Below are 72,089 nucleotides of genomic sequence, written 5' to 3'. Positions count from 1 at the left end.
GGAAGGGAAACGTGGACGATAAATAGCTTAGACAAGAAGAGAATAGAAGCTTTTGATATGTGGTGGTACAGAAGAATGCTGCAGATTAGATGGGTAGATCACATAACTAATGATTAGGTACTGAATAGAATTCGGGAGAAGAGGAGCTTGTGGCACAACTTGACTGGAAGAAGGGATCGGTTGGTAGGACATGTACTGAGACATCGAGGGATCACCAATTTAGTATTGGAGGGCAGCGTGGAGGGTAAAAATCGTAGAGGGAGACCAAGAGATGAATACACTAAACAGATTCAGAAGGATGTAGGTTGCAGCAGGTACTGGGAGATGAAGAAGCTTGCACAGGATAGAGTAGCATGGAGAGCTGCATCAAACCAGTCTCAGGACGAAGACCACAACAACAACAACAACAACATATTGGATTTCATCTTGTCTGTTTCTGTATTATAACTTGCGTGTTATCACAATATTCCGTTTTAAGGCAATGGCGGTTCGAAAATTTATCACAAATGTCACCCTTGTTCCGATGTGGTACAATTAAATGTCACTTAACGACACATTAGCAGTAAAAAGCCTTTAGGAGATCTCAAACAATACTAAGGCTGAGAGTTGGCTGTGAATGGCTTGGTTTCGGTATTGTGGTTAGAGACATGTGGTTATGGTGTTGGAAGAAGTAGGTTACACGCAAATGTACATACACACACTATACATATATATAGGGTGTCTCACCTAACTCTGCCACTTCAAATATCTCTGGAACAACAATAGATATTCAAAATCGGTTTTCACCAGCATGAACGTACAGCAGATTCTTAGGAAACCAAATACTATGCGAAATTGTAAAACGTAAAGAAATACTATTTTCAACACAAACTTGTGTATTTTTAAATGGACACCCCCTGTTATTTCGTATGCAATCAATAGCATGAAAAATCACAAAAATAATGGCATTGGTTGCATCGCAATACGTCTATTACATCCCGAGAAATTGCAAAGCGAAATTGACGCTTGAAATACATGAACTGCACAGCTAGCGCATGTCCTCCGATACTCGCGCGTGCACCTAACGCTGCCTATGTCGGGACTCACACAATGGGAAGGTATGCACAATCCACAAAAATAAACAAGTAACATGTCCAATGCAAAGTTACGTTTCTCAAATTGTAAATGTATGTTTATTCTAGCGAAATGACAACTAGAGCTAGAATTAGAGATAACACACTTGAATACACTTTGCTAAACACATTTACTCGTGCACTGTCGCCCATTGAAAATGTATTGTTCACTACATCCAGCATAGAAAATACACCCACATCTTGGCCAATGAAGCTCTGTCACGTCAACATATGTTCGAAGTGCCCTCCACTTGCATCAATACATGTGTGCACTCGGGGAACCAGACTGTGATGCACAGATTGTAGAGTTTCTCCAGATATTGCCGCACACGCCGCAGTAATACGATGTTGCATATCCTCTACTGTCGGGGGTTCTTTATACACTATCTCTCACTGCGCCCCGGAGAAAGATGTCTAATGGCGTCAAATCGGGGGACACAGTATCTCCCAGCCCTATCCACCTCTTTGGAAACGTCGCATCTAGAACGTCTCTGGCAACTTTTGCATTGTGTGCGGGTCATCCATCATGTTTGAATCACATTGATAGAAGCGTTTCCAATACTAGATCCTCCATGAGGAGCGCTAGTGTGTATTGAAGAAATTATGCATATCGCTGTTCATTCAATGTTCCACGGTAAAAATAGGGGCCTACAATACAGTTATCAATCATACCGCACCAAACACTGACACTCCACTGTCGCTGATGAACGACTTGGCGAATCCAGTGGGGATTTTGCACGGACCAGTAGTGCATATTCCGCAGATTCATATTACCATAATTTGTAAATGAGGCTTCGTCCGTAAACAACGTATGCTTAGGAATACTGGATTACCTTGCAACTGCTGAAGTGCAAAACGACAGAATGCAATGCGGGATTGAAAGTCATTCCAGTACAGTTCTTGGTGCAGTGAGATGTGGAACGGATGAAACCAATGCCGATGCAACAAAAAAAAAAATGGCTCTGAGTACTATGGGACTTAATATCTGAGGTCATCAGTCCCCTAGAACTTAGAACTACTTAAACCTAACTGACCTAAAGACATCACACACATCCATGTCCGAGGCAGGATTCGAACCTGCGACCGCATCAGTCGCGCGGTTCGGGACTGAAGCGCCTAGAACCGCTCGGCCACCGAGGCCGGGGCCGATGCAAGATTCTGCACACACTACTGTGGCTCATTCCTACACCCCGTGCAATTTCTCGTACACCCACCTGAGGATTGTGCGCTACAGCAGCCAGAACAGAAATTTCGTTTCCATTGCCCGTCGCTGGCGTTGTATGTCGACGTTTTGAGGAAGCCCAGCTTCCTGTTTCCGTGAGTGTCTTACAGATGTTGCCAATGGTTAGACGTGACGGACACTGCCGATCTGGGTAGCGTTCAGCATAGTGTTACAGCTGCGGTTGCATTTCTATGACATTCGCCATAAATTAAAATAATATCTAGTTTTCTTCATTACTGAAGGCCGGCATATCGACTAGATGACGGCAAATGTAACAAGCCACAAGAAAACAAGTTTTAGTATGTTACAGTATGAGAGCAGTTCAGAAGACCAGATTAGGAGACACTTGTACACTGAAGGTGGAGCATGCCGTGGTGATACTGGTATGTTTACGGCAGGATACAGGCGCCAGTGCAGGCAACCCCTGCTCTGAGCACAGTACTACATGCGATCCATTACGTCAGAAACTGTGACGGGTTGCTATCCTTTACAAGCCACATTTTTCAGGACTTATGAGGTTTAGAAACGTGAAACCAAGTGTGTTACCACTAACTGTACCTCTAGTTATCAATTCGGAACAATAAACATTATGCGCAGGACATCCATCATTCTGATACCGCATTACTTGACACATTTTAAGAGATGGACCGGTTCAAGTAAGGTACAGCTCAAGAAGGGGCTAAAGTACCCCCTTAGGAGTGCCATCAATGAAATATGGGCCAATGATGTGTTATCATACAATACCACACCATACATTAACACTCCACTGACGTAGTATGTCAATCACATCACGGTTACCGGCAGCGTCAGGTGTACGCTTGAAACTCAGGAAGAGCGCTAGCTGTGCGCTTCATTTATTTCGCTTCGCAATTTCTTGGCATGTAATTGACTTATTGCTATGCAACCAACGCCATTATTTTTGTGATTTTTCATGCTATTTATTTCATACGAAATAATAGGAGGCGTCCATTTAAAAATACACAAGTTTGTGTTGAAAATAGTATTTGTTTACGTTTTATAATTTCGCATAGTATTTGGTTTCCTAAGCCCCTGCTGTACGTACATGCTGGTGAAAACCGTTTTTGAATATCTATTGTTGTTCCAGAGTTATTTGAGGTGGCAGAGTTAGGTGAAACATCCCATATACAAGGTATCCCAGCTATCTTGTCCACCCAAAATATCTCTGGAACAATAACAGCTATTGGAAAACGAGTTTCACCGGTATCAATATAGGGCTGGGGCCCATGAATGTACAAATTTGGAAACATTCTAAAACGAAAGCATATGTGTTTTTTAACACAAACTTACGTTTTTTAAATGGACCTCCTATATTTTTTTCTTCAGCAATCTATAGCATGACAAAGCACATACACAATGGCGTTGATTGATTCGCAATATTCCCATTACATCCCGAGATATTGAGACTCGAAGTTGACGCTTGGAACACCCGACATGCGACGCCTTAGGCTCAGGCGTGAACCCCATGCTGCCCGTAATCGCGATGTGATTGACAAGTAAGTGTCACTCTTGATAAATATGGAGGTGTTATTACACATATGGAGGTGTGATGACAAGCAACACTGTTCGTCAAGATAATTATTCAGTGCACTGACTGCTACAGATTATAAAAAGGTTTTTGGCGAATTTTTACAATACGTGAATGTTCCAGAAGCAGAATCTACTAATATAAACACTTATAGACTGAAAACACGGACCTCATTTTATTTCCCTCCTCTTTGTACAAAAATAAGTGCAGTGACAAGATACACACCTCCAACAATCACTTCCTGACAAACTATTCCCACAATGTTTTACATTAAACATTCTGCTTTCGTTATGTTTGCTCTAGCACACTAAGAAGACCAAAGATAAAAGTGTTTCAATCATCCACACGTTGGCTCATCCAAAATGAAGCAAACCTATTGGCTCTTGCTACCCTGAAATTCTGTTAGCTATTCGCGTTTCGAAATAATATGTCCCTAATGATAAGTCCTGTCCTGGTATTCCTGTGTACGTCTGAGCACTGTCCACAGTACCATCCAAGTCAAGTCCCCTTTGTATCAGTAATGGCGCATCTATATGTACATGATCATGTTGGGTCACCCCATCTCAAGTCATCCAGGCCATCTCTCCCACCATCTATGATTTAGGTGAAACTTGGCTTATTTGTTCTTCTTACGGAGATACAGTAAGTAATCATACCAAATTTTAGCATCATATCTCCTCTGTGTTTCCATTTTATGGTACTTAAAATTTTGGAAGTTTTTCTAGTTTTAACACTGTCATGGTGCAAAGCAGCACTTGCTAACATTCTGAAAATAAACTGCCACTTTTATTTATTTATCTATCAAACAATGTGAAATTTGGAGGATTTATGCTCTATAGTATAAGAATCGTAAAACAATATCTCGTACCTTCAAGTAATACCATCAGACAGGACACAAATGTATAGTTGCATTTTGTATTTTATTTTGCAAAAATCATCATTCATCATTACACCAAATATCACATAAAAGAGAAGGAACAACACTTTTTTTTTTCAAAATGACTATCACCTTGGGAAAAAATTTGATTGCACTTTTGTTCCTCTGTAATTTTTTGCTTTTGTAACAAACAAACAATAATAAATGAAAAGCACCAGTTTTCTTTTGTACTACAATATTACTTTTATTGCTAACCGGTTTTGGGCTTACAAGGCCATCTTCAGACATTTACTGAGTATTATCACCAAAGAAGTTAAATGTTAGCAGACAACATTGGAAGAGAAGTAACACATCTAGACTGAAGTAGAAACATACAGTAAGTAACATCTTTGCAATGAAATAGTAAAAACTGAACAGTACATAAATAACAATGGAGTTGACAGGAAAACATTTAGCACAAAATAGGAATAGCATGCTTACATAACAGTTACTATTAATAAACAAAACTAATAAAATAAGATAAAATTAGTACTAGACAAGGCTAAATCAAGAGGTATGAAACATGGAGAGTGATACACAACCGATTAAAAAAGAAGAGACAGTTGTCAATGTAAATACAGAATACATAAGGAACTTAAGCAATATCAATAAGATAAACAGAAATTAATAAATGCAGGAAAATGGAGGTGTTTGAGGGAACCTACAGTTTGAGAGTGTAGTGGTACTGCATTTTAACATTAACATTATAATCAAAGCAGTGGCTGTGTACCGGTTTTCATTAAATAAATGAGCAAAATAAAATATGAACAGTATTTGATGAGACGACTACAAGGGGAGTTGCCTAGGCAAGATATTTAAGTGATTAACGCTGCAAGATCGTAGGTTAATGTAAGTGTGAGATACGCCATTACAAATGTGAAGATGCCATATTAAATGTTTTTGATATTTATGCTTGTGTATTACGAAAATACGTAGATTCAGTAATATGCTGCTTTAAGGATCTCTCCAAAATGCATTGTTTCGATTATGATTTATTATGATACAGTGGTAGGATGTGTGACTTTGGTGTATAAATGTTTTGCCATTCCAGTTATGCGCTCATTATGGTTAATGTACATGTTGAAAGTATGTGGTGTTTCTATTATATGATGCAGGGATAAAATTTGTGTGTTGGTATACAAGAATCATTTAATTAGTGAAAGGTGGTTTGTGGTTTCACAGCATCTTGCTTGATTTTCAAAATGGTGAAAATTAATGTACTATTGATAGTATATTCAGATAATCAGATTCTAGCACTGGAAACTTTAATGATTTTTAGGAACTTTCTCATTGGATTTGAGAAAGGAAGTAACAAGGTATCTGGTGGCAGTATTGTTTTACACTGAGTATATTAATAATAAAGAAAATCAACTATATTACAATGTCTTTTAGGGCACTTTGCATGAAGCAGAGTTCTGAAATTCGGTATAGAATATATTTAATATTATGATGTATTTAACTAAAAGGGGTGCAAGAGTGAAAAGTATTTGTTTTTAACTATGTAGTTGGGGGCGTTGTACATAGAACCCAACATATCACAAAACAGTTTGAAGTTTTATTTTTGAAAACGTGCCATAGACCCAAATGTTTGAAATATGCAATCACTAGATGTCAAATATGGAAGTGTCATGCCTAGTTTTACTTGAGCCGGGAGTTTTTCTTTAATGTGAAAGTCGGGTTTTAATAGCGCTTCAATCACAGTTAAACAAGTACTGGAAATTAGCTTTCATTACCTGGAAAAGTTTAAATATGGGTCTTCATCTATGAGTGCTATGTCCATTCCATTGTTCGATGCTACTGTCTTATTTTGCATAAATTCCACTTCCAAATCAATAATTTGTGCTATCTATTCCTCTTAATGGATTATTGGCTCAGTTCTAGCACCGTAACTTGAATAACAACACCAGTGTCTGTACTAATAATCCCATCTGACACCATATCGAAAACAGTGACAATGGCAATTTTTACAAGTGCATGTGGAAATGGTAATACAGTGCACCACTGTCGTATCAGCCATTATGTCACTTTCTGCAGCGTCACTTTTGTTGGATATGGAAAATTCGATTTATACTATATAGTATAAAAGCCCCACATTTTACATGTTTGGCTGATTGTAAAAAAGCAATTTATTTAAAAAATGTAAGCAAGTGTTGTTTTGTGACATCACCATGTCAAAACGAAGAAACTTTCTAAATTTGAAATATTATAAAATAGAAACAGAAAGATATAACATGCTAAAATCTGGAGTAGTTAATTATTTCAGTAGGGACAACAAATAATCCAAGTTTCATCCAAAATCTGAGATGGTGAATGAAAATTGTATTTTTCTGCTTGAACTGACATGAAATGACCCCTCTGCAAATCACACTTACGTGCTTGGCAGAAGGTTCACAGAACCACTTTCAGACTTTTTCTCAACCGCTCTACTCTCAAATAGCATGTGGAAAAAATGAACACTAAACTCTTTTTGTATGAGCTGATTTCTCTTATTTAATTAGAATGGCCATTACACTCTATGTAGATAACAGTCAACAAAATATTTTTGCATTCAGAGGAGAAAGCTTGTCATTGAAATTATGTAAAAAGATCCCACCAAAATGAAAAATGTATATTTCTAATAATTACCAGCTCAGTTTGCGAACCATACTGATGACACTCACTCTCGTACTTCACGATAAAACAAAATGAGCTGCTCCCTGTTTGATGTCCTCCATCAATCCTACCTAATAAGGATGCCATATCGTACAGTCGTCCTACAGAAGAAGATGGACAAATATAATGTGGGCAATCTCTTTAACAGACTTTTACATCTTCTAAGTGTTTCTCCAATAAAATGTAGTCTTTAGCTTGCCTTACCCACAGTATATCCTCTCAGATATTACCGATTTATATTGTTCATAATTTTTTTAATCCATAGATATTTAGTTGAATCAAAAACCTTCACACTTGTGCAGCCGAAATTTAAGGTATTTGTTTTTTAGTCCTCATGTAGGACATCACATTTTTTATAGTTTAGGATCAACTGCCATACAGCTATCTTGTCCAAATTATTTTGCAATACGTTTTGATCTTCTTATGACTTTACTAGATGGTAAACTACAGCATCGTCTTCAGACGAACTAAGAGGGCTGTACAGACTGTCTTCTAAACCATTTATATAGAAAAGGAACAGCAGAGGGCCTATAAAAGCCCACAAAGTACTATTTCGGGCAACGGCATAAAATAAGGGAGAAACACACACATAAAAACCCGTTAAAGGATATGTCACACTCATAACTTTATGATTACATCACTTTAACTGAAACTTTTAATAACTTCTTTACAGTTACTTTGACCTCACGTTGAGAAGATCCAAGTGTACAAAAATTTATTCTCTCTTGCTTGGGTGTCCTAATGACAGTTCACTAAAATAGCTCATTGTGGAATCATATGGCCTACATCATTCATGGAAGAACCAGAGAACTTTAATTTTTTTAATTTTATTGTGCTCCTGGTTGTATGTTGTGAATAGACTATTGATTTTCTTCTTAACCTATTCTTGCATAATATACAGCTGAGAAATATACGACAACTTTGTCATTTTGCTAACTGCCAGTGCCACTTTATCTTTATCCTTGATCGTAATTTCCATACTTGTGAAAAATCGTGATGCAGCGAAATAAATTATAATAAAACAATTTTTCACGAAATATATGTGGCAATACATCAACACAAGCAGTGACCTCCATCTGGTCAAAGTTTCCATCAGACAAGCTCTATGTTTGGCAAACACGTGAAATAGCAGTCTACACAATCAAATATCTAGCAACATAGTAAATTTGACAAAGTGTTTGATCGTGGATAGGGCCCTTAACACTTCGTTGAGGAATCCCAGATATCATTTCCGTTCTACTCAGTGATTTCCCATCAAGTCCTATGCACTTTTCCAACAGGTAAGCATGAATCTAGTTCAACAAGTGAGACAATATTCTATAGGCATGCGATTTGATTATAAGCTGCTGGCAGGATCAGTGTAAAAAGTCTTCTGGAAATCTAGGAGTAGAACTTGAGACAACCTGTCGATGGAACTCTTTACTTCATGTCTGTTCTGTTTCACAAGGATGATATTTTATGAATCCTTGCTGATTATGAATAGTATATCCATGGGGATTGTTGCCCAATGTGTATGTACTTGTGACATGACATGCCCCAGCTGCCTAGTGGGTTTAACCCACCTCTCACTCACTCACTCACACACACACACACACACATACACACACACACACACACACACACACACACACACAAACACACACACACACACACACACACACACACACATACACATTATTCTCTTCCAATCACATTTTCCAACTCATTATTAACCCAAACTACTTCTCTTGAAATATGTCAAACAGCTCTTCATCACCCCCCTCCCCATCCCTCCCACAAATATATACACATTTTGCTCTCACAATCACAGCCATGTATTTTGTGCGCCGTTAAAAACTAAACAGACAGACAATCAGTATCTAACCCTTATAGGCAGCCATCTTGTTCTCTGTACCCCCTCTTGACACCCACACATGACTGTGGTTCGATATCTGTGGCCAACTTTGTGCAAAGCAGAATGGACTCTCAAAAGGAAATGTCAAAACGTTGTTTACACACGTAAATTGTCGGTATTATTGTTCTATAACAATAAAAACACATTTGGGTCACTTTACTGACTTTACTAGTGTAACGTACAGGTCATGGTAACTTAGTGAGGACTGTGGTTCAATCTTTGCACCAAAGTAACGTAGTACTCCAAAGAAGCCAAGAATTTTCTGTATTATTTAATGAAATACATAAAGATTTGTTCTATTACAATACTAAACATTCATGGCTCACTCACTGGCATTACAGCACTAACTTACGGGTTATGGTATACTTGGTGCTGACTACTGTTTGTTCTTCGTACACACTTAGTGCAAGACATAATTGACCTTCAAATTAAGTGTTACAGTGTTACTTCCACGTCTAAATTGTCTATATTATTTGCCAAAAACTCATCTTAGTTAGGTTAAAATCGATACACCACCTGCTAGAGTCCTGTAATCGAAGTACAGTGTATGGTATGATCAGATCCTCCCCCTTTGGAACTCCGATCTTCACAATGCTGGACACAGCACTTGTGTATACCTTGTACAACACTTTTCTAGCTGACTAGATTTGGGAATTTTAATTTTGCTTTTTATTTCCTGAATAACAATATTGTTAAGACATTCCACATACTCTTGGATGTATATTGTCAACTCTTCCACATACAATAGTATCATTTACATATAAAACTTTTTCCTGATAGCAAACAAATAATTGTTAAATGTATTTATTCCATCACTTTTAAACTCTGCAAATGACTGTTCTGTTGCTAGAGGCACAATGTTGAGACCACAACATTTTGATACATGTAACCATTCTTTTTACGTAGATCGAAGCAAGGGTGGACGTTTATAAACAGAATTTCTGCATATCATCTGTATACATTAACTGCACTAACAGGAGTGATTTCTATAATAAAGAATGGCTTAAGTCTGTTTGATACATTGCTTCTTTTTCCTAATATCTGTGGAATAATATTATTCATTGCAACTTTTCATGATTTGACAATATTTATATTCGACAGCATTGTGGATAAAACCGTTCTGAATTGAGAAAATTTTGTTTCTCCACCTTTAATTCAGTACCCATATTGTTGTTGTTGGAGCCTGTGTTAACAGCTTACAAGGCTGCAGGAAAGTAATTGGAACAACAGTGACATGGAATATAGTTTATAATCTCTTGTCAGCCTTGATTGTCTGGGAGGTTTACTTGTATGCCAATTAACTTTCATTTGTTTTTATTCCCACATTACATATCTTTATGTATAAATATGTTATATATCTGTATTCTACAATTGGAGTTCATCCACAATAAACTATCTATTCCAACTGCCATACAATCATGTTGTGATTCACTGATAGTCTTCCTGCACACACAAGCCACTGTTTGATGTGGACATCACCTATCTCCAACTTGTTAAAAATTCCAGCAAAATCTCGCATTATATCCCAGTCTACGTGCTGCCTATTGAATGCCTCTCATTATTTGGCAATGCATAATGTGGAACACCATTTCGCATAGCCTGGATACTGCATTGTACTATCCAGTACATACACTGGTTTACGAGTGGAACACAAAGGAATTTTTTCCCCAGTATACTTATTCCTGTTACAATATCATTCCCATGTAGGGGAAATGATAGTTTCACCTTCACCCCTTTCTTGGAGACTTTATCATGTACATAACTGCTAAGTACACCTGCTTTAACACTACAGACCGACTCTTCTGTAACTGTTCTTCGCAGTCCATTAACACACAGCTGAACCCCCCCCCCCCCTCCCTCCTCAGATACATGTGCAGCCCTTATATGTGTGTAATATGAGGTAGAAGATATGTGCAAGTGGAGAATGTCAACAAGTCCCAACGTGTCTGAGATCTTGCTGACTAAGTATACATACACATCTCAGCGCAGCCCCCCTGACATCACATGAATGTAGCTCGTACCATCCCTCTTTCCCCTTCTCATTGCAATGAAAAATATGCTCTAGTTAAAAACAACAGTTATGAACAAAGGGTTGTGCCCCCTACAGTGTTGATATTGAAAGTAAAACAGATAGTGTTAACAGGATGCATATAATGTCTGTTGGTAAATTAATGCAATAGGGTCATCCTGAAACGTGAAAGCATTAATATTATCTCTTTTGGTACAAACAGGGTCAAGGTGGTAGTAACGAATGCATTCACAGTTAACCATTTAGTGCAATAAAATTTATTTGCAAAGCACAACCTAGTAAAATTAGTGCTTACTTACATGGTACGTAGGTAAAGTGTTATTCGAGGAGTAACTTAAGACTTTGATGGGCAGGTAATGTGTTACAGAGCAAGGTGGGACAGTGGTTAGCATAATGGATCCATATTCGAGAGGACGACGGTTGAAATTCGTTTCCAGTCATCGTAAGTCAGGTTTTCCATTATTTCCCTAAATCGCTCCAGGGAAATGCGAAGATAGTTCCTTTGATAAGAGCATAGTAGATTTCCTTCCCTATTTTTCGCAGTCTGAGCTTGTTCTCCAACCCTAAACCTGAAAACTCTAATGTTCCATTCCTTTCTTTCTGAACTGGCAGACTTGGGTGGATGATAGTTGACAACTAGGACATGCATCACTGAAAATAAAATTAATCGTGCTGCCTAATACGAAGGTGTCTCTCTTTACTTTGTGAATATTAAAGTTCTTCAAAATTTTCGGTGAAAAAATGTTGCTTTGAAAGGATAGCAACACAGATAATTTTCTCCGCTAATTGACTTCCTCAAGTAACAAAATTTCTAACAATGCTGAGACCCAACCATGCTCGTATTAACAGTTAAATAGGTTCCATTTCACACTGAAGTTTGTCATTTCTGAATTGCTTTTTCAGATTAATCTTTCATGTAATAACTGTCCACAGCAATATTTTTAACTATAAAACGAATAATACGTTCTTCCTATGACAGAAGTTTACTTACGTACTCCTGATTTTTAGTCAAACGTATCATCATGACTACGACATCCATTCTAGCAGACGAATTAAAGCAGCAGTTCACTATAGGTTCAGCTGTTTCAGGCATTGGAAATTTGGAAACTTGCTTCCTTTTCTTTCTTTGAAAGTGACAACCTGTCAACAGCATACTCTTTATTTAGTGGTGGTATCCGGTATGTATTACGAAAAGTGCTTAAGGAGAAGCTCACCCACTGCTAAATAAATGTGCTAGCTGTGTGAAAAATGTAATCTGTTCTTAAAATCACAAGCTGCTACCAGAGAAGTAATCTTTCTTTGCTCTTGCAAGTAAATGGAACAATGAGAAAAAATGTCTACACGAATATGCCTCTACCAGTACCAGTGTGCATTTATTTGCAAACGCGTTTTACAGTTATCTTAACAAATGGATACCAGGTACTGAAGTTTAAAGATGTGAAGAGCAGTAGTATTATGCTTTATCGCCACAGATCATAACTCAGATTCCGCTTTATTTACGGTTTTTCGGTAACGGGATGAGAAGAGACGGTCAACATTCATTTTCATTTTCTATTGCATCTGCTCAAATTGCTGAATCTATGTCCTAATTGATTAGGTTACAGTGACAGTGTAGACAGTGTCACGAAAAAGCAACGCATTTGGAACGATGAAACTTCAAGTTTCGCTATAACCGCAATTTACAGACAAGCAACATCGTCCTAAAATCATGTGACTAGCCGAGTTTGATGTTGAGAACAAACACAGGAGGCAATGCTCACTCCATAGATATATATATTCTATGAGCACATTCTCTAGATCATTAACATCATAGAAACACTCGCAACTTGGTTGGCTGCTGATTTACACGCAGCTACAAAAGACACATGCGCCTGAAGTACTCCATTTTGACCGCAAAGTCGCGCGTTAGGTCATATGTTGCTGTTTAAGGAATTTTGCTAACATAATGCTGAATTATTCTTTAAATTTGGAAGACTATTGTTATCTATCACCATTCTCGAGACAATGAATCATATGTTACGAACTTTGTCCAGAACTCACATGCCAGAATAAAATAGTCACAAAATACTTCACGTCCCAAACGGCTTCATATATCGAAACAAGGTTTCGGCTACAGATTTTGTTTAATCAAATAATGCAATATTTAAGCGCCATCGATAGCTGGTGAAACGAGAAATGCTGTCGGTTTAGGATAATATGTGCGAAGAAATTACAGTTTATTTTTATACCAAGAATGGACATTTTCATAAACTATTTACTTGTCTGTCCGTCAGTTGCTGTTTCATGATTCTGTCACTATTTCAACTGCTGTATTTTGGTGAAAGGAACAAATTTTTACATGACAACTAGTGGACTTACGTATTACTCAAAACTCGTCACTGATAACGTTTATCTGTGGAAGAATGAAGGCAATGATAAGTCTAGGGAAATTAAATCGCTACTTCTGTTGAAATTTAGGGGGAATCCTATACCCCAGCCATTTTCAATAACGAGTGATATGGACTGAAACTCGTCAACGAGCCGTCCGTTGTGGCCGAGGGGTTCTAGGCGCTTCAGCCTGGAACCTCGCGACCGCTACGGTCGCAGGTTCGAATTCTGCCTCGGGCATGGATGTGTGTGATGTCCTTAGGTTAGTTCGGTTTAATTAGTTCTAAGTTCTAGGGGACTGATGACCTAAGATGTTAAGTCCCATACTGCTCAGAGCCAGAAGTACACTGTACTGGCCCACACAGGGTGAACTGGTCAACGGATTTTATTTCTGTATCTCAATAATCTAAGAAATATGAAAACGACAGCTCATAGTATGCCATATTTTCTTTCCTATTCCTACACAGAATGAAGAATTGTACTTTTCTCCATAAACATCTAGCAGTTCGCCAAAAAGGTTGGTATTCTGTTTACATGTTAATAGGTACTTGCAGGATTTTACAAATTTAAATGTTTTAAAATTTCTCTCATCACTGAGATAAAGAAATGAAGTACTTTTGCCAGTATCAGTCCGCGTCTTTCATTATTAAAACACACTGCGGTATTGTATTTTGCTGAAATTTCGACAGAACTAACGATTAATTTTCGCCGGACTTCGTTATTATCTTTATCTTTCTTCAGGGAAACGTTATCAATGATAAGGTTTTAGCACTACGTAATTTCCCATGTTGCCATGTTCAACTATGCTTCCTCAGTGAAAACATAGAATTTAGAAATGTTGATTTCATTAACATTCTAATGTAGTAGAAATTGCGACAGAATCATGAAACAACTACAGAAAGACATTTAAATTGTTTTTGAAAATACCCATTCTCACTATAAAAATAAATTTCTTCACACACACACATATATAGTTCTAAATGTGCAGAATTCTAGTTTCATGAGCTGTCGATGGCGCTTAAATATTACATTATTTCACTGATAAACTGTAGTCACTTGAATATCGGGAGAGATATGGAAGTTTTGAATATTAATCATATGGCGCAAACTGTCCTCTTTATGTAAAATAATTTGCCGAAATCTTCTTTCCATGTCTGAAACCGTTTACGAGATATGAGGAATTTTATGGCTACTTCATTCTGGCTTTTTCGCTGGCACGCGAATTCGTGACTAAGCGCTTTACATTCGATGCATTTTTTTCGATAATGGTGATAGAAATATCCTTCCACGTTTAAAGCGTGATCAGTATGTTAGCTACATTTCATATGGAGCAACATGTGACGTAACATGCACCAAACGCAAATTCGTAACCACCTTTATTTTTCACAGGAAACTTTCCGAAAGTCTTACAGTAGTTGACTTAATCCTAAAATATAATGAATATGACCAGTAACGAAATGATAGGCAGTGTACCATGTAGTTCACGAATTAATCTATGAGAAGTCTTCTACCAAATAGTTTTTTTACAAGCGTCTGATATAGATTGCAGTTCAGCTGGCTTGAGTGCCTTGCCATTCATTAGACAAATCAGCCAACTGGTTTCCGTACCCAGTCATACACGATGTGAGTTGTTCAGCAAGCGAGGTACCCGCCACCCCCACCTAGTAGCTGGCAGTCATGTGCACCATTTAGCAAACTTACAGTGAATCTGACTCAATGTCAGATAGACTTAAGTGGGGGCCATGTTCAGCGATGTTCCCCACGAAAACGATGATTTGATGACAAGTTTTTTCTGACATTGTGGTTCCTGGACCTACTTTCAGTTTCTAAGTTTAAAAACTAGGCTTTTTCCTGATTTCTTTGCTGCCATGCAGACTTTGGTCCGCAGCTCGTGGTCTCGCGGTAGCGTTCTCGCTTCCCGAGCACGGGGTCCCGGGTTCGATTCCCGGCGGGGTCAGGGATTTTTCACCTGCCTCGTGATGACTGGGTGTTTGTGTCGTCTTCATCATCATCATCAATCATCCCCATTACGGTCGGAGGAAGGCAATGGCAAACCACCTCCACTAGGACCTTGCCTAGTATGGCGGCGCGGGTCTCCCGCGTCGCTCCCCTACGCTCGGTAAACGGAGTATGGGACTCATCATCATCATCATGCAGACTTTCTTGTAAATGAGATTTTTCTGACATCACAATTCACTGATCTACTTCCCAGGCCACTTGCACTATGTTTAAATATGACATGTATGTGGTAGGATAGGACAGTTTTTTCATTTATTTAAACAACTAGGAGATCTGGAAACCGCTACATCTGTTGATGCATCAACATGAAACTGTCATGATTTTGGCCTGAACAAATCCAACAGCAGCAGCTGAATTGACGGTACTATAACGCAGGCCGACACAGGGTGCATAATATCATTGGCTGTAAGGCTGCCAAGACACCTTCACAGGCGTGAAATTGCTTGATGCCAGATTTGGCGCGGCTGCTGACATGTTACAAGATCATACGTCACACTCTGAAGTAAAGTCCGTCCCATACCGATTTCACGGATATGAAGCTGTCTTCAATAGTCAGAAACGCAGCAACATGCAAAAGCACTCAGCCAGAGCTATTCATAGTAATATGAGCGTCAAGCCTGTGTCAGAATGCACAAACTTCCAAATTTCTAGTGAGGCACTAGGGTGAGAAGTACTCAGGGCATTTTAACAACTTTGGGTCAATACTCAGGCCGACATCATGCCTCGCGAAGAGCCCAACACCATCCACAACACACCTTTTCAAACCGCTCACTGAATGGCATACAGGCCTACGTGGGGAAAGACTATCATCCTGAATTTCACATAACAGCCTTTGCACTCCGTCCTTTTTGCGATACTAGAAAAATGAGCGGCTTTACGCTGAATTTTTATACCACGTCATCCATCAATTCCACCTAGGAATTATCCCATACCCCGACCAATAATTGAGAAGAGGCCGAACAAGCATGGCGTAGACAATCTCCTTTAGTATTAGGCTAGTGACCTGGCCCAGCTTCACATGAGTAGCATTAAGTATCTACAGTCAGACGACTTGACTGGCGTAGATTTTTTTTGGTGGGGGGGGGGGGGGACAAATATAATTCAGAGACTAACGTTAAGTAAGTGAATATGATCACTTTCATATAACTTATAGAATGTAAGCAGCACATTCAAGAAAAGTCTGGGGACATGAATGTTAAATGTACTCTATAGAACTATTGATGGAGTGAGATGGGAGCACATCTTGATGTAGGTAATATGTTTAAAACTAATGTGAATATTATATGCAAATCATAGGTGTATTATGTGCGAATAATTCAATATATATAGGAGGCTAGCTGAGGTGGCACAAATAAAACAACAAATAAGAAAAAACACGTATGATCCACATGTTGAGTCGTGTTACAGCTCTCTCCTTGGGAAGTTCTGTTTGCACTGTGATGCATTGCTGAGATTCATTGCCACAATTCTTCGTCGTGGTCTTGTGGCGCACTTCTTTGCATGGCACAGTCAAGAATCAAATCCACATATAGGTCTGATTCACGGAAAGCAGAAAGCTGAAAGTTGAGGTATCTGCTGTATTACTAAAGGAATGCACTCTACATGAACAAAGCAAAGTTGCTGAAGTAATTTTTTGGTAAATTTTTTACTTGAAGCATAAAAAATAAAACATTTTGGACTGACATGTTTTTCGCTAAACAATTCTCAAAAGATAGCAGGGAAAACATTGGCTAAAATATTCCAGTTTTTCAAGCAGTAAGTGTTACATCACAGCCTGATGATGAGAGTTTTCTTTTTGTTATTGTTCATATTTATTGCTATATTTCAAAGTTGAGTAATTCACTGCCTGTTGTTCGAAGATTGCAGTGAATTAAGATTGTTAACCTCAGGGAAGCAGAAACTGGCAGTCTGAAATTGTCGTCTCATTTTGAAATGTGTCCCTCAACCATCTGTGGAAGTATTTCGAAGTACTGTGTACTCATCCGCGAGAAATTTATGATCCCATTCAAAAAGATCATGCCCATGTCTTTTTAATCTTTAAAAGACCTACAGCTCAGATTCATTTACCAGTCTTCTGTGTAATTTGAAAGTGTCCAAACAAATCGTACACTATAAGAGAAATAAAACGCGCGCCATGAAGACATTGTCCGAATGGGGCGGACATCGGTAGATGTGATATACGTATACAGAAAAACGAATGATTACAATTTCAGAAAAATTAGATGACTCATTCAAGAGAAAGAACGTCACAAATTGAGCATGTCAATGACATGTTGGTCCTCCTCTGCCCCTTATGAAAACAGTTATCCAGTTTGTCACTGACTGATAGATTTGTTGGATGTCCTCCTGGGGGATATCATGCCAAACTGTGTACATTTGGCGCATTAGATCTTCCAAATCCAGAGCTGGTTAAAGGACCAAACCCATAATATTCCAAAAATTCTCAGTTGGGGTGAGATACAGCACTCTTGCTGGCCAAGGTAGGGTTTGGCAAGAGCAAAGGCATGCAAAAGAGACCCTCGCCGTCTACAGGTGGGCATTTTCTTGTTGAAATGTAAGCCCAGGATGGCTTGCCATGGAGAGCAACAAAACAGGGCACAAAGTGTCGTCGGCTCACTACTGTGCTGGATGGGTGCTGCGAATGACAACCAAAGAAGTCCTGCTATGACATGAAATGGCATCCCCAACCATCAGTCCTGGTTGTTGGACTGTATGGTGGGTAAAATTAAGGTTGGTATCCCACTGCTTTATGGAATGTCTGCAGACGTCTTTGTTGGTCATCGGGGCTCAGTTCAAAGCGAAATTCATCACTGAAAACAATTCTACTGCAGTCAATGAGACGCCCCAAACAGTTGTGCAATACCAACCTGACTGTCGCCTCACCATATGGCCCGACAACAAGGAGGGATGGTCCGAGATGCTATTTATTTCCATACTACGACCCACTTAGTTGTCATCTGTAGCATCCTTACAGCACAGTGATTCATCAGCTATTATTTATACCCCATTTTGTTGTCCTTTGTGGCGAGCAATTCTAGACTTTCATTTTAGCAAGATAATGTCAAGTCCCCCGCTCATATGGCGAGAGTTTCTAGTACTTCTCTATCTGCTTGGCAAATCCTACCTTGGCCAGCAAGGTCGCCATATCTCTCTCCATCTCCGGAAGGTAGGTGCATTATCGTCAGGGCCTTCCAACCATTTCTGGATTTTGATGATCTAACTCGCCAATTGAACATCATTTGGCACAGTATCTCTCAGGAGGACACCCAACAACTGTAGGAATCCATGCCAGCCCGAAAAATTGCTTGCATAAGGATCAGAGGTGGATCAATGCATTATTGACTTACTTTATTTATGAACCTCTTTCTCGTGAATAAATCAATTTTTCTGAAATTTTAATCATTTGTTTGTACATTGACATTACATCTACCTATTTCTGTCCCATTCGGATTACTCTCTCGTGGTACTCCATTCTCTTTATCTTACAAGTATTAGGGCAATAGCAGCATAAGCGCAATTTGTTAGAGCACCTGCCTACATTCAGGGTCAAGTATGCATTCAGCGGCAAAACTATTGTTTTTGGTTGTCAGGTCGTTAACCTATTCAGCTAAGAGGATTATGATCCCTTGGGGATAATCCTTCCTTTTGACTGGCAGGTCCTTAACCTACTGCTCCCCATCCCTCCAGAACTAATTAATTAAATCGATAAAATAATTAAGAGCCCTCTGGAAAATCTCCTTGCCCTCCCCCTCCACTCCTCCACCTGGAAATTGGCGGGAAGAAGACTTGACTGGACATATCCTGCAAAATTGATTACAGTGCATGGAATATTGTTTAAACAATTTAAACAATGTGTAGAATATTGTTCATTTATGTATGGCAGTTGATGGAATGTAGTTTATTTAAAGAATTTGCTGGGAAATCGATTGTAGCGTATGGAATATCATTTAAACAATTTAGACACTGTGTGGAATATTGTTTACTTAAACAATATATGGGCTACAAGGCAGTGTTTGTAACAGTTTATTTAGTTAAAGAATTTGTCGGGAAACTAAATGTAGTGTATGGAATATTATTTATTTAAACACTTTGGGGGTGACAAGGGAGTACGGAATATTTTTAAAAATAATTGCGGACTTTTTTTATTCTGATCGCGCGTGGAAACGTCGTGTGAGCTTGGTTTATATTTGCAGCCAGAGTCAGGGATTTTGCAAAAGACAATGTCTGCAAGGACACCGCAATCACTAATTATACAATGTTACTTATAATCCGTCTTGATTGCAAAAATGTTTATTCACATGACTGGTGTCGGTTCCTCTAGTGCTATCTTCAGATCTGAAATGACACTAATTTACTATTTCACAAATGCAAACTTATTCCGTCCTATCCAATCACCATCAAATGTACCTGCAATTTCGGTTACAGGAGTAACCTGTCCACACTCAGCAACCTGCTTTACATTAAATTGGTTGGTTCTTTTTTTCGTTTATTTTATTTCGATTCCCCCTCCCCGAAGGGGGTGGGCTGGCAGTAGCTTATTACGCTGCTCTGGAGCCTACAGACTTTTTAAAACGTAAGAAAGTAGATAAGAAACAATAAAAGCAGGCGATAAAACAGTGACTGAAATTGTAAAACAGCGGAAAATTGTGAAAAGTTAAAACATAAAGCAAAGGGGTGGCAAAGCTAATAAAATACACAGGAACCAGACAGGGAACATAGTAGACAGACAATTAAAAAAACATGGCGACAGTCTGGTTTCTGTTCGTAAGAAACATAAAAATCACACCCAGCGACAGTATGATGTCCGTTCGCAACACTTCGGAGAAGACACACAACACTGAACACTCAGTGTAAACACTGTACTAAAATGTCGGCACAAAGATAACACACCATAGCCGTGGGCTGGGGGGGGGGGACAGGAAAAACGAAAGGGAGGGCACAATAGGTTGGCAGATTGCACGTCATTTATTTTAATTATAAAACTCTTACCGCAGGTGCTATCTGGCACATTTCTTACATTACATATGCACATACTGTATTAAGTATATTTTTATAACTTGCTTTTATCTCTAAAAATACTTAGTTAAGATCTGTACTTGTCAAAATTAAAATACACAATAAAAATTATCGTTTTTGTACGATCGAAAACAAAGGGCGATTTCTATAACCATGGCGCTGGTGCAGACTTGTTTCCCTCAATAGTCTTCTTCCATGGTTCCTGTTATGTCAGTGTTGTGCCGCGAGCCGTTCAGTCGTCTGATGTCCATCGCCGTGCGGGAGGGCCCCGTCAACGACGCTAGGAGCTGAGCGCGTCTTCCAGCTGTTTTACCGTTGGGTTGGGTTGGGTTGGATTTCTATACGCAACAGTGATCATTGCAGTAAGTCACCACAAATACTAAAATAGGCATTATGATTGAACTCGCTTTGCTCGTTGAGGATTAAATCCGGGTCTTTCTTTTTGTGAGTGTATATTTTACCTTCTTCTAAATTGTTAAGAAACCGTCCTTTATGAGCTCTATGTAGGATTTCTAAGTTTCGTTTAATGTTCGTGACTGAGTGCTTTAAGGCAGCCATATGCGCACCAAGCTCTGTTTTGAGAGTTGGTATGCTCCCTGAACCTAGTTTCAAAGTTCCTACCAGTCTACCCTATGTATTGTTTACAGCTATCACCACATTTCATCTTACGTACACCGGAATCCTGAAATTCATTCCTACTACTACATATTTTGTGCCGGAGCTTCAATTTTAGCCTGTTATTTGTTCGAAACCCTATTTTAACGTTGGATTTACAAACGCATCTTTCAATCTTATCTGTATTTCTTCCAATGTGAGATCCACGTATATTTTCTTGCTGTTCCTCTCAAATCCGACCTGACTTCCTTCTACTTGTTTCACTTGCCTCTGAATCTTATTATAAATATCAATCACCTCCTTAAACGTATATCTGTTCGCTACGACCACTTGTTTTAAAATACTTAGTCCTTTTTCTACTTACTTTTGGTTTAGTGGCAATCTTAGTAGCCCGTATACCATCGAAGTAAAATATGCCCATTAGTGGCGCGGTGGGCGACAAGAGCGCTCATTAATAACTAAATCTGTACACGTAGGTTTTCTGAATATGCTAAATTGTTTCCCATCTTTATCAGTGTTAAATCTAACAAGGGGAGGCCACGACGTTAGGAACGCGGATTTACTGTAAACCTCGTACACTCGTAGTACTCCATTAGGACAGCAAAATGTGTAAGCAGTAGCCCGTACTTCTCAAGCGTTACAGCGAAAATCGTAAACTTTCGGTCGTCGAATATATATTGTGCGTAGCCATTTTAATCATGAAGCGACTGCAGCAGAGTGGTGACGGCACGTTAACTCAGCGTGTTCGGTCAGAGCGTTAGCTTATGTGAACGGGTGTCATCGGACGTCCGCTCTGAACAAATTCAGCGAACAATATAGGACAAAATGTAATTTTTTATTGTTTGGCGTTCAAGCTGCTGGATCGATTTCCGTTGGACAGTTATATTTTCAAGTCATTTTCTTTACTATTTATATTACAATTGATATAATGGGAAAAATACGTGTAATCGGATGAACTTTTATTAAATTTACAACGTTGGCAGTCGACTAATTTTTATCACTAATATAATCATAACTATCGACTAGTAAAAGACCAACGCATAAAGTGATACTGAAAAGTGTGCTTGCCCGTGTCTTCAAAACTGTTCGTATTTAATCGAAAGAGAACGAGAAATTGCTTCTCGGAAGACGCTATTAAAATACTCAATACTGCATAACCAATTATCAGCGCCGATTTTTAAGAAAATACTGCGTTATGCATTGTTTGCTTCCAAACTATTGCCTGAAAGAGGTTTTTGAAAATGCTAACAAGGTTTGTTTTTCGACAGAAAACGTAAAGACCTTGCGTATGCGGAAACATAGCATTTATTCAATGGAGCTGGTGCCGTTTAACTTTGTTTTCCATATTTTTACGAAAAATACCATCCTGCAACTTGTATTCGTAATCTCGAAAGCGACGATTGTACATCTTTCGAAAGCCGTCTGTGCTGGTCAAAACTTGGAGGTAACAAGTCGTTTCGGGCTCTTTCCAGGTATAAGGGATTTCTCAAATCACGGACAAGCACACATTTTCAGTATGACTTTATGCCGTTGGTCGTTTACTAGTCGGTAGTTATGAATATTAAATTTGTGATAATAAAAATTAGCAGACTTCCAAATTGTAAATTTAATGTTTCATCCGATTACACTTTTCCCCACTATGCCAATTCTAAGATTAATAATAAAAAAACTTTTGAAAATGAAAAAACTGCCGAACGGAACTCGATCCAGCGGCTTGAACGCCAAACATTAAAAAAAATTGTTCATTATTGTTCTTTGAATTTGTTCAGGGCGGACGTCCGATAACACTTGTTCAATTTGTTCGATGATCCATTCGCTCATTGTTGTTGTAAAGGGTAGCTAACGCTTTGACCGAACACGCTGAGCTACCGTGCCGGCACCACTCGGCTGCAGCCGCTTCATGGTTAAAATGGCCACGCACAGATACACAGGTATATTAGACGACCGAAAATATCTGGAGATTTTCTCAATACCACTTAAGTACGCGCTACTGCTGACACATTTTGTCCTCATGGAGTACTAAGATTGTACGAAGTTTGCAGTAAATCCACGTTCCAAACGTCGTGGCCTCCCCTTGTAAGTAATCTATACGGTTGTCTTCTTCAAAATCCAGTGAATCTAATTTTCGGGTGCTAAGTTTTCGGTATCATTTTATCTACTTTTTATAATAAGTCAACATATATCCTATAATAAAAAATTTTCTCAGCGATATCAAGACTTTCGCCAAAAAATTCGTTTTCCAAGTGATTTTCAAAAATGTCAGCCAGCGTCCCAGCCAAACTGTTATCCATTGCCAACCCGTCTTTCTGATGATAAATTTTACCATTGAAAGTAATTGAATAACAAGTCTTGTTCCAACAATTCTACTGGTTCAATCACTTCTCCCAATGCCAATTTACCATGAGTGAGGAGATTGTTCTTAATGATCTCAATCGTTTCTTTAACGGGAATGTTTGTGTACAGATTGATTTCCAATGAAGCTAGTGACGCATTCTGAGGTATAAGTACGTCTTTAATTTCCTTGGCATAGTCGTAGCTGTTTCTGATGAGTCCGACGATATGTACATGCCGCCTTGAATCTGTTATTTAGCTCTTTATTTAGTTTATAACTTGGACTACAGGTATTATCGACGATCGGGGCGAATCGACTTTTCAACCTTATGGAGCTTTGTGACCGTAATTCGGGGATTCGCGGATTCATTACTTTCAATTTAAACTATTCCTCCTCCGTGAAGAGAAATAGCTGTATATTTCCGAATAGGTTTGAAATTTCCTGGTTGGCTCTTTGACCTCCACTATTCAGTTTTCCATAAAGAACTTTTCGGTTTTATCTATATAGTCTGTTGTTCTCTTCAGTCCTGAGACTGGTTTGATGCAGCTCTCCATGCTACTCTATCCTGTGCAATCCATACTCGATGTTAAAAAATTTCTCTTCAGAAACTTTCCTTGCCGTTGCCAATCTAAATTTTATATCCTCTCCACACTGACCATCAGTTATGTTGCTCCCCAAATAGCAATACTCCTTCACTACTTTAAGTGTCTATTTCCTAATCTAATTCTCTCAGCATCATCAGAGTTAACTCGACTACATTCCATTATCCTCTTCTTGCTTTGATCATCTTATATCCTCCTTTCAAGACACTGTCCATTCCGTTCAATTGCTCTTCCAAGTCCTTTGTTGTCTCTGACAATTACAATGTCGTCGGCAAACCTTAGTTTTCATTTCTTCTCCATAGATTTTAATACCTACTCCGATTTTTTCCCCTTTACTGCTTGCTCAATATACAGATTGAATAACATCGGGGATAGGCTACAACCCTGTCTATATGGTCTATCATGTATTAAAACCATAGTGCCGCCGTTATCTGCCTTTGTGACGATAGCCTTCTGTGATTATAACTTCCTATTCAAGCCCTTAAGAATTGGCTCGCTACTGTTCTTGTGAGCAGAATGCATCTCATCTACAATCGACTTCAACTGCCGTGTTGCTGTTGGTATCTGTTCATTTGCGATATCACATGCAACTTTCACTTCTGCGACAGTCTTTTTATTGCATTTGAGTTAATTTCGGTATTTAGGTTATGCTGCTGCCCTTTATTTAATGGATTCTGCCCATCCTTTAATTCTGTGTCAGTTAACTTCACGACCTTCTCATAAAATGTATGCAACTTTTTACGCGCCGTTTCGTTATTAATACTAAAATTTACACCTAGGTGATTGCGACAGAAGCGAACGTGTGTCTTGCATGAGGGAAGACTGGAAATGAGATCTGCGCTGGGCGTATTAACATCCGAATTCTTACCACTCCAACCATCCCCGGATGCCCTCCACGGCCGTGGGGTGGTACACTCTGGCGTCCACGACTGAGGCTGTGGTCGCGTCTGTAGTTTCCTTCGGTCCCCGAACGTTGGCGCCGGCGACGTTTGAGGGTTCTTGGACAACATGATTTTGGAGATGAAGCAGCGATTAGTATGATTAATCAATTACTCAATAAGTCTTAATCGCATTTATTATTATACCGCCAACCGGTTTCAATCCGACGTAGGGGTCATCTTCTGGGCGTTTACATCATTTGTCGACTGGTGGTGTCACTGTCTACATAACGGCAGGAGTGACACCACCAGCAGTCGAGCAATGATGTAAACGCCCAGAAGATGACCACTACGTCGGGTTGAAACCGGTTGGCGGTATAAGAGGGGTTTGGCGCGCTGTGTGGACGTCTGGGAAGTGAGTGCGTGGGATGTGCCATTGTTTCATCGAACTCAGATACTGCTATGGACTGGGTCGTGGTGTGTGTCGTGTTTAGCACTTCTTAATACATCGCAGTGAAATTTTCTGTTGTCTCTATCCTACCGTGCAGTAGGGTTTCGTCCTTCGGAATGTAGTGCACAGAACAAATTTAGGAATTCTATAGTGCTTTGAAAACCCAATCGCGAAGTCAGATTCCCGATTGATAACGATCTCTCACATCTAGCCACGACAACTTATTACTGAGGACTGAATCATGGTTAGTGTGGAGAGTTAATGCTTCTCAAAACATTGCAGAGATTCTCTTGCAGTAGTATTTGCTGTTGTCTCTACCCTATCATACAGTAGGCCGCCTCCTCCTCTTCCTCCTCCGAATGGTGTGAAAGAAGCAGCTTAGGGGATGTACAGTGCTTTAAAAACACAGTCGGCACGTCAGATTCCTGAGTGATAGCGATCTGACATCCGGCCATGTTAACTTAATACTAACGATTGGATTGCCGAATAAGTAGTTGCGTTTAGCGCTTATCAACACATCGCAATGGACTCTGACTTTGAGTGTTATTTGCCATTGTCTCCGTTCAAACACGCAGTAGGACCATCCTCCCTCCTCCCAAATGTAGTGGAGTGAACCAGTTTAGGAATTCTATAGTGCTTTTACAAACCCCTTACTTTGATTACGCACACGCTTGCGTTCGGTATGGGCGGGCATTGCGGGCACGGGTGTGGCTGTCTCTCGCGGACAGGGCTACTCTGCAGTCGGTGGACACTGTGCTTCGTGATGGTGAGTTTATGTGATCGGCAGGATTTTTTTTTTTTTTTTTTTCGCGAGGTATGTTCAGTTGAAACCTTGAGCGTTTGTGTTCTCAAACATTGGTGCGTACAGGACCTCGGATATGTTTAGCACTACGATTTATTAGTGACGGAAATTTCGTTACTTGATTTGTATAATGTTTGCTTGTGATTCTCAAACGTTGAAACTACATTTTATTATGACTAAGGATCATCGTAAGGTGGAGGTGACTATTTTACGCGATCTGTTTGAGTCCTGTAAATTATCAAACAATTTGACAGGGTAGTAAAACGGATTATCTTACTCTATTTTGATATCTAAATTGCCTCAGCTTTCCCTTTGTCTCCAGCATTAGGCAACAGGAACACAGTGTTCTGAGGAGAGATGAAACCCTTAATCTTCGTGTTGGGAGAACTTTGTTCACCCAGACACAGTGAGTGGCCACTTGAGAGAGGACATAGAGTTTGGAATTTGCCGCCCCTTGTTGGTTTGAGGGGTGCGTGATCTGGGGTAATTCATCATTGAGTAAAAGAGTTCACTGCACAAAAGCGTGTAATCAGAATAATTGCTGGAGCTCATCCAAGACCTTCCTGCAGACTCTTATTTAAAGAGCTAGAAATCTTCACTGTAGCCTCACCATGTATATTCACTTATGAAATTTGTCATTAACAATCCGAACGAATTCAAAAGTAATAGTGTACATGACTACAACACTAAGAGAAAGGATGATCTTCACTACTCAAGGTTAAATCTGACTCATAAGGGGGTAAATTATTCTTCCCCAAAAGTCTTTGATCACTTACCTAATAGCAACAAAAGTGACAGGTAGCCATATAGCATTTAAAAGGAAATTAAAAGAATTTCTGAATGGCAACGCCTTCTATTCATTAGATGAATTTTTGGATATAGTAAGTGGGTAATTTCCCACCCCCACCTCAAGAGTCATGTAATATTTTGTGTAATGTAATAAGACACCTTTTATTAACCTGACACATTCATCATTACGAAGTGTCGTATTCATGATCTTTGGAACAAGTACTAATCTAATCAGAGGAGGCAAATATCCGGTCTGTGGGCGCCAGTATTTAGTAACGTGATCTGTAATTAGGACATTGGGTTGTTTTGACCTTCGTGGTGGGTTCCTGACGATGCGCGCGCGCGCGATATCTCAAACGGTGGCTACTATATCGCACTTCATTCCATGATCGGCAGACCTCTTTTGCAGTATGTAACTGTCAGTGCAGTATGTATGTATGTCTGTTTCTCGATTTGCACAAACGTTTGCCGCTAAATTTCTCGTAATTTTTCCGTCTGCAGAAAGCTACGGTGGGTTTAGAAATGTCATGAACTTTTAGATACATAATTGTTCTGATTTTCCCGTCTGTGCTCAGACACCAGTGTGCTTCGAAAAGTGAGGAAAATAAAAAAAATAAGACTTAGCCTCCCTGACTCTGGCAGCAAATACAAACTAAGCCCACTCAGCGTTTCCATGCGATCAGAATATTAAAGCATCACAGTTGTTCAAATATTCCATACTGCCTTGTCACCTACAAACTGTTTATTTAAACAGTATTCCACATATTGCAGTCAGTTTCCAGACAAATTCTTTAACTAAGTAAATGAACGGTGTTACAAACACTGGCTTGTAACCCATAAATTGTCTAAATAAACAATATTTCACACAGTAGCTAAATTCTTTAAATGATATTCCATACAGTGCAATCGATTTCTCACCAAATTCTTTAAATAAGTAAATAAACTATATTAAATCAAGTGTCATACATAAATGAACAATATTCCACACATTGTCTAAATTGTTTAAACAATATTCCATACACTGCAATCAATTTCCTGACAAATGTCCAGTCAAGTCTTTCTTACCAATTTCCAGGTGTGGGATGGAAAGGGGAGGAATGGGTTCTCCAGAGGGGGGATTTAATTTATTGATGTAATTAGCCAATCAACAGTGTGCTTTTATCAGCGAGAGTGATTCCAGAAGGATGGGGAGGAAGAGGGAGGAGGAGAGGTTGTGGGAGGGATGGGGGAACAACAGGTTAATGACCCGTCAATCAAAATGAAGGGTTATGCACAGGGGTCATAATCCTCTTAGCAGAAAAATAGGTTAAGGACCTGTCAATCAAGAGAGCAATAGGTTTGCCACTCAATGCATACTTGCCTCTGAAAGTAGACAATGTGCTCTAAGAAATTGTGCTGATGCTGCTGTTGCCCTACTACTATTATAGTATAACTTGTCCCACGACACACACAATTGTTTGCATCTATGACTCAAGGAAGATAGGAAGATGAAAATGGAGTCACTTGCTGCGATACTGCAGAACAATGAAGTAAAGTTGTATCCCATATTGCATGTTACTCTGTGCATAAATAATGGAGACCGACTGGTTTAGACTCTCATTTCTTTGCTGTGCATTTCTGAAATGGTTGCAATCAATTGGATATCACTTAGACGACTTGCATGTCCTTCACCAGTTATCCAACTAGGGAATGGGGAGCTACAGTTATTGTGGAATCTGAGTCACATTTCGTTTCTGGCGAATCTCCAAATCATTGAGAGGTGATTGCTAGGTCGAAGGCCAGAGTGAAAAAACTGACTCAGCTAGGATTTGATACTACCTTTCTAGCCAAACACTCTAGCGCCCAAGCGTCACACGAGGGGCCCAATAAACCAAACTTTTTACTTCCTCAAAACACTGTTGACCTCTCGAGATATGGTGGCTGTTAGCTAGGTGGCAGTGGTTTCGTTTTCACAACTTAATTTTAATTCTTCATAATTTAGACAGTTTGTTCGAAATATTTGTAAATTATTTACAAAAACTTTCCTTGTGTATCTGTTAGACAAAACGAGATAAAAATCTCTACAGCAGTTCCTGAGATTAGCCTGCACATTCAAATGGACGCGAGGTGGTGACTTGAATTTATGTATAGACAGATGATTTGCTGCATCTTCAAAGTGGTGGGCAAATAACATGCAGTCTTTACTTCGATCTTCTTCGTGATTTGAACACTTCTGTAATGACGTTATTTTGCCCCGTTTCTGTATATAAGGGGTGTTCAAAAAGAAACGAGCCGGAGACATAATTACAGAAACCAGTACCTGTAAGTTAGTATTGACCCTAGCTGTTGACACTTGTCTCACTGTGACACATTGCGGTGAATGGTTGTCTCATAAATTTCCCGGGGCTGGGATGTGTACCAGTTCAAACGTCTCTGTATCTTCATAAGACGCTTGTCGAATTCGGTACAACTTATTCACTTTACTACCTGATTTTAGCTCAATTCATGAACTCTTTCAGAAAGACTGAGCACTAAAATAAAGCCTATTGATTATTATATGTGAGTTTTAATGTGGGTTTCGGTTTTGTTTTGTGAGAATCGCTGAATTGGTCATCGTCTGCTGGGAGCAGACGATGTTGCTTCTCGTTAAAAGGAGAGCACAGGATGACCAACTTAGGTTTCCAGTACCTGAACAGAGGTTTACCCATCTTAGTGGAAGGCTTTTTGTGTGTGGGGTTGGCGACGGAAGGCTACCCCTCTGGTAACTTCCGCTGCACGGGGAGCTAGCTAATCTCGAAAGAGGAAGCGGCACTCTTCGGTGAACGCTTGGTGAGTACGGATCGAAGCTCTTAAGGGGGGGTGGTTTCAGGTGATAGGAATCAGTTTGTTAGGACTTAGTTATGTTTAACTGGTGAATTACTTAAGAACTTTAGCTTATCTGAAGCATGTGAACCGAATTATTTTTAATGATTTTTAATCTTATATTTTGTGGAAATTGCTTTTGTCTTTGTCGATTTTTGTGCCACGTGTTTGGTAATCAATGACCCTTCTGGTTCACCACGGCACCGCAATAGGCTTTATTTTAAGTTTGCTCGTTGAATGAGCTAACATTTCTGCAAGAATATGTTCTTTCGTGCGCTTTCTACAAAGCAGCACAACAGTTTGTCAGACTGCACCACGTGCTCTAGTTCGGCCGTTTGCAAGCAGCAGACGCAGTTAGTATGTTAGATAATTACCGCACAGCCTTGTGTATTGGTTAAACCTCTGTCCAGAATAGAGCATGCGTAGAATCGTAATGCAAATCTCACTTAGATATTTTATGGTATTAATGCAAAGGAGACGATAGTATATCTGTCTCCCACCCCAGTCATCTGTTTTTCTTCTTGCTGTAGTTAAATTGTGCTCTGTTTCATTCTCACGTAATTCTTACTTAAATATTTGGAGTCAGGCACCAGTTACGTGTAGTTAGGATGTGTAACCAAATATTTAGTTACAATAAAGAATTTACGTGAAAGATAGTCTTTGGTGCCGATCTTACCCCCCTTACTCTGATTTCCATTCCTGAATTAATAAAGTTGCTTCATGCACGACTTGGAGTGCTATTTATCTGGCTGCTTAAAGAAATTTGCGTATTTGTAATTAAATTATTAAAGTAATTAAACTAATAATTTTCCAGCTCAGTTTCTTCTAAATGGTTAGGAAGGTCTTGGGCTGGTGGCGACCCTAAATTTCAGAATTTTTATTATTATTTGTGTGACAGAAGCAGCTAGAAATGAGATAACGTATATGGCTTGATAAGAAACGTCGTAAACATAGTAATACGTTAAACAGCTCCACACTGACAGCTGGACGACGTCCACACGAGTGTAAGAAAGGTTATGCTGACGTTCTTTGACCAAGATGGCCCCCTTCTGATTTACTTCCTGCAGCACGAGACAACAGAGAATGCTCAGTGTTACTCGCAACCCTTGACCACCCTTCGCCAGTCGATCAAATCAAAACGACCAAGCACTCTCCTGTGGAGTCATTCTGCTCCACGACAATGCAAAGCCTCATACGGCCAACACAGTCCTGGCATTCCTGCAGAAATTCGAATTGTAGGTTCTCGGCCACCCTCCATACAGTCCGGACCTCTCCTTGAGATTACACCATTTGTGGTCCCTCTAAAAAGGCTGAGGGGCAAACGATTCACCTCGGACGACGACGTCCAGCTGTACATGCGGAACTGGTTAACATCACAGCGCCGACAGTTTTGAGGCAGCCATTCACCGCCTTGTGCTACAATGGGACAAGCGTCTCAACAACCAGGGCCAATACTTCTAACATACAGGTACTGGTTTCTGTAATTATGCCTCCGGCTAGTTTCTTTTTGAACGCCCCTTACATTTGAACTTAATGTTTAGAACACGAAATACAGTAAGCAGTCTTGAGGCGGAATGTTTTTATTGCATCGTGATAGGATTCTAAGAGATGGTTCAAATGGCTCTGAGCACTATGGGACTTAACATGTCAGTAGTCCCCTAGACTCAGAACTACTTAAACCTAACCTACCTAAGGACATCACACACATCCATGCCCGAGGCAAGATTCGAACCTGCGACTGTAGCAGCAGCCGCGTTCCGGACTAAAGCGCCTAGAACCCTCGGCCACAGCGGACGGTGGATTCTAAGAGAATCACCGAAAATATTACGCTATGTTATCTCGAGAGGAAACACCTAAAATGAATCGCAGATCCCACGGCGCGTCTCTACCTTGCCAGTCATTTTATTTTTAAGTACAGTGTGCATTTCGACTGGTAGACGCACGCCATAGCCGACCATTTGCCTTTCCTACTACAGAACTTACTTGCTCATTTCACTTCGCAACGTTACGTCTAGATATATAATCGACATGACAGTGAAGTACTAATGCTGTATTCGAGCATTACGGGAGTTGCCATTCGTCACACAAATTTGAAATTTTTCTTAAGTTATCTTGTATCCTTCTACAGTCACTCGACGACACATTCCTGTACATCAAACAACCGCAGACTGCTGTCGACCCTGTCGGCCAGATCATTTATGTATACAGAAAATAGTGGCCCTATCGACATGAAAGTGAAGTGCTAATGCTGTATTCGAGCATTACGGGAGTTGCCATTCGTCACACAAATTTGAAATTTTTCTTAAGTTATCTTGTATCCTTCTACAGTCACTCGACGACACATTCCTGTACATCAAACAACCGCAGACTGCTGTCGGCCAGATCATTTATGTATACAGAAAATAGTGGCCCTATCACTTTCTCTTGGGCACTCCTGTTGATACTCTCGTGTCTGAACACTGGCGCTGCAGTACAAAGTAATGCTCTATTACTTAAGAAGTCTTAGAGCTACTCGCATATCTGTGAATCTAATCCATACTCTCGGGCGTTCCTTAATAGTCTGCAGTGCGGCACTGTCAGTAGCTTTCCGGAAATTTAGGAAATGGAATCTGCCTGTTTCCGTCATTAAGATTACTAACGATATCATTTGAGAAAACAGCAACCTGAGTGTCACGATGTTTTTAAAACTTCGCTGATTTGTGAACAGAAGCTTTTCTTTCTCAAGGATATTTGTTACATTCGCACTGAGAATATGTTCAAGAATTCTGCAACTATCAGATATTAAAGATATTGGTCTGTAATTTTCAAGGTCTGTTATTTTCTTATAAACAAGAGTCACTTGAGACAAGATATTCATGAAAAATGCAATCTGCTTCAGGGGCCAATGCCGTAAAGTTCCTTCTGTAAAACCGAATTGGGATTCCATTCCCTCCTGATGACTTACGTTTTCAACTTTCAGTAGCTTCTCTACACCAGGGATATCTATTACTATGTCCACCATATGCGAGTGTGTGTGACAGTAAATTGGCAGTATGTTTGTACTATCTTCCTGCTTGATCGAGTTCTGAAAGGAGAAATTTAAAACTTCAGATGTCCTTTGTCGTCTTCTATTGCCACACCAGACTGGCCAATAAGTGACTGGATAAGGGTAGTGTAAATCTAGAAGTAGCGACACTGAGGTGACAGGTCATGGAATACCTCCTTGTATCTTGTCAGACCTCCTTTCGCCCAGCATAGTGGAGCAACTCGGCTTGGTGTGGACTAAAGTCGATGGAAGTCCCCTGCAAAAATGCTGGGCCATGCTGTCTCTATAATAGTCCATAATTGCGCAAGCGTTGCTGCTGCAGGATTTTGAGTACGAAATCACCACGCGATTATGTCCCATTAATGTTTGATGGGATTCATGTTGCGCCATCTCGGTGGTCAAATCAGTCGCTCGGACTGTACAAAATGTTTTTTCAAACCAATCGCGATCAATTGTGGCCTGACGACAGGGCCAATTGTCATCCATAAAAATTCCATCGTTGTCTGGAATATAAAGTCTACAAATGGCTGGACATGGTCTCCAAGTAGCCGAACATAACCATTTACATTAAATGATTGGATCAGTTGGATGACAAGACCCTGTCCAGTCCATGTAGACACAGTCCACACCATTATAGAGCCATAACCAGCGTACACAGCATCTTACTGGTAACTTGGCTTCATGGGGTCTGCGCCACATTCGAACTTTAGCATCGGATCTTACCAACTGCAGTTTGGACTCACCTGACCAGCCCACGGTTTCCCAGTCTTCTAGGGACCAACCGGTGTGGTCACAAGCCCAGAAGAGGTGCTGCAGACGATGTCGTGCTGTTAGCAAAGGCACTCGCGTCAGCCGTGTGCTGCCGTAGCCCATTAATGGCAAATTTCACCTTACTATTCTAACGGATACATTCGTCGTACGTCTGACATTGGCTTCTGCGGCTATTTCATGCAGTGTTGCTTGTATGTTAGCACTGACAACGCTACACAATCACCACTGCTCTCGGTCATTAAGTAAAGACTGTCAGCCACTGGGTTGTCCGTGGTGAGAGGTAATGCCTGAAATCTGGTATTTTACGCACATCCTTGACACCGTGGATCTAGGAATGTTGAATTCCTTAACAATTTCCGAAACTGAATATCCCGTGCGTGTAGCTCAGAGTATCATTCCGCGTTCGGAGTCTTAATTTCCGTCGTATAGCCATAATCACATCGAAGACCTTTCACATGAATCACCTGACTACAAATAACAGCTCCGCCATTGCACTGGCCTTTAAACTTTGTGTAGGTAATGAAACTGCCATCTGGGTATGCACACGTGTCCCATGACTCTAGACACCTCAGTGACTGTTATGACAATGGGTCATAAATTATAGCCAATAAAGTAAGACAGGAATTAAGAATAGCTGGGATAAACATCTGGTATCGACTTTGTTTGGTATCGGGCTGTGCAGAAATTGAATGCCCGCCAGAGCAAATGTCCCTCTCAGCCAGCATAAATAACGCCGCAACTCGACAGCTCAGTTAGGCGTGAGCTTCGGCTGGTAGCGTTCGTTAGTATCTCCACCATACTGTTGACTACTCGACGACTTCGCTTTGGTTTTCCTGTTCAGTCTCGATTTGGATTGTAGATCGTTCTTCACCTGTTGACCGCGTTATATCGAATGTTCGTAGCACTTAGTTGTTGCATAGGTTATTGACTTGCTCTTCTTATGTCGGGTCTACCGTTTGGTCAGCCCTATTGCTCAACTCCGGCGTGGGTTTGAGACCTGTCCGCAGAGGGTCTTCATGCCTTGCGTCGTCATCGTTTCTCTCCTGTTTTTCTGACGTGTGCTGCGGTATCCGGCTACTCGCGGATATAGCAATTGGCGGTGAGGGAAAAGTAGTAGTTTCGTAGAGTGGAAGCTAAATTGATTAGCCCGCTCGAGCAGCAGCAGATACAGACTGACTTGTTACACAAGTCAGTTCAGGTCTGGGAGGAGAATCTTCGTGTGCAGGAAGCCGCTGTGCCCTATGCCCCTGCACTCGACACCAAATGCCGTCCTCCGTTGTTTCCTCCTTTCAACGACGCTACAGAGAACTGGGACATATATTCACATCGACCAAAGCAACATTTCATGGCGTTTCAAGTCAAGGCCGATTCACTACAGTGATAGCTTTTTCTGTCTTAAGCGCCGCTGTACAAGTTTTTTCTCCTCCGAAAATTGACGCCTCTGCCTGACCCCGTCACCCTCTCCTTTCAGGAGATATGCAGTCTACCGACCAATTATTGTTCTCAGCGGAATCATGTGATTGCCTGTAGGCTAGAATTTCATAAGAGCCATATACAGCCAGGACAGTCATACCGTTCGTGGGTCATTGACTTGCTAGGACTCAGCCAAAAATGTGATTTTTACTCGTGACAGTCCGTAAGGCCTCCTACGCTGACTCTTTGATTCGTGATGTGGTGGTTGTTAGTACGTGACGCAGAAGTCCACACGGCGGCGTTGAAACTGCATAACCCGTCGTTAGAGGACATCTTGCACATCGCTCATTCTTCGAAATGAAAATCGCCGCTCGAAACAACCTAATTCGCAAACTAGGGGGGGGGGGGGGGGGGAGACATAGTGGGATCACATCCACAACCTATTCGCTGTTCTGCAATGGCACTGTGCTTTTCTACTGCTGAATATGCTTCTCCAGTCTGGTACAGGTCATTTCATGCCAGACAAGTAGACATTGCTCTCAACGAAACCTGCAGGTTGATCACAGATTGCTTAAGACCTACCCCAACTGATAAGCTCTACTGCCTGGCTGGAATGGCGCCACTATGGATACGCAGAACAGTGGCTGCCAACAAAAGAGACTGAAAGTGGAACAGGACAGTGCCCATCCACTGCACGGACATAATCCACCACAGCAATGGCTGAGATCGCGAAAGAGCTTCCTGAGAACATCCGAGAAGCTCACCAGTTCACCAGAGAAGACAAGGCTGGAGTTATGGAAGAAGTAGACGCCTCACCTGCAGATGCCAGAAGCTGAAGAACTGCCACCTGGACACAACGAGAGCTGGCTGGTGTGGAAGTCTTTAAACAGATTACGATCAGAAGTTGAACGATCCAGAGACGACCTGAAGAGATGGGGCTTCATAAAAGATACGTCCTGTGATTGTGGACAAGAACAAACCACAAGACACATGCTCCAGTGCCTTTTGTGCCCTACATCCTGCCCGAAGATTGATCTCCTGCAAGCCACTCCAAGCACCTTGGAGGTTGCAAAGTAGTGGGCACATGTAATATAAATACAATTTGTATATATATAATATTGATGTACATGGCTACTGTAAATTTGTAGGTTTCTGATTCGAAAATAATTCTTCGAAATTGCACAGCCAACTAACCGACGACTTACGGCAATGTCGCAAGTAGCAGCAGTTCGTATGACACCACGTGCGCCAGTCCAGCGTCGCAAACGTAGGAAGACCGCTAGGTTGCAGCAACGTCGTGATTTGTCTTTGTCCGATGTGTCTGACTTCTGAGCCTCCAGTTGCCCCTCGACGACTGCTACAGGGGCCGCTCCCTTCGTGCCAGCAGTGTTTTTCCTCTTTCTTCTGAGCACTGTACAGGTCGGTAGGGGTCCTGCACATGCTGTGACAAGGAGGGGTACCTCCACTCAGTATGTCGCAGTCACACGACTCGCCCGCACCCGGCACCACGACCACACCAGGACATGGTACAAGCACTGCAGACAGTAATCTACCACGGCGACCCCTTTACGCAGAAATTCTCACTTCTCAACAGGACAACCGTTTTCTGGTGGACACTGGGGCTACCATGTCTTTGGCCAGTCTGGCGACTGACGTGTGACTGGGTTCACTTGACTTGTCCCTACACACAATTAGCTGGCCTGTGACAACCGTGTGATTCTTCTTAACGGACTCTTCCAGGTTGCAGAAACTTACAAACATGTTACTCGGCTTTTGACGTTCTTTGTCGATGCCTTCACAGCATTTGGATTTATTTCCAATTAAGGGGGTTTCCAGTGTGGTCTTGTTCCAGGAACTGGATGACTTCTGCACAGCGTTTCTCTTTTTCAACCGTATTTGGGGCGTGCTTCGGACTTTCAGGCCACACCTAGTTTTTACTGCACCAGAATAATTCCATTGGGCTTATGGGCTGCCTTGAAGGACGAACTGGATCGTTTGTAGGCAGCTCGGGTTGTCGAACCTGTCAAATCTAGCACATGAGTCACACGGCTAGTCATCATAAGGAAACTGAATGGGTATCTTTTCTTGTGTGGGGATTTAAAGGTGACAGTGCTCAATCAGTGAGAAACCTATCCTATTCTAAGGCAATAGTTCTCCTCACCAAACTGGATGGCGAGAATATTTTTCCAACATAGACCTCGCTGATGTGTACCTCCAGCTACCTTTAAATAAGGCATCTCGGAATATTGTGGGCCTTAACAAGCCATTTGGGTTGTATAAGTACAAGCAACTTGCCTTTGGCATTTCCTCATCCCCTGCAACATTCCAATGATTTCTGGAACAGATGATACAACATATTCTGGCTGGTCACTTAGGTGACCTTGTTGTCACAAGATCCTCTCACCAAGAACGTTTGGAAAACTTCCATACCCTGTTCACAACCCTGAAGGATGCAGACCTGGGTTTTCTTTTGGTGAAGTTCAGATTTTTTCAGCCAGGAGTAGAGTACTTGGGGCATTGGCTCCCTAAAGAGAGAATCTGGACTACTGATAACAACGTTGCCACCAGCACTTCTTTGCCCCTCCCCACGAACTTACCCGAATTACAAACATTTTTGGGCAGCTCAACTATGCTTAATTCCTAAATCAGGGCCCACATGGCACAACCTGTCAATCAGTTGCATAAAAAGGGCGTCCATAATACCTGTGACCAGGATTTTTTCAAATTGAAAACAATGCTGACATCCACACCCTGCCTCACGCCCTTTTCTCCTGATCGCCCATTGGTTATGGCAGCCAGTGCGTCCGCCCATGGTACTGTAGAGGTCTTGGCACACAGGAATGGGGATTGTTCCAGACAGCCTATACCATATGCATCCAAGACCCTGACCTCGTCAAAGCACAATTATTCCCAGATAGAAAAGGAGGCTTTGGCAACAGTGTTCACACTCAAGATATGTCTACCTTCTTGGAATGTAGTTCTCTAATTCCGGATCACACGCAGTTGATGGCGTTCTTTGGACTGCGTTCCAACCTTCCAGAACAAACAGCTCAATGGCTCCAGTGGTGGGCGTTGTTTCTCAGTGCCTACAATTATATTATTTGCTACAACCTGACAACCCAGCATACTAATGCAGACACGTTGTCCTGTCTACCAGCTGGCACAGACCCTGGTTTCAAACAAGAGGTCCTCTGCTTCCACATAAATACCAAACATACATTGGACTGTTTTCCCCTGCAACACACCCTCAGAGGGCTCAGCATTTAGTTGCTGGGTACAGGCTTGGTGACCCTGGGGTCCCTGAGCTGGGGACTCAAGCACTACCAGTCTTCAATGCCATAAGCTCTGAGCGTGCTTAAACGACGACTGTAAGGTGCGACGGTGGAACATTGTACAATACAGAGCCCGGGGCTCTTGACTTACCTGCCTTCCACAGCATCGTCTGGCGTGTTTCCACATGTATGCACGAATATCAGGAGAGGGGGAAGGATCTGATGTCAGGCTGTGCGGAGCCCACTGGAGCAAATGGTCATTGATGGACGATAGAGAATAGTCACCACAACGTTGCACTTGACTAGTGAGTGCGTCACCGTCTCGCCACGTGAATACACCAGCCAATAGTGTCCCTTGTGGCTGGCGTAAATACCTCGACACCTCAGTCAATTGTGTACTTCATCTGATAACATTCGTTACTATCTCCACTGTACTACTGACTACTCGTCGGCGACTTCGCTTTGGTATTGGTTTTCCTCTCTGATCTCGATTTTTGATTGTGGCTCGTACTTGGCCTGTTGACAGCATTGCGTCGAAAGTTCGCTGCACTTTGTTGCATAGGTTTTTATTGACCTCTTGTTGTCAGGTCTGCCATTTGGTCAGCCCTGTTGCTAGGCTCTGGTGCGGGTTTGATTCCCCTCTGCAGGCAGTCTTCACACCTTGCATCGTCATCTCTCCTGTTTTTTAGACACGTGCAACGATATCTGCGTACTTGCAATTTGGTAATAAATTATGGTAATTAAGCTAAGGTAGCATAAAAATGGAATCAAGCATGTTTTAAGTGTCTTTAATTATTCCTAAACAATTATTTGATATGAGCACACGTGGGCCACTGGGAGAGGGGAAAGTTACAGATAGTGTTTGTTTGCATAAGTCATTAATTAGTGTGCCAAAAAGTACTCTGCCCCATTTCTAACATTCCTTGAAGAGGGAATTTGATTGTTGCTTGATGTTGAAAGACTCAATTAGTTGCATATGAGAACATTCCATCAGTTGAAATAGATGCCAGCAAAAAGTGTGGAATCAGTTCACGTAAATGTAGTGGTAATACTACACCTGCATAAGAGGGCAGTGTGTAGAGTAAGGGTTAGCTGGACGTCTGTCTTATTGCAGAGGATCCTGGTAAAAACTGCTGGGTGTTGTGGCATGTGAGACGCGCGTGCTTGGATTACCAAGCCTGCCTTAAAAAAAGCCATAGTTAAATAACTTATTATACCACAGAATAGGGATCAACAACAGACAAATGCAGAGAGAGGCATTGGAATTCCTTGAATATCTGTAACCGTTTCCTGTTGATTTGAAATGCAGAGATACTTCACATATATTCAACTATGTTTACTTGATTTTACGTCTCTCTCAGCTTAAATTCTTCTGACATGTTCCTTGTGGATCGGGAAAACAGAAATGATGCTGCATCAGTACTATAGGACTTGATAAACAATATTGACTGTTTAGTTCTTGCTTGTTGGAACTTGTTAACTCAGCATGATGGTGTTTTATGAAATCTGAAAACTCAATGTGCGGAGCTTGTCATAGTTAGTTCACCATCAGACACGTCACCATCATTCATCACTTTCTTTTCATATATAAGATGTAAGTACGACTTGGACTATACACTGATCAGCCAGAACATTACGACCCCCGACTAAATGTCCATACAAACTTGTCTAGGCGATAGCATCACCTGTTGAGGAATGACTGCTAATTACTCACGCTCAGTGCATGTAGTATCAGTGAGCATACTGTCCGTTCTTAGAATGGGGGAATGTGTGCAATCTGTTTGACCAAGGGCAGTTTGTGATGGCCTGGAGGCTGAGCATGAGCAGTTTAATAAACTGCATGACATGTTGGGTGTTCCAGGAGTGCTGTTGTCTTACACATGTGACCAACCCCCCTGCGGGTCCGGGGGTTAGTATAGGCCCGAGGTATTCCTGCCTGTCGTAAGAGGCGACTAAAAGGAGTCCCTCCCCCTCAAGGGTTTCACGACCTATCTTTGCGTTCATTTTGGTTTTTCACTTCTTCTGGTTTCTTCATTCCTTTGGTTGGTTCCTTTCTTTGTTCTTCTCCATCTCGCTGTCTTACTTACTCTCCTCCTCCTTTCCGCCTCCTCCTCCTCCTCCTCCTTGCCGCCTCCTCCTCCTCCTCCTCCTTGCCGCCTCCTCCTCCTCCTCCTCCTTGCCGCCTCCTCCTCCTCCTCCTCCTCCTCCTTGCCGCCTCCTCCTCCTCCTCCTCCTCCTCCTTGCCGCCTCCTCCTCCTCCTCCTCCTCCTCCTTGCCGCCTCCTCCTCCTCCTCCTCCTCCTCCTCCTCCTCCTCCTCCTCCTTGCCGCCTCCTCCTCCTCCTCCTCCTCCTCCTCCTTGCCGCCTCCTCCTCCTCCTCCTCCTCCTCCTTGCCGCCTCCTCCTCCTCCTCCTCCTCCTCCTCCTTGCCGCCTCCTCCTCCTCCTCCTCCTCCTCCTTGCCGCCTCCTCCTCCTCCTCCTCCTCCTCCTTGCCGCCTCCTCCTCCTCCTCCTCCTCCTTGCCGCCGCCTCCTCCTCCTCCTCCTCCTCCTCCTCCTCCTCCTCCTCCTCCTCCTCCTTGCCGCCTCCTCCTCGCCATCTCCTCCTTCTCATCTGGTCTCCACTTGGGCGTTTGAGACAGTATGTCCCTTCTGTTCCCCATCTCTCCCTTCTGTTCCCCATCTCTCCCTTCTGTTCCCCATCTCTCCCTTCTGTTCCCCATCTCTCCCTTCTGTTCCCCATCTCTCCCTTCTGTTCCCCATCTCTCCCTTCTGTTCCCCATCTCTCCCTTCTGTTCCCCATCTCTCCCTTCTGTTCCCCATCTCTCCCTTCTGTTCCCCATCTCTCCCTTCTGTTCCCCATCTCTCCCATCTGTTCCCCATCTCTCCCTTCTGTTCCCCATCTCTCCCTTCTGTTCCCCATCTCTCCCTTCTGTTCCCCATCTCTCCCTTCTGTTCCCCATCTCTCCCTTCTGTTCCCCATCTCTCCCTTCTGTTCCCCATCTCTCCCTTCTGTTCCCCATCTCTCCCTTCTGTTCCCCATCTCTCCCTTCTGTTCCCCATCTCTCCCTTCTGTTCCCCATCTCTCCCTTCTGTTCCCCATCTCTCCCTTCTGTTCCCCATCTCTCCCTTCTGTTCCCCATCTCTCCCTTCTGTTCCCCATCTCTCCCTTCTGTTCCCCATCTCTCCCTTCTGTTCCCCATCTCTCCCTTCTGTTCACCATCTCTCCCTTCTGTTCACCATCTCTCCCTTCTGTTCACCATCTCTCCCTTCTCTCTGCCTGAAGGCCGACCCACGCGTTCGCACGCATAATTCCCCGCCTTGGGTAGACAAGTAAGGCACACACGTACCCTCTGGTAAAGGCCAGGCCCAGGGAGGGGTGATTGCCTGAGCTGACACCTTCCGACCGTGCCGATTGGTCCCTGCGTCTTTTTTTCGGGAGGTGTGACCTGAGGTGTGACCTGAGGTGTGACCTGAGGTGTGACCTGAGGTGTGACCTGAGGTGTGACCTGAGGTGTGACCTGAGGTGTGACCTGAGGTGTGACCTGAGGTGTGAACAATCACCTAAGGCGGGAGTGCCCTCTGAGAGGGTCCCCACAAGGAAGGAGCGCGCCATTGGAGACGCTGGCAATCGTGGGGGATTCTTCCGCAATGGATTTCTCTTCTTCTCTCTCGACTTCTGCCCCCAAACGGAAACTTGACCAGCCACCAGTGACAAAAGTACTACCACATGTCCCACAGTTCCTCGTACTTTCTCGATCTGAGGACGGAAAGGATTTTTCCTCTGTCAACCCTTTCGTTATCCAGAAGGGCGTAGATGCCATAGCCGGATCTGTAAAGTCTTGTACCAGGTTGCGTAATGGTACCTTGTTACTAAAAACTGAGATCGCCTTTCAGGCACAAAAACTGCTTTGGGCCACACTCCTGTACACGTTCCCTGTCCGGGTGGAGGCTCACCGCACTTTGAATTCGTCTCGTGGAGTGGTCTATACAAGATCACTCGACGGATTGACTGACGAGGAGATTGTCCTTCCTCGCTGAGCAGGCGTGACGGCTGTCATAGGGTCATGAAAAAGGTCAACAATGACCTTGTACCGACCTGGACACTTTTCTTGACCTTTGACAGTGTTCAGCTGCCGTCACGCATCAAGGCGGGCTACGAGATTATTTCTGTTCACCCCTATGTCCCGACACCTACGCGCTGCTACCAGTGTCAGCGTTTCAATCACACTCGCCATTCTTGTTCCAATGCGGCTACATGTGACTTGTGGCAGGGCTGCCCATGAGGGTGACTGTCCACCTCCGTCTCCTCGTTGTGTGAACTGTCGCGGTGACCATGCAGCGTCCTCCCGCGACTGTCCCGTCTACAAGGAAGAACGCTGTATCCAAGAAATTCGGGTCAGAGTGTCTCCGCCTCGGCTGCTCGCAAGCTATTCGCTAGCAGGAAGCCCACGTTGCTCCCAGTGGGGAAGTACAGTACTGCCTCGCCTCTCCTCGGACTACCAGGGAGGTGGCGATGCAGACATGCGATCTGACCTTCAGCACTACGGTCGTCCGTTCGGCCAGTGCTAAGATCGCCCGGTCGACGTCTCCTCTTCCTCCCGTCGCCCCTCCGACACAAGCACTTTTATCAGCTTCTGCCAGGACGAAGACCTAGAAGTCAGAAGCACGGGCCTTCAAGAAAGAACCGTCTCGTGCAGACCTTCTACATACCTCGAACCCTCAGCCATCGACCAATCCTTCCACAAAACGGCCTTCCAAGAAGGCTCATAGGAAGCACAGTCCTCCTTCCCCGCCAAGGCGCATTTCTCCTCCTGCGCCCCCCAGCGGTTGCCGCCCCAGGCCGTCATCCGTTTCGCCTGGCCGCACCGCTGGTAGCCGACCCCCCTGTGGGTTCGGGGGTAAGAATAGGCCCACGGTATTCCTGCCTGTCGTAAGAGGCGACTACAAGGAGTCTCAAACGTTTTGGCCTTGTGAGATGGTCCCCTAACGGGTTTGACCTCCATCCTTCTAAATTTTCCGAAGAGCGAGCCGATTGGGGAAGGGCGCCTTACAAGGAGCGATGTGTCCATCAAGCATTACCATCTCTAGCCAGGTTTGTCGTCATCGCTTAGCAGTCCCGCTCACCTACCATCTCTTGGGCGTGGATTTGTTCTTGGGTGCGGTTTCTTGCAGTCTGCTATGCTGTGCCGCTTTATGCGCCAATGACGATATTGGACTAAATCACCTGAAATCCAGCACGGTAGCCAGTCCATTTTGGTGGGGCCGCCATGTACCCTGTTGGTTGTAGCCCCCTGACTACACAGGGATCGCTCTGCTGATGCCAGCGCCGTTAACTCCCCACGTATGCCAAGGAGTAGATGCCTATCTCCTTGGGGCATTGGGACTCCCGGCAATGGCCATCCTGCCAGGTGGTCGTTGCTGAGGCTGGGTGGCGCCCGTGGGGAGGGCCCTTGGTCGGAGTAGGTGGCATCAGGGCGGATGACCCGCACTGAAGCGTGGTACATCATCTCTTGCTGGTGGCCAGCCGCCAGCAGTCTCTAAGCGTTCCAGGGCTCAATACAACGCAACTACATATGACCCCAAATCGTTCCCCTCCCTGGCTACACCATGGGAGGAACGAAAGACTAAGGATGCCAGCGAACCTTACTCGCCCCGCTACCTGGTGTGTACGAGAGCTGATGGTGAATCCTTTACATCCATGAAGCCTCAGTTCTTTGTCGAGCACTTAGAGGACAAGTTCGGGGAGGTGGAGGGCTTGTCCAAAATGCGCTCGGGCTCGGTTTTGATCAAATCGGCGTCCTCCGCCCAGTCCCGCCGGTTACTCGATTGTAACAAGCTGGGGGATGTTCCGGTTACAATCACGCCCCATAAGTCTTAATATGGTCCAGGGCATAATATTCCATCGGGACCTTCTATTGCAGTCCGATGACGAGCTTCGCGCCAATTTAGAGCGGCGAGGTGTTCACTTCGTCCGGCGCGTACATCGTGGTCCAAGGGATAAGCAGGTTGCCACCGGTGCCTTCATCTTGGCCTTCGAGGGTGATACTTTACCTGAGAAGGTCAAGGTGATGGTCTATCGTTGTGACGTCAAGCCATATATCCCTCCCCCGATGCGGTGCTTTAAGTGCTGGAAGTTCGGGCATATGTCTTCCCGCTGTACTTCCGGCCTCACATGTCGAGATTGTGGACGCCCATCACATCCCGATACTCCATGTGCTCCGCCTCCCATCTGTGTAAACTGCGGAGAGCACCACTCACCTTGCTCGCCGGACTGCAGGATCTACCAGAAAGAGCGCGAAATCATGGAGTATAAGACCCTGGACCGCCTGACATACACTGAGGCCAGGCAGAAGTTCGAACGCCTCCATCCTGTTCGAATGCCTGCCTCTTACGCCGCGGCTACTACTGTTATGGCCCCATTAGCTCTCCCTCAGACTGCCACCTCTCAGAGCCGGAATGCTACACCTGCCCCCTTGATGGTGGGGGGCACTTCACTCCCTGCTGCTCCTGCACTACCTGCCTCAGGAGCAGCAACCCCCCAACCATCGGGGACATCAGTCCCCACTTCTAAGCTGGGGAAGCCTCAAACTTCCTCTGCTCGAATAGCACGGAAAGGGTCCCTTGGGTCCCTTCCTTCCCAGGTTTCCGCCTCTGGGAAGGGTGACGTCAGCCAATGGAAGAAAAGCAGACCAGCGGCTGATCGCAGGGCTTCCCGCTCCTCCTCCGTCCCGGAGACTGACTCGCTGGAGCCCTCCCAGCCAATGAAACCCAAGGACCAGAGAGACAAGACGAAGAAGAAGACCTCTAAGGCCAAGGACCACACGGTGGCATCCACCCCACTGCTCCCTACAGGCTCTGCGTCCGGGGATAAGGTGGAGATCCGGGCGTCCGCTGAGGACCCGGATCTCGCCGGACCCTCAGACGCCATGGAAGCAGATTGTACTGGTCCTCCATCGGTGGCAGCAGGTGACCCAGTGGCGTGATCTGCCTCCTCGGCCCCTTCACGCCTTTTTCGGACATGGACAAAGCGATACTCCAGTGGAACTGCAGCGCTTTTTTCCACCACCTTGCTGAGCTTCGCCAACTCATCAGCAGTCACCCTTTCCTCTGCATTGCCCTACAGGAAACTTGGTTTCCGGCAATGCGGACCCCTGCCCTACGTGGGTATCGGGGTTATTACAAGAACCGGGCAGCTTATGAGAGGGTATCTGGTGGAGTCTGCGTCTACATCCTTAACTCTGTCTACAGCGAATGTGTACCTCTTCACACACCTTTAGAGGCTGTCGCTGTAAGGATGTGGACGCCTCAGCCTATTACTGTCTGCAGTTTGTATCTTCCGCCAGATGGTGATGTCTCGCGTCATGTGTTGGCTGCATTGATAGCACAACTGCCTCCTCCTTTTGTGTTACTGGGCGACTTTAACGCCCATAACCCCCTGTGGGGTAGCGCCGCGATTACTGGCCGGGGTAGAGATGTCGAGACTCTTCTCTCGCAGCTTGACCTCTGCCTCTTAAACACGGGAGAGCCGACACATTTCAGCGTCGTCCATGGCACATTTTCGGCCATCGACCTTTCTATCTGCAGCCCCGGACTTTGACCATCCATCCACTGGAGTGTCCATGACGACTTATGTGGTAGTGACCATTTCCCCATCTTTCTGTCACTACCACAGCGTCACTCTTCTGAACGCCCCTCCAGATGGGCTCTGAATAAGGCTGATTGGGGCTTGTTCTCCTCTCTCGCCACTATCGCACCTCCTTCCCCTGACACCATTGATGCGGTGGTTCAGTCGGTCACCACCGGCATCGTTTCTGCGGCGGCATCTGCGATTCCCTGTTCATCCGGGTCCCCTCGGAGGAGGACTGTGCCTTGGTGGGCGCCCGAGATCGCAGAGGCGATTAGAGATCGCCGGCGGGCTCTTCAACGCCATAAGCGGCACCCGTCCTTGGAGAACCTCATCGTTTTTAAACAGCTCCGTGCCCGTGCCCGACGCCTTATTCGCCAACGGAAGCAGGAGTGCTGGGAACGGTATGTTTCCACCATTGGCGTCCGTACCTCTGCATCGCAGGTTTGGGCTAAGATTAGGCGACTCCATGGCTATCGGCCGCCTGTCTCTATCCCTGGGCTTTCGCTGAATGGAGTGGTGTGTACTGACTCCGACACGATTGCGGACCGGTTAGCAGCGCATTTTGCTCAGTGTTCCGCATCTACGAATTACCCACTGGCCTTCCGCTCCCGGAAAGAGCGGTTGGAAAGTTGGAGGCTTTCCTTTCACACGCGCCACGCGGAGTCGTACAATGCTCCTTTCAGCGACTGGGAATTCCAGAGTGCCCTATCTGCTTGCCCTGATACGGCTCCTGGGCCAGACCGTATCCACAGCCAGATGCTGAAACACCTCTCTGTTAATTGCAAGCGACGCCTCCTAGATGTTTTCAACCGCATCTGGGTTGAGGGTGTGTTCCCGTCTCAATGGCGAGAAAGCATCGTCCTCCCCGTGTTGAAACCTGGCAAGAACCCGCTGGAGGTGGACAGCTACCGCCCCATAAGCCTCACCAACGTTCTTTGCAAGTTGTTAGAACGTATGGTGAGCCGGAGGTTGAGTTGGCTCCTCGAGTCTCGAGGCCTTCTGGCTCCGTCTCAGGGTGGGTTCCGCAAAGGCCGCTCTGCCGTCGATAATCTGGTCTCCCTAGAGTCTGCCGTCCGTACAGCCTTTGCACGCCGCCAACATCTGGTTGCCGTCTTCTTCAACATGCGGAAGGCGTACGATACGACTTGGCGATATCACATCCTGGCCACACTTCATGGGTGGGGTCTTAGGGGCCCGCTCCCGATTTTTATTCAGAATTTTCTGTCGTCTCGTTCCTTCCGCGTGCAAGTTGCTGCGTCCCATAGTTCCTCCCGGGTCCAGGAGAACGGGGTCCCACAGGGGTCTGTCCTCAGTGTCTCCCTGTTTTTAATTGCGATCAATGGGCTCGCTGAGGCGGTGGGATCGTCCGTCGCAGCTTCGTTGTATGCAGACGATTTCTGCCTCTACTACAGCTCCGCTGGCATTGCAGTTGCTGAGCGCCAGCTGCAGGGCGCTATCCACAAGGCGCAGTCGTGGGCTGTAGCGCACGGCTTCCAGTTTTCGGCCGCTAAGACCTGCGTTGTGCATTTCTGCCGGCGTCGCACGGTTCACCCTGAGCCACGCCTTTACCTTGACGGTGAACCTCTTGCTGTGGTAGAGACGCATCGGTTCTTGGGACTGGTATTTGATGACCGGCTGACTTGGCTGCCTCATATTAGGCAGCTTAAACAAACATGCTGGCGGCATTTAAACGCTCTCCGTTGCCTTAGCCACACTGGATGGGGTGCCGATCGGTCCACCCTTCTCCGGCTGTATCAAGCGCTGATCCAGTCCCGCCTTGATTATGGGTGTGTGGCTTATGGTTCGGCGTCGCCATCAGCGTTGCAATTGCTGGATCCCATCCATCACTGCGGGATCCGACTCGCCACAGGAGCATTTCGGACAAGCCCTGTTGACAGCTTACTTGTGGAGGCTGGTATTCCTCCATTGCGGATCCGGCGCGACCGACTTCTGGCCGCTTATGCTGCCCACGTTTGTAGCTTGCCAGGGCATCCCAACTACCGTCTCCTGTTCCCGCACTCGATCGTCCATCTTCCAGACAGGCGGCCCCGGTCAGGGTGTACGATCGCGGTTCGCATCCAGGCTCTACTGTGTGGGATTGAGTTTTTTCCTCTCCCGCCTGTTTTCCGGGCCAATCTCCGTCTGCCCCCTTGGTGTGTGCGCCGACCATGCATTCGGCTGGATTTGGCACAGGGTCCAAAAGACTCGGTCCCTCCTCCGGCCCTCCGCCGCCGCTTTGTTGCTCTCCTTGCCGAGTTTCCCGGATCTGCCGTGACCTATACCGACGGTTCGATGGTCTCTGGTCGCACTGGTTACGCTCTTACTCTAGAGGATCATTGTGAGCAACGGTCGCTGGCACCCGGGAACAGTGTATACACTGCCGAGTTGGTTGCCATCTATCGCGCCCTAGAGTATATCCGCTCCCGCTCAGGTGAGTCCTTTGTCATCTGTAGTGACTCCCTGAGTGGTTTACGAGCTCTTGACCAGTGCTTTCCTCGTTCCCGTCTGGTGATGGCCATCCACGAGTCGCTCCATGCTCTTGCCCGTTGCGGCCGCTCCGTGGTCTTTGTTTGGACCCCAGGTCATGTCGGCATCCCGGGCAATGAGCGGGTTGACACGCTGGCTAAACAGGCAGTGAGTTCACCGGCTCTGGAACTCGGCCTTATGGAGTGTGATCTCCTGTCGCTTTTGCGCCAGAAAGTGCTTGGTGCCTGGGGTGACGAGTGGCGCACCCTGCCCACGCCCAACAAACTTCGGGCGGTGAAGGAGACGACCCGTGTGTGGCGCTCCTCCATGCGGGCCTCTCGGAAGGACTCTGTCGTCCTCTGCCGGCTGCGCGTTGGCCACACGTGGCTGACGCACGGCCATTTGTTGCGCCGGGAGGACCCACCGCTATGTCGCTGCGGGGCAGCTCTGACGGTGGTCCACATTTTGGTGGACTTCCCGCTTTTAACAGGACTCAGGCAGACGTTTGCGCTGCCTGATACCCTCCCTGCCCTTTTATGTGATGACGATGCTATGGCGGACCTCGTGTTGAGTTTTATTCGGGCAGGGGGTTTTTATCGTATGATTTGAGTGTTTGTCCTTTTATTTCCTGTATTGACTTGGGCCTTTGGCCTGTGGTTTTAAACTGTGGGTTTTAATGTCATTTGGTGGTTGGCTTTTCCTTATTTTCATGGTCGGCCAACCACCTTCACACTCGGTGCGATTTTAGTTCCGTTTGTCTGGTCTTTGTCTGCCTTTCTTGTATTGTGTCGTCCCTTCTCTCAGTTCTCCGTTTTTAACGACTGACAGTTTTTATTTCGTGTGATTTTACAGTGGAACAAGGGACCGATGACCTTAGCAGTCTGGTCCCTCTAATCCCACACCCAACCAACCAGCTGGTAGCCGAACATCTAGCCGTTCACCAGTGGAGGAAGCTCCCCCTTCTGGCCATCTTCACAAGATGGCCAATGAATCTAAAGAACAAATGGACGATGACTGTCCGCCTCCTGCTAGCGGCGGCAGTGCTCGCTCGAAGCCGGGCCCTCAGCGGCCTTCTCGATGACCCCTTCTTGCATCTTCTTCTCACGATGGCACTTATTCACTGGAATATTCGCAGCATTCGTTCCAACCGAGAGGACTTGAAATTGCTGCTCCGCTCGCACCGTCCTCTCGTAGTAGCCCTCCAGGAAACGAAGCTACGCCCATGCGATCAAATTGCCTTGGCACACTACACCTCTGAGCGTTTTGACTTACCACCTGTGGCAGGTATTCCGGCTCATTGAGGGGTTATGTTGCTGGTCCGGGATGATATCTACTAAGATCCCATCATATTGCACACCGGCCTGCAGGCAGTTGCCGTCCGCATTACTCTCCCCAATTTTACATTTTCCGTAATTACCGTTTACACTCCATCGTCGTCTGCGGTTACCAGGGCAGACATGCTGCAAATTATTGCTCAGCTCCCTACACCATTTTTGTTAACTGGAGACGTCAATGCTCACCATCCTCTTTGGGGCTCTCCAGCATCCTGTCCGAGGGGCTCCCTGTTAGCAGAAGTTTTAAACCAGCTCAATCTAGTCTGCCTCAATACTGGCGCCCCTACTTTCCTTTCAGACACCTCTCACACCTATTCCTATTTGGACCTCTCCGTATGTACTACCCAACTTGCACGCCGGTTTGAGTGGTATGCGCTTTCTGATACATATTCGAGCGACCACTTCCCGTGTGTTATCCATCTCCTGCATCATACCCCCTCTCCGTGCTCAACTAGTTGGAACATCTCCAAAGCAGACTGGGGGCTCTTCACTTCCAGGGCGACCTTTCAGGATCAAACCTTCACAAGCTGCGATAGTCAGGCCGCACACCTCACAGAAGTCATTCTCACTGCTGCTGAATATTCCATCCCTCACACTATTCTTCTCCACGCCACGTACCGGTACCCTGGTGGACCACAGCATGTAGAGACGCCTTACGTGCTCGTCGACGTGCTTTACGCACCTTTAAACGCCACCCTACAGTGGCGAATTGTATCACTTACAAACGCAGTGTCGTATTTTTAAAGAAAGCAAGAAAGCCAGCTGGGCTGCTTTCACAAGCACCTTCAACAGTTTCACTCCTTCAGTTGTATGGGGTAGCCTGCGCCGGCTATCTGGCATTAAGGTCCACTCACCAGTTTCTGGCTTGACGGTCGCGAATGACGTCCTTGTGGCCCCTGAGGATGTCTCCAATGCCTTCGGCCGCCTTTTCGCAGAGGTTTCGAGCTCCTCATTACCCCCCTGCCTTCCTCCCCTGAAAGCAGGCAGAGGAGGCTCGGCCACTTAATTTCCACTCCTCGAATTGTGAAAACTACAATGCCCCATTCACCATGCGCGAACTCGAACATGTACTTGCCCGGTCACGGTCCTCCGCTCTGGGACCTGTTTCTGTTCATATTCAGATACTGAAGAACCTTTCTCCTGCTGGTAAAGGTTTCCTTCTTCGCACTTACAATCGCATCTGGATTGAGGGACATGTCCCCGCATGCTGGCGCGAGTCTATTGTTGTACCGATTCCTAAGCCGGGGAAGGACAAGCACTTGACTTCCAGTTATCGACCCATCTCGCTTACCAGCTGTCTGTAAGATGGTCGAGCGAATGGTTAACTCTAGGTTGGTTTGGCTGCTCGAATCTCGACGCCTACTTACCAATGTACAATGTGGATTTCGTAGGCGCCGCTCTGCTGTTGACCATCTGGTTACCCTGTCGACCTTCATTATGAATAACTTCTTGCGGAAGCGCCCGACCGCAGCTGTGTTCTTTGATTTGGAGAAGGCTTACGACACCTGTTGTAGGGCGGGCATTCTCCGCACCATGCATACATGGGGCTTTCGCGGTCGCATCCCTCTTTTTATTCGTTCCTTTTTAATGGATCGACAGTTCAGGGTACGTGTGGGTTCTGTCCTGTAAGACACCTTTCGCCAGGAAAATGGGGTGCCACAGGGCTCCGTTTTGAGCGTCGCTCTATTCGCCATAGCGATCAATCCAATAATGGATTGCCTACCAGATGATGTATCAGGCTCCCTTTTCGTGGACGATTTCATCCATCTATTGCAGCGCGTAGCGTACATGTTTCCTGGAGCGCTCTCTTCAGCGTTCTCTTGACCGTCTTTACTCCTGGAGTGTCGCCAATGGCTTCCGTTTTTCTGCCGAGAAAACGGTCTGTATTAACTTCTGGCGCTACAAAGTTTCTCCCACCGCCCTTACGACTCGGCCCCGTTGCTCTCCCATTCGGGGAGACAACAAAATTTTTAGGTCTTACATTTGACAGGAAACTTAGTTGGTCTCCACATGTCATATTTGGCTGCCCGTTGTACCCGTTCTCTAAATGTCCGTGTTCTCAGTGGCACGTCGTGCGGAGCGGATCGAACCGTCCTACTTCGCCTATATCGGTCGATCGTCCGCTCCAAGCTGGATTATGGGTGCTTTGTATACTCCTCTGCACGGCCGTCCATCTTACGTCGCCTCAACTCCATACAACATCGGGGTTTGTCTTGCGATCGGAGCGTTTTATACTAGTCCCATCGAGAGTCTTCATGCTGAAGCCGGTGAATTGCCACTCACCTACCGGCGCGATATGCTGCTTTGTCGTTACGCCTGTCGGCTTCTATCAATGCCCGACCACCCATCGTATCGTTCCTTTTTTGACGACTCTCTTGACCGTCAATACGGGTTGTATGTCTCTGCCCTGCTACCCCCTGGAGTTCGCTTTCGTCGCCTCCTTCAACACCTTGATTTTTCACTCCCTGCAACCTTTAGAGTGGACGAGAGCCACACGCCACCTTGGCTCCAGGCTCAGGTTCGCGTTCACCTTGACCTCCGCTCGCTCCCAAAGGAGGTTACCCCCGGTTCAGTATACCACTCCCGTTTTGTCGAACTTCGTTTGAAGTTCATTAATATGACCTTCATTTATACAGATGGCTCTAAGACCAATGACGGGGTCGGGTGTTCTTTTATTGTCGCGGCACAAAGTTTCAAATACCGGCTACATGGCCATTGTTTGGTCTTCACAGCTGAGCTCTTTGCCCTCTACCAGGCTGTTCTTTACGTCTGCCGCCACCGACATTCTGCTTATGTCATCTGCTCCGATTCTCTGAGCGCCATCCAGAGCCTCAGTGATCCGTATCCGGTTCACCCTTTCGTGCACCGGATCCAACGCTCTCTTCAGCAACTGGTGGACGACGGGTCTCCAGTTAGCTTTATGTGGGTTCCTGGCCATGTCGGTATCCCTGGGAACGAAGCTGCAGATGCCGCGGCCAAGGCTGCGGTCCTCCAGCCTCGGACGGCTTCTTGTTATGTCCTTTCATCAGATTGTAGCACGATCATTTGTCGGCGCATTTTATCGCTGTGGCATGCCGATTGGGCTGCACTTAGGGACAACAAGCTTCGGGCCTTGAAACCTCTTCCCGTAGCTTGGACGTCCTCCTCACGTCCTCCTCACGTCCTTCTCGGCGGGAGGAGGTCGTTCTGGCCTGGCTACGAATTGGACACTGCCAGTTCAGCCATCGCCATCTGCTGACGGCAGCGCCGGCGCCGTTCTGTCCATGTGGGAAATTGCTGACGGTCCGCCACATTTTAACGTCCTGTCCGGATTTTACTACGCTGCGTCTTGATCTTGGCCTGCCATGTACTCTGGATGCCATTTTAGCGGATGACCTTGGAGCTGCTGCTCGCGTTCTTCGTTTTATCAACTTGACACACCTGTCTAAGGACGTTTGATTATGCTGTAGTTTTTTAATCCTATGTCTGTTAATACGTCTTTTATAGTGTTGTCCCTTTTAGTTGCTGTTTTAACCTTGTGCCTCGCGGTACATTCCTAAATTAGTCAGGGCGCTAATGACCATTGTAGTTGTGCGCCCTAAAACCACATCCAGACGTCGTAGGGTTGGGCGACCATCCCTCATTACAGATGTCTAGATGTCTGACATTGTAGGCTGGGCAGACTGGTCAAACAGGATAGGCGGTGAACTATGGCAGAACTAATATCAGATTTTAATTCTGGGCAGAGTAAAAGTGCAGCTGAACACACAATGCACCGGAAACTCCTAACGATAGATATCTGCAGCTGATTTCCGACACGACCAAATGTTAAGACCGACATCGACAACTGCAACTGAAATGGGTACGTGGCCATTGGTGCTGGCTGCTGGAGGAGTGGGGGAGCGCTGCATGGTCTCTTGAATACCAGTACCATCTTCATCACGCTGATGGGAAGGCGCAAATCCATCGTCTTTCAGCGGACCAACTCCTTGACACCTATACTGCAGCACAGAGACAAACTGGTGGTGGCTCCATTATAGTGTTGGGAACATTCAGGTTAGTATACGTGACTCCACTGGAGCGTGTGCAAGGCAGTATGACGGCCAAGGAGTTGGTAAACGGATTGCAGACAACTTAAATCTCTTCACAGCGCCCAGCTGGAGGTTCGTTTGTAGTTGAGTGGTTGACTTTTTACCCGATCCATCAACCACTGTAGTCTGTTTTACTCTAGTCAACTATTTGCTCTGCTCCTCTTAAGTGTCCTCTATTTTGTGTTATTGCGGTGTTCATTTAGCTCTGTGCCCCCTTGGTGTTCCCTCCCTCTGGGTGCAGAGGTTTCGCTTTCACTGTATAGGCATTTTACAAGTATGTCTGTTTGAAACAGGGGACTGGTGACCTCGATGTTTAGCCCCATCAAACCCCAAAACCAACCAACCTTCACAGCAATCATGTTTCCCGACAGCAGTGCCATTTGTCAACATGATAATGCTCAATTTCAGAAGGCCACGAGTGTGATGGAGTGGTTCAAGAAACACAGTAGCGAGTTCCAGTTGATGGGCTGACCCCCAGCTCTCCACATCCGAACCTGTTGGAACATATTTGGGATGTTATGAATCGTACCGTCAGAGCTCATCGCCACTCTGCCCGGAATATATGGGAAACAGGTGACTTTCGGTGTGTGCAGATGTGGTGCCAATTCACTCCAGCGACCTACCAAGGCTTCGTTGCTTCCATGCCACGACGAGTCGTCAGTTACCTGTGCCAGAGGTGGACATATCGGCTATTAGGTAGGTGATGATAATGCTATGGCTGATATGTGTATATTACTAATAGAATAGATATATTTTGCTTATCAGTTACTTGTAATATAAAAAAACCATGTTCATTGTTTTCTGTTTTCCAGGAGCATGTATGATGCCCTCATTGATTGCCAAGGATTCCTCGCCATAGACAATATATTTGTTCCGAAGCAACTTGCATTTTGGATGTTGGGCAGTAGTCAAAGTAATGGTTGTTTATGGAGATTTCATTCTACAGTGGACACCTCCCAACTACGAGTTAGATATAACTTCTGCAAAATGCCTCATGGAAAATTGGTACCAACATGGTATTCGCTCAGGATACATCATTCATATTGTATACACTTTGCCCACAAACTCAAACTGGATGTCATTAACATTTTAGTAAGGCATTTACAACCTACTGTCTACAATCGATGATACAGAAAGTGTTGAAGTTAAATTCCTATTTCTTCTTCCTATTCTTTACTGTGACAGCAACGAATTTCACTGTTTAATTGTATGAAAATGTAGAAATATAATAAAATTTACATCTGTAGTATCTTTTATTTTTCCTTTCATTCTGTCTATAATGTATTATTTTGTTGCCTTGTGAAAGTAAGCAATAAGATGAGCAGATGTGGAAATATTGTAAGTAAATTTTTGGATGCTGTGGGGCGGGGTGGGGCGGGGTGGGGCGGGGTGGGGCGGGGTGGGGCGGGGTGGGGCGGGGTGGGGCGGGGTGGGGCGGGGTACTTTGCAAGGCATCGCCGACATCCTCAATGTTCATGAGAGGAGTTAAGTGCCCAACAGAAGTGTTTAAACTCAGAACAGTGTTCCTGAAACCACTCTGTAGCAATTCTGGACGTGTGAGGCGTCGCATCGTCCTTCTGGAATTGACAAAGCTAGTCAGTATGAACAATGGACTTAAATGCATGCAAATGGTCAAACAGGATGCTTCTTACCTTTCACCTGTCAGTTGTATCTACACATAACAGGGATCCCATATCACTCCAACTGCACATGCCCCACACCATTACAGAGCCTCCACCAGATTGATCTGTACCCAGCTGACTTGCAGGGTCCAGGGATTGATGCCTGCACACGTCCATCCGCTCGACGCAGTTTGAAACGAGACTTGTTCAACCGGACATGTTTACAGTCATCAACAGTCCGACATCGGTGTGACAGGCCCAGGAGAGGTTTAAAGCTTCTCTTCAGTCGTAGGTCCTGTTCTACATCTCTACATATACATCCATACTCCACACGTCACCTGACGGTGTGTGGCGGAGGTTACTTTGAGTACCTCTATCAGTTCTCCCTTCTATTCCAGTCTCGTATTGTTCGTAGAAAGAAAGATTGTAGGTATGCCTCTGTGTGGGCTTTAATCTCTGATTATATCGTCAGAGTCTCTTCGAGAGGTGTACGTAGGAGGGAGCAATACACGGCTTGACTCCTCGGTGAAGGTATGTTCTCGAAACAACAAATGCCCGCTGCTCTCCATTGGATCTTCTCTCTCTCGTCTATCGACCCTATCTGGTACGGATCCCACACTGCTTAGCAATATTAAAGCAGTGGGCGAACTGGTGTACTGTAACTAACTTCCTTTGTTTTAGGACTGCATTTCCTTAAGATTCTTCCAATGAATGTCAGTCTGGCATCTGCTTTACCGACGATTAATTTTATATGATCATTCCATTTTAAACCACTCCTAATGCGTACTCCCAGATAATTTATGGAACTAACTGCCTGCAGTTGCTGACCTGCTATACTATAGCTAAATGATAAGGGATCTTTTTTCTATGTATTCGCAGCACTTTACACTTGTCTATATTGCAATTCAATTGCCATTCCCTGCACCAAGCGTCGATTCGGTGCAGATCCTCGTGCATTTCAGTACAATTTTCCATTGTTACAATCTCTCGATATACCACGGCATCATCCGCAAAAAGCCTCAGTGAACTTCCGATGTTATCCACAAGGTCATTTATGTATATTGTTAATAGCATTGGTCCTACGGCACTCCCGTGAGGCACACCTGAAATCACTCTTACTTCGGAAGACTTCTCTCCATTGAGAATGACATGCTGCGTTCTGTTATCTAGGAACTCTTCAATCCAATCACACAATTTGTCTGATAGTCCATATTCTCTTGGTTTGTTCATTAAGACTGTGGGGGAACTGTATCGAACGCCTTGCGAAAGTCGAGAAACACGGCATTTACCTGGGAACCCTTGTCTATGGCCCTCTGAGTCTCGTGGACGAATAGCGCGAGCTGGGTTTCACACGACAGTCTTTTTCGAAACCCATGCTTATTCTTACACAGTAGATTTATAGTCTCCAGAAAAGCCATTATACTCGAACATAATAAGTGTTCCAAAATGCTGCAACTTGCAGGATCTTTTTCCGGCAGCAGCTGTGATTCCTGATATTCATGGTATACTTTTGAAATGGTAGTACGGGAAAATTCCCACTACATCGCTACGTCGGTGATGCTGTGTACCATCGCTCGTGCGCCGACTGTAACACCACGTTCAAACTCACTTAAATTTTGATAACCTGCCATTGTAGCAGCAGTAATCGACGTAAGTCTTATATAGGCGTTGCCGATCGCAGCGCCATATTCTGCCTGTTTACATATTTGAATATGCATGCCTGTATCAGTTTCTTTGGCGCTTCAATGTATGAATATCATAAATACCATTAGGGAGCAAATGTACCAGGACATAAGTGTAAGAATCACAGTATTCGTGAAAAGGCAGTGGGAAGGCGTTCATTTAACAAATTTATACAATTTTTACAGCATGCTTTCGCAGAAAGAATTTCTAGACCTTAGCTGAACTGGCTAAAAACATTATGCTGTAAGACAGATTTGATAAAAGTACGCTAGTAGTCCTATTCGTGGGCCAATGCAGTGAAAAAGATTTCTAAGTGCAAAGCAAGCAGCAGTGATCTTCTTGGGTAACTTATTCACCTTCTGGTGCTCCTCCCACCCCAACACCTCCCACACACAGAATGAACAAATGTTCCAGCAGTTATTAAGATTCATTCTAGGAAGGCGATTCCCGTGTATGTTGCCATTTGGCAATGCTCCTCTCAACAGTATTTATTGCCTGAAGCTAAAGTAAGACTATGCCCATAAAGTCAAGAGTTGACGCTTCCGGTGGTGGTAGTGGTGGTGCTATTTTAGTCACACTTTAGGCCCTACTTGTATGTCAACTGCTACTTGCCACAGCAGTAAGTAGTTCCTCTTGAAGCAAGCCTACATTTCAAGAGATGGTATGACCAAAGGACACATTGCCCAGTGCACTCCATCATGCTGATACATGGTGAAACAACGCTCTGGTGGGCGGCTTGCGGGTTTAAATCACCTCGGAGTAAGACCATGTGGTGCATTTGACCTGCGGTCGTCGCACGGTGGCGCTGGCAGCAGTCCACATAAGCAGAGGTGTGTTGGTGCATGCCAAAGTACGGTGCAGCGAGTAAGTGTGCAGACGTTTTCAGACGTGCTAATGGTGGCTGTGTGTTGAAAATGGCTCAAACAACTTACTGATGACGTTATAAGGGGTAGAATAGTAGGGCTATTGGAGGCTGGTGGAACAAAGCAGGTTGTAGCATGGGCTTTCCGTGTCGTGTGCAACAAAGTGTGATCTCAAGATCATGGCAACGATTCCAGCACACAGGAAACGTGTCCAGGCGCTACAGTACTGGACGTCCACAGTGCACAACACCATAAGAAGACCGATATCTTACCAACAATGCCCGCAGATGGCCACAGAGTACTGCAGATAGCCTTGCTCAGGGCCTTATCGCAGCCACTAGAACAGTTATCTCCAGATACACAGCCTACAGACGACTGAACAGACATGGTTTATTCGTCTGGAGACCTGCAAGGTGCCTTCCACTGACCCCTGTCACAGGAGAATCCGTAAAGCCTGGTGTCAAGAACACAGTACATAGTCACTGGAACAGTGGTCCTAGGTTATGTTGGCGAACGAGTCCAGGTATAGTCTGAACAGTGATTCTCGCCGGGTTTTAATCTGGCGTGAACCAGGAACCAGATACCAACCCCTAATGTCCTTGAAAGGGACCTGTATGGAGGTCGTGGTTTGATACTGTGGGCTGGGATTGATTGTTGCACGTACACCCCAGCATGTCTTCGACAGAGGAACTGTAACAGGTCAGGTGTATCGAGACGTCATTTTGCACCAGTATGTCTGCCTTTTCGGAGGTGCAGTGGCTCCCACCTTCCTTCTGGTGGATAAGGGACGGCCCCACCGAGCTGTCATAGTGGAGGAGTACCTTGAAACAGAAGATATCAGGTGAATGGAATGGCTTTCCTGCTATCCAGACTTAAACCCCATCCAGCACGTCTGGGATGATCTCGGTCGAAGTATCGCTGCACGTCTTCAAACCCCCTACGACGCTTCAGGAACTCGGACAGGCACTGGTGCAAGAATGGGAGGCTATACCCCAATAGCTGCTCGACCACGTGATCCAGAGTATGCCAACCCGTTGCGAGGCCTGTGTAAGTGTGCATGGTAATTATATCCCATATTGATGTTGGGGTACATACGCAGGAAACGGTGGCTTTTTGTGGCACAAGTGTTTCTGGACGGTTTTCTCAACTTATCACCAATACCGTGGACTTACAGATCTGTGTCATGTGTTCCCTACATGCCTATGCTATTAGCACCAGTTTTGTGTAGTGCCACGTTGTGTGGCATCACGTTCTGCAATTATCCTTAATTTATGAGCATGAGTGCATTTACTGGCTACAGACTAGTGTAAGTTTATTCCTATAGGCTTAGCTACAGATGATGCTGCTGACAGGTTCCACTATTGGGTGGAACAGCCTCTATCTAAGGCAAACATTTGCTTTAGAGATTGTTATCCTAGTTGCGGGCAAGTAGGAAATTAATTTACATGCTCAAGCGAAAGTTGCCATTCCACTCATTTGCTTTGATCTGCAACGTAACTGTGTTGTGCTGTGGGGCGTCATGATGGGGTGCAGTGTTTACGAGTAGATTCGTGTTTGCAGACACTGTAACAGTTGGTGGGGCTTTGTTGTTCAAGATGTTTGTGTGCGTTATTCAGTCATTTAACATTGAGTTGAATGGGTCAGGTTGTTACTGGAAGGGTTTGTGCCGATTTACTAGTGAGTTGCTTTTGATTTTGCGTATTGTGACTGATGAATTCACTTTTATATTTGGAATTATTATTCCCGTGTATTTCATATCGTCGGCGATTTATTACTATATTTCTTTTTTAGACAGTCATGAATATGATACAGAAATTTACTTACTGCTTGTTGCAATGAGCGAAGATATGTTGTCTACAGGCCGGCCGGAGTGGTTCAAATGGCTCTGAGCACTATGGGACTTCAGCGGGTCCAGGCTGTAGCGCCTAAAACCGCGCAACCGCTACGGTCGCAGATTCGAACCCTGCCTCGGCATGGATGTGTGATGTCCTTAGGTTAGTTAGGTTTAAGAAGTTCTTAGTTCTAGGGGACTGATGACCTCAGAAGTCCCTTAGTGCTCAGAACCATTTTGTTGTCTACATTAAAGTTTGTATAGTTATTTCGACTGCTAGCAGACGATTTTGCTTTTTAGTTTTTTGTGTGTTCAGGGGTTTAAGTATTTTTGTGGTTTCTGTTTTTTATTGTATTAAGTAGGGTATGTGAGTTGTTCATATTTGTGTATATCGAGATTTTTCTTGTTAGTGTTTGCTAACTGTATTGTATTGTAATTGGTAGGTATTGTAGTATTCGTCCACCATTGTTGATTTGGTTGCTTTTTTTTATATTTGTGAGTGTGGTTTTATTTTTTGTACTCAGTTTCAGATAGACAGTGTAGGTGATTGTAAGGATACTTGCTCTGAGAATTTGAGTGTGTTGGTTTTTGATACTATGGGCTTCGTTTTTGCTGCCACATAGGTCAAGTGAAATTTGTGGTTTCATGTTTTGAAACTGTGTGTGTGTTCCTGGTATCTAAGGCTTCGTTTCAGCTATATAGTCAACTGAAATTTGCAATATTGGGATTTGGAGTTGTGTGTGGATTCGTAATATTGAGGGCTTTCTTTGAGTTATGTGGGTCTTGTGAAAACTGCTGCACGGGGTTTTTGAGTTTTGTATGGCTTACTGGTTATGTGGTCTTTGTTTTCAGCTGTGCAGGTCACACACAATTTAGGATACCAATAGGTTTTTTTGTATTAGATGTTGAGAATTTTGTATAATTGATTGTTGGGTTAATAATTGTTTTGGAATGTTGTCGTTATTCTGTCATCTAAATGTTTGTTTTTTGATGAATTTGAGTGTGAGTGATGCCATGGTCGTCATTGGGTATGCTTGAACTAGGAGTGTCCGCCATCTTGATATCACTGGTCGAAGTAGGTGGGTGGAATCACCGTAAGATTCGCACAAATTACTTTTAACATTTGCCCAAGACTGTGGGTCTTCCTCCAAATGCCATGTTCCTTGAATCATTGAGCAGTTTCTATCAAGGAAATGTAGCCTGCGTTAGTTTTACACCATCAGAATGTATCTCTGTGTTTATGGCAACATACTAGAGATTTAGAGATTGCCGATTAATTTAGTGGCTTAAAAGTAATAATGAATGTATTAGTCTGTCATTGCTTTTGTTACTGTTAAGGAATATTTAAATCTACGTCTTAATAACAGAAGAAATTATTTTAGTCTTCTATGCTACAAGGTTTTAATTAAATATTTGTCTAAGAGCAGGAATTGTCCAGAAGAAACAATTTCGGTTCATACTCAAAATGTTTTCACCTGTCAGATATTTGATATTAGTGTGTAAATAATAGGAAATATTTGTGATTATTGTTGTACACTCAGAACTGGACCATAAACACGCTCACACACATGATTAAATACATAAACAAATCAAATAATGATATATCAAAGGAATAGAACAGCAGTAAGCCAGGAGCCTAAGGTCTCTGGGCTTTCTAAAACACAGTAAATAATTGACCAATTTCTTCATTAGTAGTATATATCAGATATAAGCAAAGACATAATGAATAAATATATTTATAAGTATGCTGCAACAGTTTCTTGTGTAACTGTGGAGTACTTACGGCCTGACACGATAGACAGTAATCGGCCACTTTGACCTCCAATAACTCATGTACTGTTAAAGTTACATGCCTGTTATTTATACAAATTTAGGTTTACACTACTAGCTTTCTAGAGACATGTCGATCGACGAAATCGGATGAACCGTTTAGATTTTGGGAATTCGTTGCTGGATGTTACTTGTATAATTTAGTCAGATATCAAACTTTATCAAAATCTTCATTAGTTTAATCTGATTGCACCATCAGAATCGTCATACAAAATAATTTTAATGTACATGTTTCTTTTTGAGGTATCATTCCTTTATCGACACAGCGTCACCATAGAAATCCCAGCCACATGGTCACTGAACCACGCGCAGGGGCTACCCCTCTTGTCCGGCATCACGCGGTCGAACTTTTGAGGAGCCTGCAAGGCCACGCCAACTCCAAACTTAGAATATTTTCAGGGTGCAACTCGCCCGTTACCTCACATCAGGCAAAGTAAGAGCATTAAAACTATAATTCCAGACCACAGCCAGTGGCATACTTAAAAGTTTCGTGCAGCAATGTTGTCAGGGCTAGATGAGTGTTATGAACGAAAGAGGATGTCAGCTGTTGGGTCTATGCAGCAATGAGCGAGCAGCAGACAAAGGATGTTTTGAAACAATACTGTCGCAGTCTCATATCAATAATTATACATTCTAAAGAAACAGGAAAATACTTTGACAATCCACATTATTAATTTTAGCCTTGCTTTTAATTAACTACCTATCCACAACCGCATAATTCGTATAATATTCGAATATTATATATGTGACAACAAACATTACGTCTTTGTGATACATTTGCAGTCTACCGAAATCAATTTCAGTGATAAAAACTGAGGTGACAAGTCATGGGATACTTCCTAATACCGTGTCGGACCTCCTTTGCCCGGTTTAGTACAGCACGACGCGGCGTAGACCCAACTAGCCTTTACAAGTGGCTTGCAGAAATATTGAACTACGCTGTCGCTATAGCCGTCCATAATTGCAAAAGAGTTGCCTGTGCAGTACTTTATTCGCGAACTGACTTCTCGGTTATGTCCCATAAATGTTCGATGGGACCACAATGTACTTAAAACAAAGCGCAAACTATTCCATAAAAATTCCGTCGTTGTTTGGGAAAATGAAGTCTATGAATGGTTGCAAATGGTCTCCACGTAGACGAACGTAACTATTTACAGTCAATGATAGATTCATTTTGACCACGGGACAGTCCATTTCATATAAACACAGCCCACACGATTGTGGAGAGCAACCACCAGCTTGCACAGTGCCCTGTTAACTTGGGTCCATGGCTTCGTGGGATCAGCGCCACTCTAGAATTCCAGCATCATCATCTCACTCCAACTGAAATTGGGACTCACTTGACGAGCCACGGTTTTCCAGGTGTCGAGAGACCAGCCGATACTCTCACGAGCCCAGGAGAAGTGCAGCAGGTGATATGCTGTTAGCAAAGGCGCTTGTGTCGGTTGCCATAGCCCATTAACGCCAATTTCGCTGCACTGTCCTAAGGGGTATGTTCGTCGTACGTCCCATATTGACTTCCGCTGTTGTTTCACGCGGTGTTGCTAGCCTGTTAGCAGTGACACCTCTAAGCAAACACTGCTGCTCTCTGTCGATAAGTGGAGGCCGTGGGCCACTGCGTTGTCCGCAGTGACGGGGTAATGCATGAAATTGTGTATCCTCGGTACACCCCTGACCCTATGGATCTAGGGATATTGAATTTCCGAAACGGAATGTCCCATGCGTCCAGCTCCAACTAACACTCTTCGTTCAAAATTTAATTCCAGTCGTCCGGCCACAACCGAGTCGGAAACCTTTGCCCACGAATCACTTACGTACAAATGACAGCTCTGCCAATGCACAGTCGTTTTATACCTTGCGTAAGTGAACTACCGCCATCTGTATAAGTGCATATCGCTATCCAATTACTTTGGTCACCTCAGTGTAAACCTGCACGCAGGTGAAACATAATGCTTTTCGATTGGCCTTCCAGTTCCTATTTGTAATTGATCGCGTGGTTAGAGCTCTGACAGCATTGTGAGGACACTGCCTCACCCCGTGTTATTTCTGTTCCTACAGTGTAATGGTTTGTTCCTCAAGACTATCTTTGGAGTCAGTTCGTTCTTGCGTTCTCAGTCATTACACCTAGAGTATCTTCACAAAGGTCTTCGTCCTAAAGCTCCCTCGTTGAGTATAGTTAATGGTATAAGATCTTTGCAGTGGTATTACACCAAACTGTAAATATGCTTGCCTTCTAAGTGTGTGTGTTATGTTTACTGACAAGTCTGCCTTCACTAGGAAAAAGTATGTTTGACAGCCACAGTAGCCACGTCTTGGAGCGGGAAAATGTTAAGGCAGCTTGTGTGTTCCACCATCAACAGGGATTTATCATAAATGTATGGGCTAGTGTTGTTCATGACCACCTGACTGGGCTGTATCTTCTGTCTAACACGCTCGATGGAGGAAGTTGCCGTATCTTTCCCCGTGAAGTACTAATGTATATATTGGAGAAAGTCCCACTGGCAACGATTATGGTTCTGACATGATGGGATTCCAATACACTTTGTCGTTAATGGCAGAGAACATTTCGACAATGTTTTCCCCAGTTGTTTGTTTGGTAAGGGCAAGCCAGTACCGCCCGCAGCCATCACGTTCTATGGATTTGTTTTTGTTGGGAGAGAAGAAGCGTATGGCGTATGAGACACCAATAGACACTCCAGAAGAGTTATTTCCCCTTTTTCTGAAGCTCTAACCTCTATTCGTGAAACACTTCGTTGTTTTGGGCTTGTTAGAGAATCGCTAATACGCAGATGCCTGTTGTACATTAATGTAACCAGACTGCATGTTCAGCAACATCTCTAAAACAGTACTCATCAAACGGCAGTTTGAACAGTCTCTGAATGTCAATATCGTCAGAAACTTCATGGGCCGTAGAGGGGAAACGGTACACCTTTGATATTTAAGTCACATAAAAAGTCGTTCACGCCGTCTCCTTATGAGGGGTGAGATCCAAACATCGTAGGGTTTGCACCAAAGGGAAGGGTCCTTCCGTTCCTGGTTTTAGTCCACGCCCCACATGCATGAATTGTGATTTTTGGAAGTCGACCTCGCTGCCAGCTGCCACCCCATACGACTGTAGCCAATCCACTGCTGATAGTCTCCCCCTCATTCCGGACGAGGAACAAAATGTCATCCACGTATGCTCTACATCTGAATGATAGATGTTGCATGGAGATCCCGGTAAGACGGCTGCTAAGGATTGCGTGGCACGGTTCTAAGGCGATCGCATATGGCAGGATCGACAGGGAGCAACTCTGTCTGACTCATCTTAAGTTCTTAAATAATCTGTTCTCCCTCCACTGATCATCGTCGCTGATCTGGCGCCGTGCAACAGCCGCATCACTGCAGTGGTCGATGGCGAGACACCCATCCTATTCATCACCGCCGCGAGGTACACGTCATCCACTCGATCAAAAGCGTAATCGAAATCTACAGCAACCGGTGCTCCCTAGAGGCGGCATGCAGCGGCGAGGGCGACGACGTCACGATAGTCTCCCAAGGCTGTGTGGAGATCACTGATGCTGCCAAGACAAGTCTGATCGGCATGTATTCGATCCAACAGCGACGTTCTGATACAGCTGTCCAGTATGCGCATAAAGATCTTGTAGTCACTATTAAGGAGGCTCAAGGCGCGACAATCACGAGCCGTTTGCCTCCACGGGGCTTGGGTATCGGTGTCATGACCCCTTCCGTGAATTTAATGGGAACCAGTACTTTTTGCCGCAGAAGCTCATTAAAGATGCATAACCACACCGGTGTCGTCATGGTCACAAAGGCACGGTAAAATCCCGACCGGAATCAGTCTGGACCTGTGGACTTGTTGGGGGCACCTCGTGTAATAGCTTCCTCCAGCTCCTCACACGTAATTTCAGTTAACACGTCCGCTTCCCCGTTCACACGCGTCGCGACTGGGATCTCTTCCAGGACGTTCCCCAGCTCCGTCTGACCCTCCCCGTCGTTCGCATAGAATCCGCTAAAATAATCCATGAACGTTTGTGCTATGCCCCTTTGTGTTGAAAACCGAGATCGATCTCATTAATCAACGTCCTTAGTCTTCTTCTTTCCTATATCACATAATGCATCGAGGAAACGTCGTTGGGCAGGCAATCCTGAGACCTCGTGCGTACCATCGTACCCGCCATCTTTAGCGACACAAGTCGTACCAGCTACGCCTTGGCTCGGTGAACGGCCGCCTGGCGTTCTGGTGTAGGTGGTTGAGCTAACAGTTCCCGGAGGCCGTAAAGTAAGTCAGTGGTCGTGCGCTGCCATTGAGAAACCTTCTTCCCATAACCTATTAACGTCCTCCATAAAGCTGGCTTCGCGCACTCAGTCCACCACTGTAGGACAGAACCGAAACAATTTCGTTGACGAGGGCAGCAGTGTCACGCGGCCTCCATGTGTCGGCATTCTGCATCATGCAGGTGGGTTAAGTTCATCTTACAATTACCCCTCCGTCTCCATACCTGCTGTCTATCAAGGTTAACCGTACAAATATATCCCTCATAGTCTGTAAACGCGGTCGGCCATATCTCTGCATCCGCCGTAGACATCGCTAACGCCCTTGAAACGTAGATCCGATCCAAACGGCTCGTGGAGTGGCTCGTAAAAAATTATACCTTGCTTGGTTGTGATACTTCAGATCCTATGTATTGACTAATTCCATCTCGTTGACCACCTCTCGAAGTTCTTGGCTAGGAGTATAGTTAGGATGTTGGTCCTTTCAGTCGAGCACACAATTAAAATCTCCGCCGAATATGCAAGCATCGTATCGTCCTCGTAACAACGGTGTAATCTCATGGGCGTAAAAATGTGCTCTGTCCCTTCTCTTATCCGAGCCTAACGGTACGTATACATTGATCAAACGTATTCCACCTATGGTCACGGCCGTACCACGGGCAGAAGGCAAATACTCTACTTCGTCTGCACGTATCCCTTCCTTCAATAGTATCGCAGTGCCAACGCCTCTCTCGTCACACAGGGAACAGTAAATATCGTAACCGTAAAAGTTCGAGGGGGGAAGCACCCGAACTTCCTGTAATAGCGCTTCGTCTAAATCTGCAGCCTTTATCATGTCACTGAGCATCATGATTTTTACCTGCGTCGCAATGCTATTGATGTTAACAGACCTTATCCGATAAGCTTGTTGTGTGGCTGTCAACGTAGATAGGGCACCTTACGATAGCTAATTCTTCAGTACACAGGCTGCTTTCTTTCTAACATCCCCCGCCGTCCCCTCACATGGGCTGCCGTTATTCCGTGCACTCTTCCCGTCTTACACCCGGAGAGTGTGTGGGAACAGTTCTCCTGCATCAACTGTTCCCCACGGGGTGCGTCTTCTGACCAGTTCTCTTGCGTCCCATCGTTGTCGTGCGTTGTAGGCTCCGTAGCCTCCTCAGTAGCCTGTTGCCGTCGATCGAACTCCTCCGCTGTTTCTGGAGCATCGTCATCGGAAGTTCGTGTCGCCGTCGTCGTCTGCTCTGTACCCGAAAACGCCTCATCATTGCCAGCTGGATCAAATTGGTCGTTCTCCACCGTGAGGTTTTGGTGATCACTGTTTTCGTTGCCGAGCCTGGGAATCAGAGGTCAGCATGGCCTTTGGTTATTCGTGGCGGACGTCGGAATCGTGAGCTATCGAATATCGACGTCCGTAAGTGCCTCATCTGAAGGGGCTGCAAGCAGCACCGAAGAGAGCGTCCAGTGACTGCTTCAGGTGGTCCAGCACAACGTCGTCCTTCTGTGGCTCGTCACGATCTGTCTGTCTGTACTTTCCGGTACGGTTATGTCTCGTGGCCTACGCCATCGCATAACGTGGCGACATATGGCATGTAAGAGGTGACTGAAGTAGTTCCGCACGAGCTTAGAGTAAAAATGGGATGGATAGATGTTGAGGGTAGGATATTGAAGACAAACTTGGGAAAAGCAGACGTGAAAAAGTTGAACGAAACGACAGAAGCCGCCAGAGGGTTAGCAGAAGCAAATAAGGTGACTGTAGAGTGACGCTACACGCAAATTATGAATTTGGAGAGTCGTTTGCTGAATAACACTCGCATATTTTGCCATCTAAGGAAATCGTGGATTATTTCAAGAGCTCGGCTAGTATCCTGAACCGGGATTTGGAGGTAGTGCAAGCACCTATGCAGGTATTAAATGCAAGGTTAACCTTGACAAGGATATTGCAGTCGCTAGGCCATAGCGCCTGGGACGCAAGGGTCGAGCTAAAAAATATCCGCAGGAGGCAGTCCGTCAGACGCTACATGATTCAGTCCTGTCTTGCTGTCACCAGAGCAATTTCTGAAAGAGTTCAGGAAGGTGTAAGGGGATTTACCATCGGAACTACAATTAGTAATGGAACCAAGTAGTCAGAACTTACCATTTTACTACCTAGTGCAGCAGTGGGTGCAGTAACAGATACATACGTGACTGTACGTATGGGTAAAAATAGCAGTAGCTCGGAGACACACACTATTTAGGTGTTATGCAGTGCACACTTATTCGATGATGCTGGCGGCAGTTGTGATATTTATGGAAGTGAGGGAAGGAGGAGTGTTACTATTGGCGGAAGACAGCGATCACGTGGAGATGAGTGCAGGTAGGCTCCAGGAATGTCAGAACAGGGCACCCAGTTCGCAAGGTTATAATGAGCATCCTCCTACTATTTAAGGGAAAAAAGCGAGAACATCTTTTCCCAAAGGAGGTGATTGAACCAAAACCTAATTTTTCGGAAATAGGGCTTCACTGGGTCTATACAGTGACAATGACACGGTGGTTGTCGCTAGTTATGAACAATGGAAACTCACCGAGGCAAAACGTTTGGAGTTGCAAGGCAGAGGACTACTAATTAACGGGACTAGGTGTGATGGAATAAGACTTAAGTTTCATTTACCAGCAACTATGATAGGAGTTACTCTATTTAATGTGACACACCCACTGCTGTACTGGCCAGACGAACCACTAGAGATGTTATCCAAACAGTCCTACCTTTTTGAACAATATTAGGGAGCTAGGTCTGGACCACTCCTTAAGCCAAATGATAGCATCCCAAGAGGGGCGGATAACTGTGGAGCATCTCACCATCATGCCACATTAGTTTTTCGAGCAGAGAGCAGCCATTTCCCAGGATTATCCCCAGCATCTGATTCGAATTTATTGAAGCTGGAGTCACACCAGCACACTGCTTGATATGCTACCTCATAAGATATCTATCGTTGTGTGAACGTAGTATGAGAGGCATTGACATCACCTTCGCAATGTGCTACAGGAGCTAAGAGCACCTGAAGTCAGTGTATAGGCTGGAGGGATATTGCTTCCGGTGGTGAGTGTTTTTAAACTTTAAAAACTTTTTATCATCAGTAGGCACCTCCACATGCACTGGTTCGACCAGTCAGTGAGGTATCTTTCTGGATAATCTCATGGTAAGAGATGTGGCATCTATGACATAAATGCCTTGTACCTTTATTTTTTGGCATTTTGGAGGAAAGTAGGTGCGACATGTTTTTGATCTACACGTATTGTTGCTTCTCACCATTAGAGAACAGCGACAAATCTGTGATTCTGGCTCTTCCTGGCTAATTTTGAAAAACAGAGAGGTCCAAGTACTTACTTTATGCTTTACATGTTTCTGCACAGTGTGCTCCTCGTCATCTCCTGGCTTGCTGTCATCTGCATCCAGGTCACAAATGTGAAGTGAATAATCTGGGTTCTGCCTCTAGAAGTTTTGTAAGTTTGGGGTTTTACAAGAATGAGATGCTTTTGAAATTATTATGCCTGCTGACATTTGATGTTTGGTATACAGTTGTACATTCAGGATGAACACTAATTTCTATCACAAGCCAGAAGCGACTATGCAATGCAAAATTCATCCCCCTCATCAGTATTCTGGGCATTAATACATGCCTGTTTAGCAGCAATGCCTTTAGAATGAGAGATAAAACTGAATCCCCAAGTAAGTGGATCAAAAACTTGTGAAGATACGTCAAGGTAGACTATATGACTCAGCATTTTACCAGAACCTCTTGCCTGCATCTCGGAAAAATGAATCAGTAACACATTCCTGGTGAAAGTTCTGAAAAACTCTGCAGCTGAGTCTCTCTGTAATAGCAGACAATCAGTCTCCTAAATTTGGATGACACTCTTTTTCTCAGTGTTACCACCTTCCTTCAGGGGGTGCATGAGTTCACGATATAGAACTACCTTGCACTTAATGGCAGGATGCCCGATGAATTCAGGGAACACCCTTTCCAAAACAGTTTCATAAGCTTTGAAGAAAGTGGTAATACGTCTACACCCTGCATTAGTTTTGTCAATGTGAGGTGGTGAGACCCTATCCTCTAAAGAACACGCAGCCGATAAGGCTGCCTGATTTACATAATCTGTAGCAGAGTGGCTGAGGGAGCTGCTACTGCTAGGCATAGGATGATGTCAAGGTGATGCACAATACCAAGGATCACAAGACGGTCAAAATGCAAAGAGAATGGCTGAATTGTAGAATGAGCTTCTGTCATCAGCCCACAACATTTTGATGATGGACTAGCCAATTGTGTAACTGAAGCTGGTCATGGCAAACGCATCATTGCTGATGTACCTAGCTGGGGCAAAGAACGCATCATTGTCTGTTTTGGTAGTGGAGTAGTTGTAAGCACGAACATGTACCCATACACATCCATCTCTTCTTCAAAGAACGAAAACTGATATTGATAAGCATCACACATGTTAAAAAGGGTTATCCAAATGTAACAGTTTTGTGGTGTTTTACTTATGCTCAAAATTATAGAGGTCTGAGTCAGCCCTTGGCACAGCGATGTTTTATAATTAAAGTTGATCCTGCATATCAACCTTGATTTCTTGCAATATTATCATCGATATCTCCTAGAAACAAACAAGAGCATCTGATAAGTAATGCATGCAAATGTGAGAATAATAAAAGTGCTGTAGATTAAAAAGAAACTAATCAGCTGCTACTACTGCTACTATTTACCCCCCAGTGAGCGGCGTCACTCATAAGCTAATACTGGACAACAGTCATTGACTGGCTTAACTCGTTCAACAGTATATCTGTGGCAGCTGCATCAGTCCATTTACATCTATTCGTGTCATCAAGTGCTTTTAGAAACAAACTAAACCTCATGTAAGTAATATTTGAAAGCGTGTGACATGTGTAATTTAATGCTTTAGAATAGAAAGGAAATGAACTACTACTTAGATATTTGCCCTGCACTGACTGGCATTGTCTGCCATGAGCTAAAGTTGGAAAAAGAGGTCTGCTTAGTTACATAGGCTTCTGATGGAGATGGGAACTACACAGAATGTCTGGTAGTTCCATTGCATTAGCCTGTTGTTGAGTTATAATTATAGACATAAAACACATTTACATTCTGTACAGTGATAGGTAATATTTAAATCTGTCATTTCTTAACTCTTCCTTCGTAAAAACTGGTCAACATTAGGGAGTCATGAATTTAGTGCTAACAAAGTTTTCAGACTATACTAGCGTTGTTTTCGATGTGGGTATTCTTCTGCAGAACTAAAAAGGTGTCACTATTCTTTATTCTTTGCAAAATGCTACTGGCCAACCATTCGGGTTTGTATCGTATTTTAACGGATGTCTGAGGCTGGTCGGATCTTGATAAAGATGTGCACTTCTGTCTCGAGATAGCGAATAGCGTGCTCTGGGTTTCAGGTGGGCTGAATGCGATTCCGTCTACGTCAGTATGTGTGTCCTGGACCTTTCCAAACTTCACATGTGGCTGTTCCACTCTAAGTTTACGAAACCAAACTTCGCCGATTTCAAATTACTTTATTTAGAAACAGGCAGTTTCATCCATTGCGTGAAAGCCCATTATGAACATAAAGTACTTAAGTATACCCCCAAACCATTAAACACACCTGGATAGGCAGCTGATAATCATTATGGAATATCACTTCAAAACAAAGTTAATAGCCCGATGAAAGACGAGACGAATGGTTTGCAGTATATCGAGTTTGTAGGGGTGAGAACGAAAATAGACGCATACTATATACACAAAGGTGCCACCCAGACGCAGGCTATTGTGTGGCCTCAAAGGCACTCATGATGGATGATTGCGAAAGGGCATTGGTACTGCTCTGCATATGGTGCGCCAAGTAGTCTTTCTATAGCAAAGCCATGAGGTACAAACAGCACT

General features: G+C 44.4%; 1 long non-coding RNA gene across 1 annotated transcript; it reads left to right on the top strand.

Moving 5' to 3' along the window:
• Window positions 1-21,098: 21,098 nt before the first annotated feature.
• LOC126298962 (uncharacterized) lies at window positions 21,099-55,307 on the top strand. The gene is made up of 3 exons (XR_007552697.1): window positions 21,099-21,135; window positions 54,470-54,757; window positions 54,874-55,307. It is a non-coding gene; the product is annotated as an uncharacterized LOC126298962 (long non-coding RNA).
• Window positions 55,308-72,089: the final 16,782 nt, after the last annotated feature.

Source organism: Schistocerca gregaria, chromosome X (genome assembly GCF_023897955.1).
Source record: "Schistocerca gregaria isolate iqSchGreg1 chromosome X, iqSchGreg1.2, whole genome shotgun sequence".
NCBI classification, from domain to species: Eukaryota; Metazoa; Arthropoda; class Insecta; order Orthoptera; family Acrididae; genus Schistocerca; species Schistocerca gregaria.
This window is presented reverse-complemented; position numbering and strand designations above follow the sequence as displayed.